Source organism: Chelonoidis abingdonii, chromosome 2, assembly GCF_003597395.2.
Source record: "Chelonoidis abingdonii isolate Lonesome George chromosome 2, CheloAbing_2.0, whole genome shotgun sequence".
Taxonomy (NCBI): domain Eukaryota; kingdom Metazoa; phylum Chordata; order Testudines; family Testudinidae; genus Chelonoidis; species Chelonoidis abingdonii.
The window spans coordinates 152835901-152907636 of NC_133770.1; the positions used below are offsets into that span (position 1 = coordinate 152835901).

The following is a 71736-nucleotide window of genomic DNA, read 5'->3' on the forward strand; positions in this document are numbered from 1 at the left end:
TGTGTCTCGCTAGGGATTTCCATAAAAAACAACCCAACAAAAAATCAACCTCAACTGAGTGTCATGGAAACTGGGAAAGGTTCTTCCCTGCCCTATCCAGGATAGGGGGTTCCTCCAGGGAGGAGGCCACCACCAGGGAGCAATGGGGGGGGGTCCCTCCAGGGCAGACGGCTCATGGGGGAGCAGTGAGGGGTTTTCCCCAGGGCAGGTGGCACAGGGGGAGCAGTGAGGGGTTTTCCCCAGGGCAGGTGGCACAGGGGGGAGCAGTGAGGGGTTTTCCCCGGGACAGGGAGCACTGGGGGGAGCAATGAGGGGTTTTCCCTGGGACAGGAGGCACAGGGGGAGCAGTGGGGGTTTTCCCCGGGACAGGGGGCTCAGGAGGGAGCTAATGGAGGCCCAAAATGGAAGATCCCTACATGTGACCCATTTGAAAGCAGTAGGTCAGCGATCTGGCTCCTAGGCTGCTCCTGGCACCAGCACTGAGCCGAAATGTCCAGACCACCAGGAACAAAGAAGGAGGTGGGGTGGGGGTGGAATCCTGGACCTGGGCCAGAACAGCTGCTGGGCTGTATCTCCCAGCAGGCATTTCTTTCACTTGCTTTCTTTTTCTTTCCCTGCTCTATGCTTCTCATGCTCCTTTTCTTCCCCTTCTCTAGGGTGCATCCCCCCAGGGCCCACTGCCCCTTGGTACAATCCCCCCGCCAGTTACTATACACTCCCTCCTGTTATGATACCCCCACCCCACAGGTGCTAGGGCAATGCATATCATAGCACAGACACACCGCTCATAGATACCCTGCTTGCAGAGCTTTGCTCCTGCTGGAGGTTACCAACGTGAGCCAGACGGAGCCGAGCCAGCTTCAAACCATCCACGCGTTCAGTGGCTAGTGGTTTAGTTAGCGAGGTTGCAGGTGGCACCGAAGGGATGGAGCAGGCCCCATTGCCTCCTGGGAGAGGTGAGAGAAAGGGGCCGGGGGGCAAGTATGAGGGCATGGGGTGGAGGGGAGGTACAGCAAAGGCAGCAGGTATGGCAGGGAGACAAGGGAGAGGAAGGCAGAGGGGTGTCATGTCAAGGAGACAGATGTATGGGGGCAGCAGGGATATGTGACATGGCGGCAGGGAGAGCAGGGGGCACTGGAGCTATGTGAGGGGGCAGCAGGAAGAGGAGGGGACGGCAGGGATACATGAGGGAACTGGATGTATGTGAGGGGCGATGGAGAGGAGGGGCCGCAGGAAGTGGAGGGGGTGAGAGGGATACTTGAGGGGATGGCAGGAAGTGGAGGGGGTGGCAGGGAGAGTGGGGGCGGCAGGGAGAGGAGGTGTGGTGGGGATACATGAGGGGGTGATGGGGAAAGGAGGGGGCAGCAGGAATACGTGGGGGGGTGACGGGAGAGGAGGGGCAGCAGGAATACGTGGGGGGTGATGGGGAGAGGAGGGGGCAGCAGGGATACATGCGGGGTGGCGGGGAGAGGAGGAGGGGGCAGCAGGGATAGTGAGGGGGCGGCAGGGAGAGGAGGGGGCAGCAGCGATATGTGAGTGGGTGCTAGGAGAGGAGGGGCAGCAGGGAATAGTGGGGGGGTGATGGAGAAGAAGGGGGCGCAGGATACTGAGGGGTGGCAGTGAGAGGAAGGGGTGGTCAGGGAGAGGAAGGGTGCAGGAGAGGAGGGCCAGCAGGAATAGTGGGGGGGTTGGCGGGGAAAGGAGGGGAGCAGGATACATGAGGGGTGGTGGGGAGGACGGGGGCAGCACAGGGATATGTGGGGGGTGATGGGGAGAGGAGGGGGCAGCAGGGATATGTGAGGGGGCGGCAGGGAGAGGAGGGGGCAGCAGGGATACGTGGGGGGGTGGCAGGGAGAAGAGGGGCCAGCAGGGATACATGAGGGGTGGCAGGGAGAGGACGGGGTGGCAGGGATACGTGAGGAGTGGCAGGGAGAGGAGGGGGCGGCAGGGATACATGAGGAGTGGCAGGGAGAGGAGGGGGTGGCAGGGATACGTGATGGGGTGGCAGGGATACATGAGGAGCAGCAGAAAGAGGAGGGGGCACTGGATGTACATGAGGGACAACAGGGCTGGGGCCAGGCTGGGCGGCAGAGTGGGCAGACAGGGAGCTGAACAGTAACGGCGATTAAGCAAGGTTATGACAGTTTGGGATGAGGAAAGCCAGATTGAAAATCCTGGCTAGGGTTACCGTGGGGGCGGGGGACACACAATAATAATGCTGCTGGATAAAGCTGCTCCAAGCCCTGAGTTCATCCCAGGGCAGGAGATTTGGGGCCAGAAATCTCTGGTAGGTGGTCTGGGGATGCTGCAGAGGCAGGACCGGCTCCAGGCACCAGCACACCAAGCGCGTGCCTGGGGCGGCAAGCAACGGGGGGCGCTCTGCTGGTCGCCGTGAGGGCGGCGGGCAGGCTGCCTTTGGCGGCTTGCGTGCGGAGGGTCCGCTGATCCCACGGCTTTGGTGGACCTCCCGCAGGCGTGCCGCCAAAGGCAGCCTGCCTGCCGTGCTTGGGGCGGCAAAATACCTAGACCCGCCCCTGTGCAGAGGGATATGCGGGGACCCAGGGGCAGCCACAGTCTCCAGCAGCATAGCCACCAGCTGTTGGTGAGAAAGACGCTGGTCTGGGGGGTGCCTGGCTAGGCAGGTTCTGCCTGCAAGGATGCAGTGGCCACGACTGCAACGAGCTGCATCCGGCCTCAGCTCCTGCCCGGTGTGGCTCGCTGGGAGGGGAAGCAGAGAGATGGAGGCAGGTGGAGCCAGGCTGCCAGCTCTCTCCCAGCCCGGGAGAATCCCCCCAGGCTTTGCTATGGGAGGGCCGTGGCTTCCAGATGTTTGAACCCCTGCAGGGGGGAGAGGGACGCCCTGCCCCTGCCGGATTATGCCATTTCATCCCTATAAGAGGATTGGGGCCACGCAGGCGCCAGCCAGCCCTGCAGCAGCGCGAGCTGACACCTGCATTGGCTGGAAGCACATTAGGGGCTGCCTGGTTGAGGGGGGGCCCCTCCCTGTGGGGGAGGCCAAGCTAGGCAGCCTGGGTGCCCCCATACGCACCCTCAAAGCATGGGGGAGGTCCCATGTCAGGGCCATGGGGTGCAGGGTCACCGGCAGCCTGAGAAGCACTAACGTGGGGTGCAGGCCGAGAACCTGAGCCATCACAGCTGCTCTGGGGCCCCTTTGTGCCGGGGGTGGCAGGAGGCACAAACACCGTCTGCTGGGCGAGCAGAGCCCAGCCTACCAGCTCCACACTGCTGCTCCAGCAGTCCTGCACACGGGGTGGAGCAGAGGATGACAGGAGGAAGAGTCTGGAGGGGACACGACCACGGCAGACTCTATGCCCTGCAAAACCCCACAGAGCCCATTGGGGCAGAGCCGGACTGTCCTACCCAGCACTGGAATCAGTACTGGGCCCCGCAGCTCAGCCTAGGAGGAGGGCACACTGCCACCCCTTTGTCTTAGCCCAGATCCTACCCCTGAGTTCCTGAGACCCACCCCCCAGCCAGCAGGGAAAGCCAGCCCTCGGGCTGTGTGGGGCCATGCCGGTCCCCAGCCTTGGGGAGCTTTTTAACCCCAGTGTGCTGATTGCCCCATTCTCAGGGCGGCCAGGAGCCAGGCCCCTGGGGATAAACGGGGAGGTGTTGGCCTCTGGGGCTAAGGCCTGGACACTCCTAGCAGCATTGCACTCCCTGTAATGAAAGGGGGAGGCGGGGCTGGGCAGAGACAGCTGAGCCCAGCCCCAGCACTGCTATTCACCTAATGGCCTCTCTGCGGCTGGCTGGGGGTCCCCGGGGAAGAGCTCCCTGGGCTGGGGCAGAAGAAATGAAATGGAGGGCCAGGCCGCAATCCGATTATCCATCTTGCTCTCTCGCTTGCTCTCCCTGCTGCATCTGCCTGACCCCATTAATTCAATCCCATGCCAGCTGCTGCCACCCCCGCATACCAGCTCACAGGGACTGACCCACTCCCACCTGGGCATCCTTGGCTGAGTCTAGCTGAAAGGCTCAGGAGCCAATGGCTTCCAATCTTGCCTACGGCCCCACGGCCACAGGCTGGAACATGGGGAGAGCAAGACCGTGCTGGGGCCTAGCACAGGGCGAGGGGCCGCAGAGTGACTGTAATGGGGAGGGGGGGAGGAAGGGATAGAAATGAATAAATGAGCAATTGCCCAGCCCCCTTTTCCCCCCTCCCCAGGTGGTGGATCTGAAACCCCCCATCACTCTGGCAATCTGCATCCATAACGAGGCTCTGGGCTGAGGGCAGGGGGTCCTGTCATACCAGATGTGACGAACTAGGGGTATGGCTACACTGGCACTTTACAGCGCTGCAACTTTCACGCTCAGGGGTGTGAAAAAACACACCCCTGAGCGCTGCAAGATACAGTGCTGTAAAGCTACATCAGTAGAGGATGTGGTTTACGTGCAGCGCTGGGAGAGCTCTCTCCCAGCGCTGGCGCTCCGACCACACTCACACTTAGGAGCGCTGCCGCGACAGCGCTTTGAAATTTCAAGTGTAGCCATACCCTAGGACTGTTCTTAATGTTCCCTCTGAATACTGTGGGGGACTTCAGTTCCTGGCCGACCCTCTGTCACCTAGCAACTAATGGCCAGGCCCTTCCCCCCTGCAAGGGGATGCTAAAGGTGCGGGAGAACAAAGAGGTCAGGTGACCTCCTGACCCGGAAAAGGAGGTGAGGCTGCAGGGGTTTTGGGAGTCTGGAGCTGGCTGGGGACTAGGAGTGAAGTCCAGATGTGGGGGTATGGCCCACTGTCCCCCAGAATGGACCCAGCCATGGGGTCCCGTTCGCTGTACCTACAAGCTCTGTTTTAGACCGTGTTCCTGTCATTGAATAAACCTCTGTGTTACTGGCTGGCTGAGAGTCACATCTGACTGCAAAGTGGGGGTGCAGCACCCGGTGGCTTCCCCAGGACCCCACCTGGGTGGACTCGCTGTGGGAAGCGCACAGAGGGGCATATGCTGAATGCTCCAAGGAGAGACCCAGGAGGTGAAGCCATGTGAGCTTCTTGCCCTGCAGACAGTCTGCTCCGAGGGAGAGGAGGCTCCCCAAAGTCCTGACTGGCTTTGTGGGGAGTAGTTCCAGAGCATCGCCCAGGGACTCCATGACAACTGGTGGCAGAGGTGGGATGTGCTACACCCCATGAATAGCGCTTCTTGCAGTAAGTGACCGGGGAGCAGTAAAACAAAGAGGGGATAACGAGAGCCAGGCATGATGAAGGCTCAAAGAGAGACCGTTTCAGGGGGCGGTTAACCTCTGAGAGTGTGTGACCAGCAAGAAGGACTGTTGGAATAACGGGGTCCCCCTGAGGACTGCAGCGAGCAGTCTCAGGGGCGGAGGAGTTTGCCACTCGACCCTGGGAGAGAGGATTTTTTCAGTAGCAGGGTTCCCCTGGGGATTGCAGGAACAGTCCCAGGGGCGGAGGAGTCTGCAGCTCGACCCTGGCAAATTGGTGGTTATCACGAGAAGGGCTGGCACAGCAAGAGTTCTTCCTGGAAACCATGAGGGAGCCAAGAGCACACAGGCCTGTGAGTCCAGAGCCACTTGGGAACGGTGAAGTGATGGCCTATCACCATCTCCTTAAGAAGGACATTGTGATCCTGTGCAAAGAGAGAAGGTTACGCATGGGGAAGTTCACCAAGGCACAGTTAATCGTCCAGTTGGAGGAGGAGGACCGCTCTGAGGAGCAGATTCCTGACCCAGATGGGGCTACAAGAGGATCTGGGAGCAGCTGGAACAGCAGCCAGGCATCCCCGAGAGACGAGGGTCTTCACGATCGGGTTCCCCATCAGGGGATCGGAAACGGATGAGATGGGAGCAGAACCCGAGAGGACTGTGAGAGAGAGAAAGAGCCTGAGGAAAAGCTGCAGGAGAAGCAGCAGCAGCATGGACTGGCGATGATGGAGCAGAGAGACATAGGGGGCTGCCCAGGGATCAGTGGGGAGACATGCCTGGGGTGGCAAGACCCTGGGACAGAGAAAACTGTGGTGGTGCAGCCGCAGGTGCTGAGGGGCTGTGGGACCTGGGTGAAGGTCCCTGGGGTGAAGCCCCTGTTATAAGCTTTCCCAAATCTGGACCTTAGCGTCCAGAAATTTGGGTGCCTCCATGAACCCCTCTAAGCTTAATTACCAGCTCAGATTTGATCTCGCTGCCACCATCCAAGAATTTCCAGGGTCTTGGCTCCCTCTGGTCTCCCCAAAACCTTCCCTGGGGAACCCCCAAGACTCAGATGCCCTGAGTCTTACCAAAAGGGAAATAACCCAGCTTCCCTTCCCCTCGTCGTCTTCTTCTCTTATTCCCAGAATTCCTCTCTGGCTAACCCTGAGAGTTACTGAGCAATCTCTTTACATCACAACCAAGAAGCATGTCTCCTCATCTTCCACAAAGAGACAACGCAAAATACCAGGGAACAGTATGATTCTATCTCTCTTTCCCCCTCCCACCAATTCCCATGGTGCTGCAAAAGCTTACCTCTGTAGAATCTAACACAAAAGAGAATTCCACCCTCCCTGTCTTACTCCTTTCTTAGCCTACCAGAGAACTTTACAAACAGGTTTTAAAAGAAAGCTTTATATAAAAAAGAAAGAAAATATGAATAAACAGCCTTCACAAAAAAGATACAATTGAACATTTCAGCAAAACTCCACACATTAAATACAAAAAAAACATAGCCTATACGTTTTCTACCTTGTACGTACAACTTGGAACTGAAGATTAAAGCTTGAAGATAGAAAGAAAGCAAATCACCTCTATAGCTGAGAGCCAGACAAAAGACAAAAACTCCCTCAAAAATCCCTCCCCTGAGTTTTAAAAAATCCGTTCCTGATTGGTCCATCTGGTCAGGGTGGTTTTGGTTCCCTTTGTTAATCCTTTACAGGTAAAGAACATGTAACTCTTTAGCTATCTGGTTTATGAACAGCCATTTGCCCCGCCTATGGCCCGATCCTGTGCAGACCCAAGAGGGCGTCCAGCTGGCTGGTCCATTGGGTCTCCAGAATATTGGCTGTGAGGTCCTGTTGGGGGGTGACTGTGTCTCTTTCGGACAGGATCCAGCCCCTGCTCCTGTAACAGCCAAGGATTTGAATTCAAATCCAGGGAACCAATTGGCTAGGATGGAAATGGTCAGTGAAAATGCAAATGACCTAGCTGGCAGGGGGGAGGGGCTCCTGGGCCCAGGATACCTGCCTACCTGTAACCAGCCTCCTGCGGCTGAGTGGGAGGGAGAGATGCTCCCCACCCCGCTGCACACTGGAGTTGACGCTGGCTCTGATGCTGTGACCAGAGCAGAGACCTCGCTGCCTGCCCCCACTGGGACAGCAAGGGCAGCACTGTGGGAGACCTCAGCTGAGTAGGGGGACGCCCAGGCAGGGCAGGTCTGCTGCCAACCAGGTTTGCCTGGTCCAGACGTGCTGCTGGGAAGTGATCCCACGGTAAGGAGAGGGCTACCAGGGACAGGGCTCAGGGGGGCTGTGACCCCAGGCCCAGCCAGCAAGAGGGAACAGGTCCCACTCCCTCCCCCAGCAGCTGAATTCCAGACCGAGCTGCGGAAGGATCCCTCCTTGAAAAAGCTGAGAACTTGCTGGCCACAGCACTGCAAACCCCATTGGGGAAGGCTGCAGGGACAGAGTCCTGCGGGAGAAGGGATTCCGGTACTGAGAATGGGCTCCCCAAGGGGAAGTAGAACTGCGGGGAATCGAGAGGCAGCTGGTGGTGCCCCAGGAATCCACAGGGTTCTTCCCATTTGAACTGCTATATGGGAGGAAAGTGAGGGGACCCCTGGACCTGAAAGGGGAGGATTGTGAGGAGAAGGGGGAAGACCCCCTGAGGGATCTCTTCCCTGAGGTGGGACTCAATCTCCCCATCAGGTGTTCCCTGTTCAGAGTCACTGGGAAAGCAGCCCACAACCTGGAGAGAGAGGTCAAGGACCTGCTGGCTATAGATGTGATCCAGCCATTTTACAGCCCATGGGCCTCACCCATGGGGCTGGTCCCCCAGGAAGATGGGATGATCTGGTTTAGTGGGGACCTTCGGAAGCTTAAAGCCATCACGGTGTCCGATGCCTACCCCATGCCTACGCCTGGAGAGATTCTAGACAAGCTGAGGGGGATGGAGAACTTGGCCCTGGCGTACACTGATAACATGTGCATCTTTAGCCAAACCTGGGAGGAACAGGTGTCCCAGGTGAAGAGGGTGCTGGGCTGCCTCAAGGAGGTGGGACTGATGGTAAAAGCTGGAAAGTTGAAAAGTGTAAGGTGGGGACGGCAGAGGTGTTGTATCTGGGCCACAAAGTGGGGAGCGGCTGCCCAAGCCCAGAGCTGGCCAAGGCCAAGATGGGGGCTGTCATAAACAGATAGCTAAGGGTTAAAGTTTCTTTCACCTGTAAGATTAAAGGGGAACAATACGACCAGCAGCAATAAGGAAACTAGATTTCAAGCTCGGGATGGAATTTTTGGGTCTTTGTCTGGCTCTCAGCTATGAGAGAGGGATTTTCTTTCTTTCTATTTCAAGCTTCAATCTTTTAAAAGTTGTAATACTAAGTAGAAAAAACAATAGGCTGTTATTGGGGTTTTTTTTATTTACATGTGTGTAGTTGCTGAATGTTTAAATTGTATCTCTTTTTGAATAAGGCTGGTTATTCATATTTTTCTTTTAGCAATTGACTCTGTATAATGTTCACCGTTACAGAAGATATTTTTATGTCTTTTTCTTTTTTTTATATAAAGCTTTCTTTTTTAAATTGTTGAGGTTTTCTCTGGTTAAGGCTAAGGAACAAAGGGGGAGGGAAATCTCTTTATGTTAGATCTACGGAGGGTAAAGCTCTGCAGCACAGGATTGGTGGGGGGGAGAGAGTAGATCATTTTTGTTCCTGGTATTTGGTTGTCTCTTTGTGATAGAGGAGAATGCTTCTTGCGGTATTGTGATGTTAAAGAGATTGCAATCGTAACTCTCAGGTTAGCAGAGAGGGAAGTTGGGTGGGGAGAGAGGGGAGTGGAAGTGGGGTATTCCTTGTGGTAAAGACTCGGAGGTTTGGTCCTTAGGGGTTCCCAGAGAAGGTTTTGGCGAGAACGAGAGTACAGGCTGAATTACCTGGCTGTGGCGCGAGATCAATCTGGCTGTAATTAAGTTTAGAGGGTTCATGCAGGCACCCAGATCTGGACGCTAAGGTCCAGATTGGGAAAGTTATGATAGGGGTCTTAACCAAGGGAGCTGAATCGCACCAGAGTGCTGGGAAAGACCATCTCAGTTTGAACCCCAAGATAAGTGTCAAAAGGTTTGGCCACATAAACCCCCACATGCGGCCTTGTGAGTGACCCATCAAGCACACCCCCGACGAAGGTCGAGGGCGCAAACTGACTGTCTGGTGTAACTCACACACAGGAATGGGAGAGAGATTTGGGGCATCTATGGAAGTTGGTTGCTGTTCGAAAATTTACCCGGTCACTGGCTGAAGTGACTCGTCAGTTCGTTCAAGGGGGGAGAGATGTGATGAACTAGGAATGTTCTTAATGTTCCCTCTGAATACTGTTGGGGGGGGGGGCCCTCAGTTCCTGGTCGACCCTGTCACCTAGCAACTAATAGCCAGGCCCTTCCCCCCTGCAAGGGGATGCTAAAGGTGTGGGAGAACAAAGAGGTCAGGTGACCTCCTGGCCCGGAAAAGGAGGGGGGGCTGGAGGGGTTTTGGGAGTCTGGAGCTGGCTGGGGATGAGGAGTGAAGTGCAGACATGGGGGTCTGGCTCACTGTCTCCCAGAATGGACGCGGCCGAGGGGTCCCGTTCGCTGTACCTACAAGCTCTGTTTAAATCATGTTCCTGTCATCGAATAAACCTCTGTTTTACTGGCTGGCTGAGAGTCACATCTGACTGCAAAGTGGGGGTGCAGGACCCGGTGGCTTCCCCAGGACCCCACCTGGGTAGACTCGCTGTGGGAAGTGCACGGAGGGGGCATATGCTGAATGCTCCAAGGAGAGACCCAGGAGGTGAAGCCGTGTGAGCTTCTTGCCCTGCAGACAGTCTGCTCCGAGGGAGAGAAGGCTCCTTGAAGTCCTGACTGGCTTTGTGGGGAGCAGTTCCAGAGCATCGCCCAGGGACTCCATGACACCAGGATAATGGCATTTCTTGGTGGGTCCCTGGGGAAGGGACTGGGGGTGTGTATGATGAAAACCATGATCCCCACTGGGGTCTGTGTCACAGATGCCAAGCAAGCATCTCTGCCCTATTCAGCCCAATTCCTGCTAACACATCCCCTGACCCTGCTCTCACCCATGCAGGAACCCACCCAGTGTTATCCCCAGTAAGGAGGGGAAACTGAGGCACTAGGTGGGGTTGTGACTTGCCTAGGGTCAGGGGGTGAGCTAGGACAGACCCAGGAGTGGAAGCCTGGCAGAGCCCAGAGCTGGGTATAGGCCAGAGGCTGCTCCTCCCCTTGTGTGCAGGCAACATTTTCTCTCCCCGCTTGTTGGCTTCACAGTTTTCTCTTTGTCCTCCAGCCCCTCTGCCCTGTCTCTTTTGGCAGTTCACAAGGGCCACTCTGCCCCAGGGTGACAGGTGTTGCTGCCAGGGGCAGGAAGCCACAGTGGCAGCTGCCCTAAGGTGAGGGAGCCAGCCTGGGCTGCCTGCTCAACAGCCCCAGGAGTAAGTGCAGTAGCCACATTGAGATGCCGCAGCCACATAGCAGGTACCGGAGCGGAGATGTTGACAGAGAGACGTTGAGGGCTGCCTAGATAGCTGTTGATTCCAGATAGGAACACAGATCCATCCACCTAGATAGTATAAGGGTCAGAAGGGGGCATCCTGGACTTCCACCCAGTCCCCCGGAATCCTGCCAGCTACAGAACCCATAATGCCTGGTGGTGTCAGAGCTCTTAGAAAGACACAGCCACCCCCAGTGTAAAGACCAGGCTGGTGCCTTCTGTCATGAACTCACCGGCATTTCTATTCTCTCCCTCTGGCCATGGACCTAGCCTACCGCCAGCACTTGTTTTGCTCCCAATATAGTTTTAAAAACATTATTTGCATTGCCTTTTCCCCTGGGAGTTACCAGCCTGGAGTGGCCCAGGGACCACCCAGCCCGTGTCCTGACCACAGCCCATCAGATGCCTCAAAGTGCAGGAAATGCCAGAATAGCAGATGGGGGATAATCTGTCCCCCAACCTCAGTCTCATCCTGATCCCTAATAGAAATTACTTGAAGCACAGAAGTATGAAAATAGAATGCCCCACCCCACATGACGAGGTGCCTCACCCTGGGCAGTAACTGTAACTCTCTTGAGATGGGTCTCCCTGGAGGTGCTTCATTTTAGGGCGCATGCACTTCTTGAGCCCTGGCTGGGAGATCTTCCATTAGCAGTGTCCATTCAGGGAAGACAGGGCTGCGCAGGCCACCTACTCAGGTCCTTCTGCAGGCGGACATCCCATGAAGAACAGTCTAAAGCAGGGAGGAAGGAGGGTGGGGAGCGGAGCACCCAGAGGGGGACACGTCTTGAAGTACAGCGACAGCCCAGCCTGAGAAACCTCTTCTTCGAGAGGGGTTTGAGGGGTGGCCTCTTTAGCAGCCCTAGTCTGCTGTTCTTCAAAGGTCTCCTCGTGCTGGGGGGTTGGTAGAAGGGACTGCACAACCCTATAGCCTCTCTGCAATGGGGCCAGAGGTCTGACAAATGGCTGGCAATCTGCAGCCCAAAGGTCTCAGTTATAGGAGGAGGGGTGGCACTCAGAGCTGGTCTCACCATCCCTGTTGTGCAGGAGGATCCTTGTCAAAATAATGGGCTCCTGCACTGATATAGAGGAGACTGATTGGAGGAGGGCGAGGAAGGAGCAGGAGACATTTAATGAAGGGGCTGAGGGGTTCCTAGGGGAAAAAGGCAGAGAAGCAATGGTAATTTGGAGGCTGGGGTCTCGGTGCTGAGACTCGTTCAGTATCAATAAGCCGTGAGGAGTCCGGCTCACCTAAGACCGACAAGCCCCTGGAGCAGGGGACTTCCTGCAGTACCCATGCAGCAGCTCATGGGGGCGGTACTGTTGATCTGGAGCACGGCAGTGCTGGGGCCAAAGATGTGTGGAGTTTCGATTTGCCTGGTACCGAAGCTGCTGAGCGAGAAGCACCAATGGCAAGTCTGATGTAGATGTCATTCTAGATGAGTCTATGTGCTGGTCCTGCTGGAGCCGTGCTTCTCCAGAGCGTTCCAGGATTTCCCAGCTCTGCTGGTACAGGAGAAAGAAGTGTCTTGTGCCTCCCCAGTTCCGACCCAAGAGGTCAACATCTCTGACCTCATAGCAGATTAGGGCCTTTTGAGAGCCAGCTCCTGGTGGTGGGAGACTAAACTCCTTTTCTTTGCAGCCCTCCCCTTCTTATGAGAGACCTGGGCTGAAGTTGAAGAGGCGCTGGATCTGTCCAGAGACAGAGGTACGAGGGGATCTCTTGACAGTTCCAAAGCAGGTGCAAGGGAAGGCTCCATCATCCTCTCACGACTATCTAATTCTATAGTAAAAACAACCAACATGAACCTAGCGAAACAAGGGGGACACGATAGAGCTCTGTCCCCTGCCAAAGCAGTAGAGAAGGAACTGAGGATGGAGGTTCACCCACAATCCTATGCCTTCAGTGCATTGCATGAAGCTGTACAGAGCGCATGCGCAGGCCCAATCGACACTGCAAACAGAAAGTCTCCAGTCGAGAACTTGAGGCACATGTGCCCCTGGTGCATCCACAGGAACACTACTCAAAGAACTTCTCGAGTTAGCATTAATTCTACCTGTGCCCATTAGCCATATAAATGTCCAGTCTCTTATCAAACACAGTTAAATTCTTGAACCCAATAACATCCTGTGGCAGTAAGTTCCACAGCCTTATCATACAGCTTGAAAATGTATTTCCTCTTACTAGTTTTGAATTTCCCACCTTTCAGTTTAATTGACTGTCCCAATTTCTTGTGCTACCCCTGCCAGCCACAAGCTTGTTCACAGGTGGCTTCAGCTTCTCATATGAGTTGGGTTATACATTTAATAGCTGCTCATTTATGTTCATTGCAATGTTTCCCCTTTTTTCCATTTGTTTAGTTAGATGTAGCTTATTATTGGTGCTTTCCCAGGATGATTTTTTAACAAAACAAACTTTCTTTCAGGATTACACAATTGTGGTCTTCTGAGCAACTAGCCAAGTATTTTTTTAATTCCCAATTCTTGTTCAGCTTTGTTGTTCAAACATTTTCCTCTCAATTGATTTTGCTCAAAAGTTGTTTTCGGCTTTGGGAAATTGGCCGTTTTGGGTGTATGCACGCACGCACGCACGCCCACACACTGCATTGTGAAGCAACCTGGCATATTATGTATGTACCAACCCTGACTTGAAGCCACATAACCACAGAAATGAAAAGTTAAGCCAACAGACCTCTCTGAAACACTGAGCTCCCTTTTGGTAGCCATTCCGTTCCTTTTTACACTGCTCACCATCCTTGGCCTTTCATGACCTCCATCCATAGCAGCCTTTCCTCCTCCCTTCCTCGGATTAACTCCCTCCATCCCACAATCGCCTCCACTTTGCCTCCTTTGCTACTTCTCCCATTGCACCACCAATCCCACTGAAGCATCATCCATCTCCACCCTAGCCTGCAGACAGAGCAGTTTTGTCTCATCTCATTCCCCCAACCCCTGGAGCAAAGATGCCAATCTTGACGCTTTGTTCATCGGGAAACTGAGGCACGGAGCAGAGAAGTGCCTTCCCAGGTTCACCCAGCAGGCTAACTGCAGAGCCAGGAATAGGACACAGGTCTGCTGAGTCCCAGTGCAATGCAGTGCTCTATCCCCCTAGCCACACTGCTGCTGAATGACTTCTTTCCATCAGTCTTCCCCACAGAAGATGATGAGGGAAGACATCTTTTGCCAGAGATATTCTATGCAGGTAAGAGAAATACTGGACAAGAGCAAGGTGCTGCAATAGGCCCAGGCGGTCACACCATTATGGTTTGTGTCAGGAATTTCCAAGAGAGCCTGAGAGTCAAGCAGCTGGCAATCTAAGCGGGTACAAATGCATGCACCCACTGGTGGAGATGCTCTATGGAGTCCAGCCTAAACAGCAGGGGCTGAGGCAGACAGCACAAACACTTCCAAGGATGGGCCAAGCCCAGGAGGCTACGTGACAAGAGCAAGGCATTTCAGATGGCCACAGGTTCTTAAGATTCAAACTCTGTTGATTAAACACCACAGGCTCTGCCTGCCCAACGCCCATATCCAAATGCAAAGCCTCCACCGTCCAGCTGGAGATTTTGACCAGAACAGAAGGGAGGGTGCAATCGAAGCCCCAACACACTGATGAGCCCCGAAACCACCAACTCTAAAGGTCAGTGACACCCCCAGTGACCGACTACAGCCATCACCACAGAAAAGCCCTTTATTGTTTCCATCAGCACTCCAAAGGGAAAAGATGAGAGAGAGAGAGAAAGTCCTCACAGACACAAGCCCACGAGGCTGATGAGGCAGGATGAGCAGACAGGAAGGAATGCAACACATGGCTTTCGGCACCCACACGGCACAGAAATGGCTTGGAGTAGTTCTCACTGCAGTTGAAGAGTCCTGGGGTGGGAGGCGTTGGGGCTGGAGCAGCCAGGACATTCTCTCTGCAGCTGCAGGGAGAGGGAGCAGCTGGCAAGGGGGCAAGTCAGGGCTGGGGAATAAGGGCTCCAGCATCTTTCGAACCATGTTTGTTTGTTAAAGCAACATAAGGGAGAAAAACTTGCAGTAGGAAAGAGGGAGGGTAGGAATAGCTGAGTTAGGATCCCCATTGTTTCCAGGGCACAGTGATAGTTACTGGATTATATATATAAGGAAGGAAACACCGTGATTAAGGAGGTGGAGTTCATTACAAATCCCTAGATTTGCTTGGCTCAATTTCCCAGAAGACTCTCCTTTGGGGAAAAGACAACTTTGCGTACTTTAAGAAATCTACGCCACTCCGGGTCCCCATGGCTAACAGAAAGTGTTACTGTGCACCCATCGCTAATCCCAGGTGAGGAAAACCCTCCGGGAGAGGCTGAGAGGACTTATTGGTAAATGAAATATTGGTCATATGCATGCATGATAAATATCCTTACCCGAGTTCTATAATTGACCACTGCTCCAAAGGAACTGTGCAAGATGCTGCAACAGCATGACATGCAGCTGCACAGCTCCAGTGTTCAGTTGCCACAGGGATTCATCCTTTTCATTCCCACCTCAAAGATAGTGAAAGCTAAATGCAAACCTTACTGCAGTACAATGGGCAGCTTGTGACCTGAAGCCCCAGAGACAGCAGGTAATGCAAAAATCAGGATTCTACAAGCAACGGTAACTGGACCTCAGGCCACCCGTGCAGCCGCACTGGCTAGACTGTAGGATGTATAATTTAATCGCGCATGCACAGGGAGACGGTGTTGCTAATAGAAAGCTAACTTGGGCATTGCCCAACTGCTTGGTGCCGGTCTTTGCAACATTAACCCTGCAGTGACAGATCCACACTGGTTACTAAGCCACATGGAATGCTAAATCGGAGCCCGTCTGATTACCATTCCCTCGCGAATCTGGCTGAGGGGGCCCTTTTCCTCCACAAGAGACACCTGTTCTGAAGTGGGGGGCTTGTTTCCTGAATGCCTGGTAGGGAGCAGTCATCCGTCCCTCCACCTTAAAAGTTTCAGCTGTTGAGTGAAACGTGTAGGTAAGTTATGCAAATGGTCACGGCTCATTTCAGACCTTCACCAAGTAGTATCAGCTAAGCTGGAAGGGAAGAGGGCAACAGAGCACCACTGGGTTCTGCTCTGGGGCCAGGGGAGCAGGGCGATGGCACGTCACGCCTTAAAAGCCACACAATTTAAACACTGAAGAATCAGATTTCATCAAGCCACTTTTAGGGGTAACCGCTCCCCATCCTCCTTCCCCTGGAGGCTGCTTATTCTATCAATTCCACGTAGTTGGCAGGGAACATGCCGAAGTGGCCATCTGGGCCGTAGCCACGCCACCAGCCCTCATCGATCATCTCGATGTTGGTGATGATGTTCTCAGGGTCAAAGGAGATCTCCGTGTCATCAGCTGGAACGAGACAGAGCAGGGGAAGGTCAGAAGCTAGCTGATGTCACACAAGCTATTGAGGAAAAGACAGGGACATCTGGTCACAACTGAAAGCTCTCCATCCCTAAAGCCCTTGGCAGCCTAAAGTTACTCTTCCCCTTTAACGGCATTTTTGGTGCCTGCACAAAATCCATCCGCAGGAAACACTGTTATTTGTATTACTGTAGCTCTTTGGAGCCCTAGTCCTGGAGCAGGACCCCAACATGCTAGACACTGTACAGACGGAATAATAACAGTCCCTGCCCTGAAGAGCTGATTATCGAACGATAAGAAGATAGGAAACCACAGATGGTGACTGATGGGAAGCACAAGGAAACAATGAGACAATGTGGCCAACAGCGGTCTTAGCAGACCAAGAGCTTTAACCATTGTCAAGTATTCAGCAGGCATAACAGCAAAGCACAATTTTAAGGAGGGATTTGAAGGTGGATGAGGGAGTTTTGCCTGTGTTTATGGGGAGCATCTCCCAACCTGAGGGGCAGCGTAGGAGAAGGCACACACAGGGCTTGTTTGAAAATGTAACCAGTGGGCAATGGAGGCTGGGATCATGGGCCGACCGGATGTGGGAACCAACCTTTCGATACTGAATAAGAGACGCTAGGTCAGGTGCGGATAGGTCGTGAGGGGCCTTGAAAGTTTTATGAAACGCATCAGAGGTTTTGTTTGGAATCCGCTGTCAAAACGCAGACTGACTGTGGACTTGTTTTCTCTGCTCTTGCTATGTTATCTAGAATTGCTTTCCAGGGTCAATGAATCTGGAGGCCCTGTATCTGTGAAGCTGCCATGGCTGCATGGTGATTTGTATTTAAAGCAGGGATTAGGGGTAACATTTTCAAAAGCACCTGACTCACTTAGGAGCCTTTGGGTGCTTTCCTCTTTGTTATGGTGCCAGCCTGACAGTCACTTTTCAGACCAGAACCATATTTTAAGGGTAGCAGAAAATGATGGGTTAGATCATCAAAAGTTCATTGACTTCCACTAAGCTACTAGGATTTACACAAGGTGAGAATCTGGTCCAGCGTGCTTGGAGGCAGAGAGAAAGGAACCAGAGGAGAGAGCCCGGGAAGGTAAGAGGGATAGTGAGTCCAGGAAGTGGAAGGGATGGCATCAAATACTGCATCATTTTTGGATCCAGGCTGCATGAAAGATGCTGTTGCACAACAAGGCTGCACTGCACTCACAGCTGTGTATGGCGATTGATCGCCAAAGGAAGTTACTTCGCTGCACTGCTGTTCTTTGAAGTATGCCAGGCTCCATCACCCATCTGGATCTGCATCACTGCACAGGAGTTGAGGGGGACTTTCCTGGGCTATCCCTGAATGCAGGTGAGTATGTGCAAACTTAGAGGCACTGGGGTGGGAACGTGTGTGACACTGAGACCACAGGGCTGTCAATTTCCAGGATTACAGAGAAATAAAGGAGCCACGTACCAGCCTGATAGTCGTACAGCGCTCGGGCACATAACCCTTTCCCCTCCAAGTCTGGCCTTTGCTGGTACTCAACAGCATACTCATATTTGGCATCTTCAAGCTGTTCCTTTGAAGGCAAACGGAAATAGACAGTGTTAAACATGAACGAGTTTGCATTTGCTGTTGGAGTGCCATGGGAAACCCAGCTGTCAAGACCTCTGTCCATGTGGCACAACCTAGCTCTTTCCCACCACTCCAAAGAAGGCAAACAACCCTGTGCCACGCATAGATCCCTTACCCAGCACTTTCCACGATCCTCTCTCGTCCATGAGAGGAATGTTGGTAGCAGTCTGTTCGCGAACTGCAGTCCTGCTATAACGACTGTGTTACGGGGACAAAGACCAGACTACCCCATGCGAACAAACACTCCTGTAACAGTGTGAACAGAACACACACAAACATTCAAATATTGGTCTCCCCAACAGAAGAACAAGAGGGTTCTCCACAGGCAGATTTTCTTTCACCTCCCCATAGGGCAGCATTGGAACTGACTGCTCAATGACCAACCTGACAACAACAGGAAGGCACTGATGGCTATGCTTGTTGGACCACAGCCGCTTTATCCCATCCTGACACAAACCAGAGAGGCAGCATGACCCAGGGGTTAGGGCACTAGCCTGGGATGTCAGAGATCAGACTCCCAGCATGACCCTGGACAAGTCACTTGTCACAGAATTATAGAATTGCACGGCTGGAAGAGACTCAGTCTCATTCTGGGCCTGGACAACACGGATCATAGCACTGCCCTACCTCACAGGGTGTTGTCACGATAGATAAATCCAGTAGCAATTGTGAGGTGCTGAGATACTACCTCACGGGAGGGCAGAGAAGTACCCTGGATAGATCAAACTAGGTTACACTGAACTACAAAATCTGTAAAAACCTCAACAAAATATGGACCAGATGCCAAAAATAATGCAGGAATCATAAAAATCGACTTGATGTTTCTAAACGAGCACAAGTGCCAAACGCAAAGGAGATGACCCTTGCAGTTTAAAGGGCAATATCAGAAGCACGGACATTCAAACAGCAAAGAGGGATTGTAACACAAGAAAAAGGAAGTCTGATCTGGGCTGATACTGCCATGGGGAGAGCACTCCAGCTTCACACACTAAGCTTGTTGATACTAATCTATGCAACGTTTACCAACCCACTGTATGCAACTACAGGTTGACGCTTCAAACTGAAACATTCATACTATGTGGGTGGAAAAACTACCACAAATTAGGAATTATCTGCTGCTAAACCCAAGCCCGGAAAGAATTTAACCCCAATCAACAGAAAACAAATCTTTATACATGACTCCACCCAGAAAAGCTTAGAAACAAATAACAAAACCTTTAAGAAGTGACTTTGTAACTCTACAGGCCAGCAGGTACCTGATTTGCAAATCACAGACCAGAGAATGTCACCAAGAGATTCCTGGCTGCGCTTTAAGAGGGTTAAGAAAAAAGGATTTATTCTTGACTGAATGATCAGAGGTGATGGAGAATCCACCACATCCCTAGGTGGGTTGTTACTCTCACTATTACAACATTTGTGCCACATTTCCAGTTATTTGTCTGAAGTTTTAACTCCCATCCCTGGGATCTTGCTAGACTTTACCTTTGTCTGCTAGATTATAGAGCTCTCTACTGACAGATCTCTTCCCCCCTGTCAATGTTCCCTCCAATTTTTCCCATCCATGTGTGGAATGAATTTTTCTATGCGCACCAATACGGAGGTGATGTGTGTCGGGGACGGTGCCAAGGGGTTCGGCGTGTGGGAGGGGACTCAGGGCTGGGGTGCAGGGGGTGAGGGCTCTGGCTGGGGGTGCAGGCTCTGAGGTGGGGCCAGGGATGAGGGGTTCAGGGTGTGGGAGGGGGCTTGGGCAGAGAGGTGGGGTGCAGGGGAGTGAGGGCTCCAACCGGAGATGTGGGCTCTGGCCAAGGAGTCTGGGGTGCAGGCTGCACCGGAGTGGCAGCAGGCAGAGAGGACTCCCTCCAGCTCTCTCCCCCGACCACAGTAGCTCTGGGGCTAGGAGAGAGGGGCCTCTCCCCGCTGCTGGGGGTGGGGTGGGGGGAAACGGGAGAGGCATCTCTCCTTGCTGTGCCACAGACCTGGGGCTGGGGGAGATAGGTGCGTGGCCATTGGTGGTCGCCTGCATTGCCACACAGGCACACACCTTAGAGGGAACTTAGCCCCCTGTAGATACTTTTAGGCCGTTATCTAGTCATCTCAATCTTCTTGGTGTTAAACAGATTAAGCCAAACAGCCGTTTCCCTAACTAAACCCACCTGAGTGGGGGGCTCTTCGTAGACAGCCGACTCATCAGGGGGTTCCTCATACAGAGCATCCTCTTCCACTTGTGGCTGGGACACCGGGGGGACTGGACTGTACCTGGTGTCCTGCACAGCAGCGTCACCTGGAAATAAATCCAGAATACCTTGTGGTGTCAATCCCCTCACACACTGGTCCCTCCCTCCCGTCAGAACCACGTGCCGGACAGCTTTCTGAACCAAGCTCTGACCCGTAGACAGAGGCTGAGGAGGTACCAGATCACGATCAGAAGTGGGTACGCAGAAGGGGGGACTTAGAGGAAACGATCAGCGCATCAGGGTTGACCGCCTACGGCTCCTTCCATCCCTCTGCGTGTTGAAGAGAGAGGTTGAGCTGGTTAACACTTATTTGCTACGGAAAATAGCTCCCCCCCAATGGAAAATGTTGCCAAAAAATCCATTTGTCAAAATTTTCCGTTTTCATCCCACACTGTCCAAAAAAAATTTGTAAGGGGCTGCAGGGGAGGGGATCACTTCCTAACCAGCTCCAGTAATAGGAAGACAGACCTGAGAACGGGTGGGTAATATCACATTGGGCCACAGAGATGAACACAAGGAGCTTGCGTTAGAGCCCAGGAGGAGTTAGAGGAGAGGGGCGATGGAGCTGGAGCAGCAGGAGAGTAATGATTTTCGCAATGCTTTTTTTGGTAGATTGGAGACAATGGAGAATGGACAAGCTTTATCAGACCCTCCAGCTGCTCTCCCAGGGCCATGCAAGCTTGGGCCCTTACGCAGCATTTTCCACTATTATATCCAGTCTGCCTAGACAGCTGGGAGAGTGGAAATGGTCAGAGCTACTGTGGGACTTCCTCACCAGGAACAAGGGTGGTGGGTCTCGTGAGACATCTAAACCTTTAGGACAAGTCTACCTGATGAAATGCAGGTGTGGTGTACTGGAGTTGTCAGCAATCGTGTTTGCCGAACACGGTTTGTTCTTGTCTGCCCCTACAGCTAAACTGTGTGCAGACAGGGTCATAAGGGGGACATTTCAAGGCTCTAGAGGGTGCTAGGGAAAAGGCTGTGTCAATGTAAGGAATGACAAGAAAACTCCTGGATGCAAAGTTTAGATGATTACAAAGGCAGCTTAAAGTTCAAGTGCCCTGCTGTGACCTTCTCAAAATACTTCTGGCTCCATACGCAGGGCTAGTTAGACGGGGGGCTCCAGAATCTCAAGGGGTGGAAGACGATGTTGAGAGGAGAGGTTAAGTTTATTAGATGAAGAACCTTGGGGGGGAGGGGAGAGCCTATTTAGAGGGGACACGCTCCATCTTAACCAAATCAGGCACTGGAAAAGGCAAGGTGGCTTATTTAAACTAGAGGTTGATTGGGAGCTGACAGGCTGGGGAGCACTCAGATAGGAAGAGACACCTGCTAGAGGGATCAGCAGCAACAGGGAAACTACGCAGGCAATATAAGACAGGACGGATGTTACAGCTGCTCTAGTGGAAGGACAGGATGAGGTCACAGAGACATTAACTGGACTTCCCTCCCCAAACTAAGGCTGTGCCCGCCTTCAAAACCCTCCTGAGATGCACTTCTCCCCTGGGGCCTATGGGATATCACCAATGCACAATGGCCAAGCTAAGGCCAGACATCTTATTGCCAACCCAGCCCCCACACTCAACCCTGCAGATTGTGCACACAACCAGACTAGGTAGCCACATGCGCTCATCACCATTCCCCTTGTTCGTCTTCTTCCCATGCCTTCTGCTTGTCAGGGACTATCCTTTCCTATGCAGAGCCCAGGACAACACTGCCTGTCTCCCCTTACAATCCCATACAGCAATGGGAACGACACAATCCAGGAGATGGATTGCTAGTGGGATGTCGCTGCTTCCAGGTTAGCCCTGAGCCGGACCAAGTTTAGGGTTAGGTCTAAATCTCTCCTCAGCGCAACAGTGACCCCTAGTGGGGAATGCATGAATACATACCAGTTGCAACCCGGTTTCACCTCTAGCAGGGAGAAAGCTGAGATGTAGTATGGAACCTGCTATGGTCTCATGTTCCTTGAAATACAGAAGCTGGTCACTTTAGAGTCATAGAGTTTAAGCCCAGAAGGGACCAGCAGATGATGTAGTCTGACCTCCTGTCTAGCACAGGCCACCAGCACCACCCCGCACCCACACACTAAACCAAACCACCTGAGTTAGACCTACTTTGTGCATCGCCTGCCCCGCCTGCCGGGGCTCTGGTGGTTTGTGTCTGGGTCCATTTACATTTGTTTCTGAAGGAAAGAAGTTGGCGGAGAGGAGAGCCGGTCACCAGCACTAAGCCTAGGCTAGTGGCACCATTCAAACCATATCTCCAGGGAATCCCTGCAGGGCTGCCTGTGAGAAGGCACCAACCCTCTCAGCACTAAGGGAGAAAACAGGGTGAAGACAGCAGATGCTGGGACCAGGTACTGGAAGAGAAAGAGACGTAGCAAAGAGAACTTCATGGCAATGTGGCTGCTGAATATTTAGCAAAGACAAGCAGCGACAGGGCAGCATGCTGGAGATGGAACCTCACACCGGGAAGGATCTGCTTCACTGCTGCAGAGCGTCGGCTAGCTGGAGGAAAGGCCATTTGCAACTCAAAGAGGCATGCACGGAAACCAGAAACAAAGCAGGACTGGTCAGAGAAGGCTGGATCCATGCATAAGTTTGCCCTATATGTCCACACTCCCCCTGGTAGGAAGCTCTCTGCAGCAAGGACACTGCCAGGCATCCCTTCCATTCTGAACAGTTGAAACACTTGGTTCCTGAGGACACTGTTATAAAGGGGATGTGATGTCTCAGAAAATTAAGCCTCTGGTAGTTTTGCTGTAACCCAGGGATCAGACCCGTGTCTGCTTCCTTATCACCAAAGCCCTGGTGCAGAATAACAACAGTAATCCTGAACTCTTCCCCAGCACTAGACTCAAAGCTCATGGGGGATCAGTATTATAATCACCATTTTACAGATGGGGAAACTGAGCCACAGAACAGGGCAGTGACATACCCACATTCACACAGTAGACAAGTAGTAGAGATGGGAATAAAACCCAGGTCTCTCAAGTCCCAGTCCAGTGCACTATTCAACAGGTCACACAGGCCAAGCAGACAGAGACTTGAATTTTATTACAGCATTTGGAGTAGTGGACATAATAACGGCCATACTGGGTCAGACTAAAGGTCCATCTAGCCCAGTATCCTGTCTTCCGACAGTGGCCAATGCCAGGTACCCCAGAGGGAATGAACAGAACAGGGAATCATCAAGTGATCCATCCCCATCACCCATTCCCAGCTTCTGGCAAACAGAGGCTGGGGACACCATCCCTGCCCATCCTGGCTAATAGCCATTGATGGACCTGTCCTCCATGAACTTCTCTAGTCCTTTTTTGAACCCTGTTATAGTCTTGGCCTTCACAGCATCCTCTGGCAGGAAGTTCCACAGGTTTACTGTGCACTGTGTGAAAAAATACTTCTTTTTGTTTGTTTTAAACCTGCTGCCTATTAATTTCATTTGGTGACCCCTAGTTTGTGTGTTATGAGAAGGAGTAAATCGGATGTCCTTATTTACTGTCTCCACACCAGTCATGATTTTATAGACGTCTGTCATATCCCCCCTTAGCTGTCCCTTTTCCAAGCTGAAAAGTTCCAGTCTTTTTAATCTCTCCTCATACGGAAGCTGTTCCATAACCATAATCATTTTTGTTGCCCTTTTCAGAACCTTTTCCATTTCCAATATGTTCTTATGAATTTTGCAAGGTGGTTATACTGATATACCAAGTTCCCCAGCCCCCCTTGAACCTCTCGGGATGGAACCCTTCTATCCTGGGTCCCAGAGAATGCGTTTTTGGGACAATTTGAAAGAAAACCCAGAAGTATCCTTTTTCAGCTTCAAAAATTGAAGATGTTCTCCACGAGTAAATTAAAAATGGGTGAATTTCAGCACTTCAACCTTTAAGCACTCTGTCCTCCAGGAAGCATAACCTTGTAACAGTACACAAAGGAAATAAAAAGAATGTTGTACTCCACAGTAAAAATAATTTGGGGAGGGAAGAGGGTGTCATAATAAGCCTGGGTGTCACTTTAATTAAGGAGTTGCAACTGGCACCTCTACAACTCAGGTAGATTAAGCAGAGCAAAATCATAGCCCATGACCCCAGTGTGTAAGGTGCTGTACAAACACAGAACTCATCCATGTTGAATGTACTGTGACATTTAGGTCATATTAAATAGCCTAACTAGAAATAAAAAATGCACAGGAGTTTGCGTTACTGTGAGAGATCCTTCCCTTTTGCACTCTCTCAATTTTGTATCTGAACCCACAACGTAAACATTGTGTTTCTGTTGATTTAAAGCATATTGTATCCTTGTTTTCTTTTTTTTAAAAAAAAAAAAGGAAAAGGAAAGAAAAGGAGCCACCTGCGTGTTTTTACTTAATTCCTTGTTTTACCCTTCGCTGCTATAAGACCTATGGGACTGCTGGTGGATGTCTAGTGGCATTTGCAGGACTAGACCCTTCCATTGCAAGTTCTCCAGTGCAGTGACCCATCTAATGCATTTGAAAAGCACCTAACACACTTAAATACATAAACCGGGCCCTGCTAACTGAGCAGGTTCAGACAAGTGTTCTCAAGTATGCCTGCTTTTAGATTTTTAGGCATCTCTTCCCCATAACGAAAGCCTGCTGGCTCATAAAGGCCATTCACATGCACAGTTTAGAGTCCAGCCATTGGAGTTATTGGTGAGCAAAAAAGACATAATGCTGAGACGCTGGATTATTCCCCACTCTCCAACAACACCAACAGCTGAAAGGACCATCTTCACACTTAGCAAACAAAGTCACTCCTGGTTTGAGATACAGCAGGCAAAGCTTCTCTCCCAAAGGAGAATTTTTACCAAGTTATGGGCATGTGAAGACAGAATGAAACTAAGCCATGACAACCTTAAAAACATCTTGAACTACTGCAGAAGCCACAATAGCTGGCAGACCTGCTCCGAGAGGCAAAGTGAAAGCTCTCCCCTGGTGGAACTACGGGGGCTTCCACACCCCCTGGCTTGAAGTGGTTTCCATCCTATACAGGGTTCACAGTTTGGTTCAATGGCTCTCAGCACCCCCACTATACAAATTGTTCCAGCGCCCCTGCCTAGTGACCTGATGGGGAAGGTAAAGCAACACACCTGAGCCAGGCACCGGAGAGGCTGGAGGCGTCTCCCGAACAGAGGTATGGACAAGGGAGAGTGGATGAAAGGCCTGGGCAGCTGAGTGGACTGGGGAGGCCGGCGTGTGGACAGGGCTGCTCTCCTTCTGCAGGAAGGGGCTCCGTAGCTTGCCTAGGAAGGACAGAAGCGAGAAACACACTAGGCACATGAAGCAAGCGAGCTGTTCAGAGAAGAGTACAAATGGGAAGTACCTACTCTTCACTCCACCATCTCTGCGCTTACCCCTTTCAAAGCGGCTATAGCAGTCGGAACCAACTGTTCCAGTGCAGCACTGCTCTGAAAAGTGACTTGGGAGAAACGGCACCTTCTCACTCAGCTGATCTGCCCCCAAGATCTGGGGGATTTACTGTCCAAGACACAGTCTTATTGCCTACTATTCCTGAGTCCTCGTCCAGGGACTGCCACAAGAGCATCCTATCACTTTCTATATCCCCTGCTACACTGTTACAGCAAAAGGCAGAATGCGAGGAGGGGGATCTTATGGACAACAGCCTCATGATTTACTACCCAAACCTGCTTCAGCTGCTGTCCATCCTGTGCACTAAACAAGGCAGGTGTCCTTTTGGAAGAAATTGCATGTGTTCAAGTAATGAATGACTACCATAATGCATATGCACAAGGAGGCCAAATGAAGGATGCACAGATAACCTCCATTCTGGCACTGCCTAACTTCTGAGTGGCTGACTTGGCAAAGGTAAGAACATTCTTTTAGCTTATTTTAACGTATGACGTTTCCTAGGTTCTAAGAGAAAACTGCAAAAACAAAAGTGCCCTTGTGTGGAACCACAAAGACTCCAGCCATAGGTTATCAGCAGGCTTTGACCCTCAGTTCTGTAGGAAAGTCCTCTACCCCCCAAGCTAAAGGAATAGAAGCTAGCCATAGGAAGCAGTTACCGTTTGTGTCCACCACTAGAGGGGGATGTTACACACACTGCCCAGCACAGTGCACAATTCTGCTAGACAGCAGTGGAGTGTGGAATATCAAGGGTCTTAGGTTCAAATCCTGCCTCTGGGAAAGAAATGTTACAGCAGTGGTGGAGGTTACAACCTAGTCAAGTATATAGCCGTGTTATTTGAGGGAGGCAGTGTGGCTAGATGAATAAGACTAAGGTCTCATGTTAACAGAGCTCGGTTTTGTTCCCTTCTCTGCCAGATATGACCATGTAAGCCACAATAAGGGTTGCGAAGCACAAAGCAACAATAAAAGGAGTCAGTGGGAGATGAAATTTGAACTACCACTCTCGCCTGGCTTCCAACACAGCGTGCTAGCAGGCTAAAGGGTATTTTGCAGGGATGGTGCAAGCGAGTCGCTGTTTAACTGAGCGAGGCTTTGGAGCATGCCCAGTGCAGACAGAATGTTCAGTGAATTAAGTCTTGAGCCAATACTACCATGCATATGCAAATGACAATTTCCTGGGACTAATCACCAGGTTTGGCCAACTTGATTTTTAGGACAGCAAAGGCACCTCTTTTACATCAGGACTATCTTCTGTCAAATTTCAAGTACCTAGTGCAAACCCTGGAGATGCCAGAGTTGTTCAAAGAATCAGATGGAAAATGTCTAACCACAGGCAGAAGCATCTGTTTTTCCTGCCTCTTGTACTCAAAAAGCAGCAATATTTCTGAACGTTCAGCCCCTTGGAACACAAAGCAAGACATTTTCCACTGCTCCACTAAGCTACTGCTTGCTTATTTACCCATGGCCATACATGAAGTCTGCAGCAAAGCAGGGATTGAACCCAGTTCTTCCATCCTAGTACCCTATTTACACCACCATCCCTCCTTTTAAGTGGTCTTCACATGTGGCGCTGAAGCAGTGGCAGCTCCAGGCACCAGCGCACCAAGTGTGTGCCTGCGGCGGCAAGCTGCAGGAGGCGCCTTACCAGTCTCTGCAACGGCGGCAGTCAGGCAGTCTTAGGCGGCTTGCCTGCGGGAGGTCCACCGGTCCCGCGGATTCAGTGGCAATTCGACAGCACGTACGCCAAAGCCGCGGGACTGTGGACCTCCCGCAGGCAAGCCGCCAAAGACAGCCCGCCTGCCATGCTTGGGGCGGCAAAAAGCTAGAGCCGCCCCTGCACTGAAGGTCCCTGGTTCAAATTGGGGTGATGAAGCTAGTGAAAATCATGGAAGTCAGACTAGCTGATCTCAAGGGTACCTTCCAGACTTAACATTCACAAACTTATTTTTGCTGAATCATTAAAAAAATCCAGGAGACAGCAGAGACAAGCATGGAAAATCTCAGCCTCTCCGACTGGGTGAAGTTATTAGCTGCTGAAAAGGAGAGGCTTATATAGGAAGTGTTTGACAAACTTATCTCTAGGCATTGCTCCACCTATAAGGCAAATCACATGGTGGTGTGATAGGAGTTTTATCAACACTGGAATGACCACTGTAACGCACTGCTGCCTCTGGCACTGGGAATAGCATGCCTATCCCAAACACATGCTGAGAACACCTTCATATCACATGTTCCCTGTGTATTTACCTGTAAGCTGTATGTTAACATGGCATTGACAGTGCCTTTCCTGAGGCGCTTTATAACCCCTGAGCAGGCTATCAGCCAGCACTGTTCTCTCTGCCGATGTTCCACTCTTGCTTTATACCTGGTTGGGAACCGAAGGCTGCTGTTTCTGAGGGCATAGACCTCTCCTTCTGTTTGAAGATGTCCCGTGGGTTCACTGATCTTTGCGCTATCAGTGATGCCGCTTCCTGTGAGGAAAAAAGAGCACACACATGCATCCATGTAAGACACAAGCCATTATTCCCACAGTTGGATAAATCGATTCTGTCACTTGGCTCTGCAATAGACAATGCTGACAGATGGTTTGGTTTTCAAAGTAAGAACCCATCCCATTTCCTAGATGCCTGGGTATCACTCACCCACCTGCCTGGAACAGCTTTAGAATGGTTCTGTTCATTCCCTTCAGGATGTACCTACAAGTCAGTGCTAAGAGGTCACTTGTACTCATCAGCTCCAAGTCCTAGAGGGGCTGGGACTTCATCGCTGTTACTGTGCTGTGTGCGTTTTCAACAGAGTAATTGACCACTGGAACAATTTACCCAGGGTTGTGGTGGAGTCTCCATCACTGCACATTATTAAATCAAGACTGGATGTTTTTCTAACAGATCTGCTCTAGGAATTATTATGGGGACCTTCTCTGGCCTGTGTGACACAGATCAGACTAGATGATCACAATGGTCCTCTTCTGGCCTTGGACTCAACAAGGCCTCTGGTAAAATGGATATGGTGGTATCATGGGACATAGTCACAACCCTCTGCTGGCACCAAGGCCTACATTACCACCTTGCCCTGTGACTCCGTCTCAGCACCAGCCCTCTGCCTGCATGAAACAGGCAGCTGGAGAACAAGATACCACCACTATGCCACATGGAGCCTCTCTCACTTGTTCTGTTGAAGTCCTCTATTGGGGAGCTCCACAGGAGCAACAGATGGGCCTCACTTATGACTGGGAACTAAACTTGGAAGCCTAAATTTCACCCTCTTTTTCCCTCCCCTTCACAGAAATACAGGGAAGTTGTGGGAAGAACAAGACCCAGCCACTAGGAAAAACAACCACAGCCCTCAGGAGACCAGCAGCCATCACTGGAGGCCTGGAGCAAGCCCCTGAATCCATAGGCTAGGCTGGGGAAGAGCAGCAAAAGCTCCCCAGCCCCCAGGAGCATCAGGGACAAGCACCCGTGACACCAAGAGAAGCATGGCCATGAGGCATGTGGAGGCAGATAGGAGTCCACGCCCCTCAGAAGACCCACAGCCCACAACAAGTCAGGGAACAGGCCAACCAGCTCTCAGGAGACCCACAGCCAGCTGTGTGGGCCTCAGAAAGTAACTCAAAGCCCCCAGGAGACAAGCACCCAGCTGAAGGACCAGGCAGGCGAGGCAGTACATGCAACTGCTGCTTCTGAATAGTCCGTGCCGCGTCCCCAGCACCTCTGAGGGGAAGGGAACAAAGGAAGGGTTACCACGAGGGTCAGTTCATCCCATGTGCACTTCGAAGCAGCAGGAAAAGAAGCGCACTGCCCAGCCATGGCTGCCCATGGACCTGGCTGGCGCAGCCACGGCTGTTGGTGCTGGCAGCAGATCATGGGAGCTCCTTCTTGCACGTACCTGAGCTTTCTCCACAGACTCGCTCCTCCGGAGGCCCCTCCGCTGGGCGGCCTGATGCTCCTCTTCCTGCTCCTTCTGCGGCACAAGACAACCCTTTGCTCTCACAGCCACACAGACAAGGATCTCTCACCCAGCCCCCATGCCAAACCCTGCCCTGAAACATGGTTTCCCCTGGCGCCGGGGGGACAGGAATGAGAAGCAGCATCGGAAGGATGGTCATTACAGAGCCAGACAACCAAATTCTGGACACACCCAGTTTGCCAGGCTTTGGAACCTGCCTATGAGAGTGGCCGACAGCTGATGCTCTCACAAAGCCACTCTCTGTCCAATGCACCTGGCCAGACGGACAGTTCTGCAGGTGCTGGACGAGTCATTCCTGACCCCTACACACATTCCACAAGGAAAGCCCTGACACTGCTTTAGCCTGTCTAGGTATAACATTGCTCATGGGCATCTGTCTGTCTGGAGCTCCCCAAGACGCAGTCCACGCTGCACTATTCTAGGAGACTCTGCCCCCTTCCCAGATTTCTGCAAGCGTCACGAATAAGAGGTCGAAGGGATAGCAATCGTCAGAACTCACCCATTGCTGCTTCTCCTTGTCCCTGCTCTGGGCATCCTGCTGCTGCTGGAATTTCCTGCCGTTATAAATAACAAACTAGAGTTAAATAATAACCAGGCCGAGTTGCTCGCTCTGCCCCCGGTGCCCAGCAGCCCAGCTGGGCGGAGCTCTCCGGCTTTCTGCTGCTGCAAAACTGCATAGGGCCCTGGCACAGGCCAACCTTACAGCAGGGTGCTGCCCTCACCCCTTCCCCTAAAATTGGTGCTTTAGGGGCTCCCATCTGTCATATGAACAATCTCCATCCTTGCCATAGTGTTCACAAGGAAGGACCCCACCTACCCATTCCCAGACTTCCTTATGGCAGCAGCAAGCACCTGGCAGCCGAGCCTGTGGGCCACAGAGGCTGCAGGGGCCCCTAGGGCCAGCTCTAGGAGTGGGAGGGAAGGTGAAGCATTCCCCAAGGTTCTGGCTTAATACGGGGGTGGGAGTGGAGATCAGGATAGGTGTGTCAGCTCCACCCCACTATCGGAGTCACGTAGGTGGGGACTGTGGGGCAGTAGCAAGGAGATGTGGCCACTCTAGTTTCTCTGATCACTTTTCGTGCATCACCATGGGACCCCTTTCCCCCCCAACACACCCTTCAGAGGTGGGGGAAAGAACTCCCTGCCCAGAGGGGCTTGGCAGACACAGACTGGGGGGCTGTTCACCCCCCTGCCTCCTCCCAACCAGCTCTGTGAAAGGAATGCTGGAGCCAGGATATCCCTGCCCTCACTGGAAGGAAGAAGGAAGGTCAGAGCCCATGTGGACAGTGTCTAGCGGCGGTGGAATCAGCCACCGCTGTCCCCGCCCCGTGTCCTTAGTGGCAGAGATGTTTTGGAGGGGAGGAAAGGGGTTGCTATTTCCAACCCCTGCTCAGGGGGTCAAGGGGTGGGCATTGCTGCCTGTTCCCCTGGCAGGGGGCGGTGCCGGTACCCACCCTAACCCATGTGCCTATCAGTGCATGGCTTTGGGGATGGGCTTGCTTCCTGCCAGTCTATCATGTTCCTTGCTGGCTCTAGGGTGCCTCTGGTGTGGCTACTCATACAGCTGTTGGGGGCACAGGACCAATGAGACTCCTGGTCAGATACCAAGCAGGGGGCAAGGCTCGCTCTCATTAGGAGGAGCTATAAAACACCCCCAAACATACTACAGCCTCACACCAAAAGTGTTAACATAGTCAAGGTTGCCAGACTGCAGGATCCACCAACACAGACCCCAAAGAGTGTGGAAATAAGCAGTTACATTGCTCCACACCCCTAAGCCCCATCTCAACCCTCAGCTACCCTGTCTGCCCTGCACTGCAAACAATAGGCACCCTTCAGCTCTGGCCACATTTGCTGCTTATATCGTGTGGCTTTGAGAAACTGCAATGTCCTAGAGCTGTAGGTGAGTGTATTTGCAGGGGAGGGGAACATCACTAAATGTGGGACCATGTCAGACTGCAAATGGATGCAAGAGGTGCTACTATAGCATTCGGGAAACCATCTGTGAACAGGTGAGCTGTGTTTTCAGCCATGGTTTCAACACCTAGCACTTGTTTTTAGGCAGCAGCTACAGAATTGTGATCTGCACGTGTGCTGGAGCAGCAGACGTATTGCCAGCGACCAACACAGAAAGTGCCTGGGCACAGACACCACTGTGGTTGTGCTGCACAATACCATGGATGGCCGTAGGATTACATATAAATATGAGAGAAAGAGTCACCTCTAAGGCTGGGCTTATGGTTGCGCCAATCGGAGCCCTGGTCTGATGGACCGAGCAAGGTCTGTTCACTGGGGCTCCTCTCTCAAGTCTGAGAGGGCTGTTTGAGGGAGGAGGCAGTTCCAGGGTGAAGAAGACAAAGGGATGGGGCAGGACGACTTCAGCTGAAGTTGCTCAACAAGCTGAGCTTGTAGCTTGGCTGTGGAGAAGGCACCTTCTCCACCTGGAAATGCACTAGAGGAACTTTAACTGAAAGCTCACGTTGTTGTGTGCAGACAGAACGAGTCTGCCAGTCCCTGAAACCCACTGGGCCACACACTTCCCCTCTCCGCTGACAGAAATGGGGAGACTGGTGCAGTGAAGGAGACGTTTAGGAGAGATGCCAGAGATCTGGCTGGAAGGGCACTGGGACAGTCTTCTGAGGTGAGGGTGGAGCATTCCCTACATAGGTCCTTGCTCCTGAGTCCTATGCTCTGCAGCGTGGGATTGCTAGCCTGATGGCATGTGGTGCTGGGGGAAGAGGGAGAATAAAGCAGCCCCTGGGTCAGAGGGAAGGAGACCAGACAGAATCCTGGAATAAGGCAAGGAAGCTGTTAGAGCTTCTCAGTGCAAATAAGAGACTCACTTCTGAGCATCAATCTCACTGGATCTCTCTTTAAACCTTCGCTCACGCCCGGCTGCTTCCTGCAGTTCCCGCTCCTTGTGCTCTTTATCCAGACGCTGCCGCTCCTCGTCCGCCCTCCTCTTCTCCTCCAGCCGGCGGTTCTCCTCGTCTTTCTAAGGACAGGATCGTGCCAAGTCTGGTTAAAGTTGCCAGCACTGGAGAAAAATCCCCAAAGCTCTCTCCTCACCATGTCTTCATACTTTAATCACCAACCATCACGAGAGATTTACAGCCTGTCATTGTGTCGTCCACTACAGCCGGGAGCACCGTCAGCGGGAGTGTGTGCAGCCCTGGTTGCTCTAACATCACCCCACACACTCCTGGGAGGGCTCCAAGGACTCCACATGGAGGGCAGACCCAGAAACACAGAATCCTCCCTCAAAAAACTTGCTTGCTCATGTAAGCACAAGTCACAGAAGCCCTGACAGCAATCAGGGCCACGCCCTGAGACCGAGCCCTCCTCTTCCGGATGGGAACAGAGAACAGAAACTGGGACCTGTAGCCCAGAGGGCTAGCTTAGCCTTTATTGTAGTCAGCTGTAACACAAGGAACCTACAGGCCTGTGCCCTGTATGACATTAGCGTAAGCAAGTTAGCATAAGTATAGTCAAGTAAAGTAGGCCCGTTACCCTTGTCATAGATAAATACCCTGACAAATACCCTTAGCTTTTGGGGAACTAGGAATAGCTGGCTAAACAGCAGGAATTGGAACCTAATGGTAACCAGTAACCACAGGAACACGGAAGTGATAATCACAAAACTGCTTGAGAACAAAGGGACAGGTATGATGAGTATTAATTTGTTAACTATCGGTAAGGCTGCGAATCATTCATCGAGGTCACAGAAATCATGGCTTCCATGAATTTCCGTGACCTCCGTGAATTTTGGTACTGCCCTGGAGCAGTGATCTGGGACCAGCGGTGGTGGCCACATGGCCCTGGATCGTCCCCCGCCCCTCCCTCCAGCAGCAGCGGGGCCCCCGCACTGCCCCTCTCCCCAGCAGCAGTCTTCAGGAGCACCCCCCTTCCAGTAGGTGAGATTTAGTCACAGGTATTTTTAGTAAAAGTCATGGATAGCTCATGGGGCCATGATTCTTTGTTTATTGCCTGAGATCTGTCCATGACTTTTACTAAAAATACCCGTGACTAAAACATAGCCTTACCTATAGGATAAGTGCACCCCAATATGATGAGGGTGAGAAAGTTAGATTTGGGCATGGCAGGCTGAGTATTAGCATGAATATTCATAATGGTGCTCAGGCTCTATAATAGGGCAAACTACTGTGTAGGGAGAGTGCTTTTCCATTGTTAGCTTTCCATTTTCCCCTTTGGATCTACTGTTATCTACCATCAGTCTGGAGCATTGAGGAACCTGGACCATCAGACTCATTTGACGAGCCAGAGGCAGGGCTGGTTCTTTGTCTCTTACCAGCAGGTCCTCGCGGAAGGGTGCAATATGTAAATATAAGAGCTTATGCAATGAATGATACCACAGATATCCCCAGTACTGGATTATTCTTATCTATTATTGTGGCTCGGAGCTTTTCTGGTTTTATTCCTTATTTTAATAAAAATTGTCAAGGCTTTGCTTTGCCCTCAGTGTGAGTGTCCCTGCCATATATCCCGAGGGTCCCTACGCGATATTGAACTCATTGATTTTAGTTCTGTGTAGCCTGATTCTGGGACAAGAACTTTGTTACCTTCAGATCAACTGGCCATCAACACAAGTACTACTGACTATTAAAAAGGATTGGGAAACAGACTCTTGCTTCCAGGATGTCCACACTAGAGAACATTCCCCCAAACCAACCTTCCTTTGCTAACACTGGCTCAACCCCACTACAGGTATCACTGGAAGCCCTCTGGGGCAGATGGGTTGTCAACATCCATAGGAGCCATTAGCATTGTTCAGAACAGTTTGACGCAGGTGGTGTTAATACTATCTGCAGGTGCTAACAACCCACGGAGCTCCCAGCACTGAACGTGGGTGAAGTTAATAAAGGTGGGAGGTTTGCAGGAGTGTCTATGTCACAGTCACCCCTGAACAAAGATTATCACCACCTCCCTTCATGAGGCTAAACTTTAACCTCATCAACCCCGTTAACTAAATCACTCAGGTACTTATCCGGCCACCATCACCACATTATCTGCATACCTGATAACCTCCAATACATTAAAACCTCTCTCTCTCTCTCTCTTTCTCTTTCTCTCTCTCTCACACACACACACACACTCCCCCCACCCCCCATGAGGTAAGGCAGGGCTATAGTCCCTATCCTACAGATGAGGCACAGAGTGGCTAAGTGATTTCCTTTGGGACACTCAAAGGAAGTCTGTGGCAGAGCAGGGAACGGAAGTGCAGTCTTCCAAGACCTAGTGCGATTGCCTACCCATTGGACCATCCTTTCTCTGTCTGGCCAGGACCGAAGAAACCATCACTTGTCTCCATCGTTTAACCTCCTGCTCCTAGGCAGGCTCATGGCTGGTTTCTACTTAGTATGCAAGCAGATTTAACTAGCCTGACTTCTAAACCTGCCCTGAGCAGCTAACATACAAGAGACTTGCAACACCACCCTACGTGGCAGTACCCTGGATGCCTCCAGGCTGGAACTCGGAGACAGCATTGGCTGCTCTGGTGGATGGCCTAACCTAACCACAGCCAGCCTCACATCCTGCTCCCTCTTTCCATAGCATCTCATAGCATCCATCACCAAATGCGCCTGTCATGTATCCAAGAGGCTGCAGGAGGGAACAGAAATGACCTGAAGTGGTTCCAGTCCTTCCTCTCAGACTGAACCCGGAGGGTCCTTATGGGGAACCCTTCCTCCAACACCCTCATCAGTGGAGCCCCACAAGGCTTTGCCCTCGCCCCCACCTACAGGAAGCCATTGGGGGGCTGCTGAGATTACATGGGCCTGAGTGCCAGCAGGACAAGTACAACCACCTGCTCCAGGCGTCCTCCGTGTCAAACAGAGCAGCACCACTGCCTTGCTCTCTCAGTGCCTAGTCAACATCGAAAAAGCAGCTGGTCAAGATAAGCCCAGGCCAGACCGGGCATAGGGGAGCACTTTGGAGAACTTGCTTCCTTTGTAACATCACCCGCTGTCAAGGGCACCTGCCCTCAGATTGTTAGCTTGGTCTGCGACCTAGGGCTCCTTTCAGACTCCTCTGTGCTACCGCATGCTCCAACAGGCAGTGGGACAAAACATGCCCACTTCCAGCTGGAACTGGCAGGGAGACTGTCCCATCAACACAGCCCTGGCCACGGAAACGCTCTCATCCGGGACCTGCAGGCTTCATTGTCACAGCTCGGGATTTAGATGCAGGGATGAGTCAAACACCCATTAAGGACCGCAGCGGCCTGACTGCTTAACCAAACCTGCCGCAGCATTCCGCTCAGTACACCAGCTCCCTAGTCACAGACCTCCTGGGATCCGACCTATTTCCCCGAGAGACACCTTCTCCTCCACAGCCATGACTTCCCACAACAGCTACACCCCACTTCATCCGTTAATCTGCCGAGCATCAGTGGGAGTCTCAAGAAGGCAGGAGCCAAGACTCTCGCCGGAGCTAGACCAGACTACAGAACTCACTGCTACAAGAGAGAAGAGACCACAAACCTTAGTATATTCAGAACTCGGTATATTCAGAACCCTTCCTTGATTCGCTTTCCCCTCAGTGAGTTCTTTACATACCCCCCCCACACACACACACACCCCTCAAGCCAATGATTCAAAAGGCTGGGAAAGAAGAACAGAGCTTATTGTTACTTTGGAAACTTTCAGGTGTTCTGAGATGAGGACCAAATAAGAATCTACACAGGCACTGAGAGACAGCGACACAGAGATGAGCTGCCTAGATATCAAAACTTACATGTCTCCAGTTAATTTTCACCTGAAGCACAAACTTCCTTCCAGCCCTCACTCCTGTATTTTGGGTTCATGAAGAAATATCAGGACTTCTGCTCACAAACCCAGCAGGACATGCGGGAGTCAGGACTGTCCCCAATACTTTTTCCAGACACTTCTATAGCAGCTGGAAACAGCCACCCACACTAAAATAGAACAAACCCTTCCCATGACATGAATCCATTATCCAGTAGTCAGCAAAACCCAGCCTTAGGAAGGGGAGGAAGAGGCAGTTAGTGACAAAAAAGCTCAGGTTAAATCCAAACACCTTACTCAAATCAAGCCTCCTTCACCAATCCAATACTCGGGGACTCACCTCTGCTTTGGCCCAGAAGTTATCTTTACCGACCCTCTTGATTTCAGACATGGCGTTTGTCTTCTGGTAGACAGAACCCTGGAGGTGGACAACAGAAGCACACAGCTGAGGCAGTCTGTACATAATCAGGATCTAGTTGTCAGAAAATTGCAGCAGACTGGGAATACAGCCCAGCATCTTTCAGGTTCCCCTCCCAGGATAGTGCGCCCAGAACTGTTCAGCGGGACCATTAAGTGCCTGCTTCTGTACAATCGGCCATGTGGTCTCCATATTCCCCCAACCTTGGAGAGGGCCCTGGAAAGGGAAAGTCCAATGGAATGTTGAACGCCAGTTTATGACTCCACATGAGCCAAACCCTGAAGTCTGGCCCAGAGAGAGACAGGAAGTTGTAATCTGAGAGTTGCATTTTAGAGACAGACAAAACTGGCAGGATAAGGGAGGGAAATTACCCAAAAGGAAAAAGACAGTGGTAAATATATAGATATTTGAAGAATAGGTCCTCCTCCAGCCCCCAGGAAGCTAAGAAACTGAGAGCTCATCACAAGATCAGCAAAGGATCTTCAATAACAAGAGAAAGGAAGACAGACACAAATAGCAATGAAACAGCACCAAAACATGGATGATTAAGATGATCAAGAAAATACCATTCAGTGACCAAGCTGAGACAGTCAGCAACCTGACCCTGACGTACTGAGTGTGGATCTTTTCTAGTGTTCAGATGAACTGATGCCTCTGCAGTGTTTGAAAAGTGAAAGCACAAAAATCGATGTTTGAAATTGAAAAGAATTTGCTCTTACGCTAATTTTTGTGGGCTGACACATGTGAACTCTAACTTCTTGGGAGGGGTGCTTTAGAAATTCCAATGTTGTTGCTTTGGAGTCACTACAGACAATACACTGAGGCTGGTCTCTTATTTCATCCTGGCACTAGCCATCAGCTCCAGAGAAAGAAGTTCTGAGATATAGAGGGTGAGGCCATGAAGAATACCACAGCTAGCTTCAGGACAAGTGCACCTTCACACCAGGATCAGCTGGCACACCAGGATCAGAGTTGAGCAGCCCTACTTGCCACACAGCTGAGACACTGGTAGCTAGAACCCTGCTGCCCCTGCAGCCCAGGGGTGCAAAGGTTACTTAGAAAGGTCCCAGGAACTCACCACTGGCATCTGAGGGCCTGAATCCTGGAATCTGCTACTTTCTTTATGGAAGTTGTAGTTTGCGCCAGAAGCCTTGGCAACTTTCTCCATGATTGAGTCAGGTTCCACGTCCTCCTCCGCCCGAGCATTTATTGTCACATGGGCACCCTGGGCAGAGAAAAAGAGCAGCACAGTTATGAGAAACTTGACTCCGAGGGCTAAAGGATGACATCCTTCTGCCCAAAGACACACACTGCCGCCCAAGAGCAGAATGGCCTGATTTCACCACTGCATATGTGGGGCAAACACTTCCTATGGGAACAGAGGCCTCCAATCCCTCTGGCTGCCTTTTGTACGACCCCCACAGAGGGGAAGGAAGGGAGAGGCAAAGGGAGTCATTAGGATCTGGTCCCACACTTCATGGAGTGTGAAGTGCATGGTCAGGCTGCTGCTGTCACCCATTCTCCTTGAGCTCTTGAAGAGGATGGTGGGCTGACCTGAACTTTCACTTTAGAGACCTGAGCCACAAGTTTCTGGACTCAATACTGAATCTAAAACAGCAAGGATAAAGGAACCCCAAGGTCAAAGGACTAAAAGAGAGAGGGCAGAAGCCAGGGTTTAAAGAAGCCATTTGCCCACAAGTTGCAGCTCAAAGAGCTGCCAGATATGAGGGAGAACTGTTAATCTAACAGGTAAACATCCACAATGTAAGAGAGAAAGGGTGTTTGTAGCTCTCCCCTCCCGTGTGGTCTCTTTTTCCATCAGGAACTATTTTTCATCGGGAAAACCCCCTAAAACATATTGGTTCTCAAAGAAACTTAGAAAAATGTGTCTACCAGCAACAAGCCCCCATGGGATGCTCAACAGCTTCACTTCACAGGTGGTTAAGGGGACTCAGCTGAGTGCCATTGCCATTTTAACACACACCCTGCTGTGGCATTCTGCTGTGTTTCTGTTCCAGGTGAAGCCCATGCTCACCCAGGAAGATCCCAGGCTGTAAATATGGAGTGGCCAGAGCCCTGAAATACTTGCTGTACCTCCCTCGGGCCTTTCCCAGCAGGAAGGGCAAAAAGCCAGGGCTGCAGATCTGGCATAATAGGGAGGCCAAACAACAGCAAAGGGAGGGTCCAGGGAGATCATCATAAAAACATGCCTGTACCTTTAAGAAGTTTGCTATGGTGCTGACATGGTTGGCACAAGCTCCTTTTCTCACATCATTCACGCCTTCACCAGTCTGCAAAGAGAAACCATCAGTACCTAGAACCTCATCTCAAGGACTGTGTAGCACTCAACTCAGACAAGGGCCCCTTCCCCCCATGGCTCCTTGAAACAGGATATCACAGCTATCACCCACGCTAGGGTGAGGTGGAGGCCAGATTGAGGGGAAGAGATGCTGCGTGCCCATGGCAAAGCTCTGGCAGCATTACTTAAAGCGAAGGAGAGGAATGTAAGAGATGAATGTAAAATACGCATCCAAGTGGCAGACCCCCTCTCTGCTAACCCTCTCAAGAGCTACCAGTGCCTGGTTCCTCGGGAACAGGATCCTGCTCCTGGACACTGGGCCTATAAACCTGACTGCCATCTTAGCTGACACACCAGGGACTGAACTGAGAACCTCAATGGCTGAAAGCAGGAGTTGCTACAGCTTGAGCCCAACACCCAAGGTGCCAAAGGTGGAGATGCAACAGACTTGCATTTTTCCCTGGATCAGGCCCAGAGGGGGACCTGTAACACTCACGGATTGGTGGGTGTATCTGCAATAAGGACCATCACAAACTCACCACCTTGTGCTGCAAGCGCAGGCACTTTCTTTGACCGGCCTTCTAACATCAATACGAAGCAACACATACATTTCAAAAAACCTAAAACCCTCCCAAAACAAGATACTCCACTGCATAGGCTTCTCCCCCGGCGAGAGGGTTGAGAGAACAAACAACACGTGGCAGACGTGTCGTCACATGGCTTCCACTGTACTGCTGGAAGGCGCTCAGATACAAGTGCAGTACAACAACCTATACAGAATAAAGAACAGCGCTGTGCATGCTCTGTTTGTGGAATCTCAACTCCAAGTTTTCCTCACTTTCAAACATTTTATTCTAGCTATAATGCTCTAGAGAGGTTATTTTTAAGATATTTACAGCCTTAATAACCTTAACCTAAATAATCCAATAATATTTACTGCTAGTTTAACTACCATAATAATCCATGGTGTGACCACACCTTGAATACTGTGTCCAGTTCTGGTCAGCCTATCTCAAAAGGATATAGTTGAAATGGACAAGGTTCAGTGAAGGGCAACAAAGATGATCGAGGGTATGGAACAGCTTCCATATGAGGAGACAGTAAAAATATTAGGACTGTTTAGCTTAAAGAGAGATAATTAAGGGGGGAGCAATGATAGAAGGTCTATGAAATCATGAATGGTGTGGGGAAAAAAAATGAATAGGGAAATGTTATTTTCCCTTTCCCACAATACAAAAAACAGAGGTCACCCCATGAAATTAGCAGGCAGCAGGTTTAACACAATAAAGAGGAAATATTTTTCACACAACATACAATTAACCTGTGGAACTGTGCCGTGATGACTAAAGTATAACTGTGTTCAAAAAAGAACTGGATAAGTTCATGGACGACAGGTGTCCATCAGTGGCTATTAGCCAAGAAGGTCAGAGATGCATCCCATGTTCTGGATGTCCCTAAATCTCTGACTGCCAGAAATGGGGAGGGGAAGATGGGTGGATCATGACAACTGCCCTGTTCTGTATGCTCCCCCTAAAGCTCTGGTACTGGCCACTGTTGGAGATATGATAATGGGCTAAAAGGACCATTGGTTTGACCTAGTATGCCAGTTCTTATCCTCTTAATAAGAAGAGAGCACCTCAGAAGGCCTAGGAACATCTCCCCATTTTGTTCATCTGAATTCTTCGCATTTTGCAGTGCACTAGAGATTTGCATGTGTTTCACTCTGGCCCCGAAGGCATTAGCTATCTATAAGGCAAAGTTTTTGTCACAGATAATTTTAGTAAAAAGTCAGGGACAGGTCATGGGCAATAAACAAAAATTCACGGAAGCTCGTGAACTGTCCCTGACTTTTTACTAAAAATATCTGTGACAAAATGGGGAGGCAGATTCAGCACCCACTGCTGCTGGGGCTCTCGATCCCCCCACCGCTGCAGTGAGTGGAAGCTCTGGGTTCCCCCTGCCTGTGGGGTCTTCCCAGCCAACCACTGCAGCTGGGCAGCTGCAGGGTCCCCCCAGCAGGGCAGGAGCTGCGGAGGAGGGTTGGCTGGGAGCTCCAGGCCCAGGGCAGGAGATGTCACAGAGGTCAGTGGAAGTCACGGATTCCATGACATAATCGCAGCCTTAGCTTTCTAGATGCTGGCAGCTCTGGTTCAAGGGTGTATCCTTTCCCACCTAGAGAGAGAATCAAACATGTACCTAAGGCTCCACATTCTAACAGAAACAGTCCATCTCTACTTACCCAATTGATGATGACGTACTTGGGAAGGCCAGAGTTGGGATCCTTTACCCGACAGAAAGCGTACATCACCTTACCACTGTTGAGCTCCTCCACCAGCTCCTCCAGGCCGCCATCTGTACAGTTATTTCCACAGAGACAGAAAGGGAGAGAGATACGCAGAGTGAGATTGATCCAACCATCTCAGTCTTGAGAAGAGGAAAAATTACCGTGAGCGCCCCTCAGAAAAACATCCAACTAAGAAACAAACTGTTGAGAAAATAAAACTGAATTGTCAGCAGCCTTCACCAACAGTGATGTGTCCATGAAAATGGGACCTGAGAGTTTGTCTGCTTCTGTTTCTTATTCCTACCAAATGAGGTTATAAAAAATACTAAAGACATCTATCCAAGGCCCCAGGCACACTAACATAACCACACAACAAATACAATTAAACTTCAGCAAGGCTGAAACCAGTTCCACAGGAACTCAGGAGGGAAACCAGCTTTCATCATCTAGGAAGACCCTGACCTTTTCCTCCAGAGCCTTGCCAAGCAGGTGTCTCTTGCAGTGTGCCCTGAAAGTCAGAATTGGGCTTTTTCAGACCAAGGCTGGACAGCAAGTTCCAGAGTCCTGGAGCCCTCACAGAGAATGCCTTGCCAGCCATCCCTCTCTTTTATAATGAATGGGATCCAGTTTGAGCACCCCCGCTGACCACAGCTGTGGCAGTATGGCCTGGGAGAGGGGAGATTCCTCAAGGAGGCTAGTTCCAGCCACTTAGAGCTTTAGCGGTCATCACCAACATCTTGAGCTCCACCCTAAGACCAATGGGCAGCCAGAGCTGACCCTACAGCACTGCCGTCACTTGTTCCCAGCAGAATGGCTCTAAGATGCAGCCCCACATAGCGCGCATGACAATAGCCTCATCAAGATGACAAAGACCTGAACAACATCTGAAAGAAAAGGACCAACCTCCTAGCCAAACACAGATGGTAAAAAGCTGACAGGGTTACTGCTGAAATCATCAAACAGCAACTTGGGGCCGAGAGTCACCCCTAAGCTGCAAACATCATTAATGAATGGTGGAAGTACTCCTCCAATCAAAGAGGCCGATATTACTTCCATCATCTCCTCCAGCTGATTCCCCCAACCCATCATCTTCACCTCAGTCCTGTCCAGGCCCAGCTTCAGCCAGCTCACTCTTGTTCATGCCCCAATCTCCACTAGACACTATGGCAAGACTTGCCACTCTCTTGAAGAGAACAGATCACCCGGCCGGTGTGAGTCCTCCATCAGAGCACATGGACACACAGAACAAGCACAGCCCCCGATGAGAGTCCTATCTGTGGATGTATACAGTCCCCACTCATGAAACTCAGCCCTTGGTGAGATGGGGAGATGTCTCCTACTGCTTGGCCATGAGCAGTCAGAACAAACTCACCTCCTGGTTAGAGGACTCCACCTAAACCAATAAATCCACACAGCTCTGCTACAGTTTGCAATTTTATGGATCATATGGAAGAGGCAGGACCTCTTCAGAGCCCTGGCATCCTTAAAAACATCCCTTCACATTTCACCTGGAAAGAGGCCAGATTCCTACAGGGTCTAAAATAAAAAGTATGTCAAATGAAAACCACTTTTACCATAAATGGACATACATTCCAAGGCACTTCATTGTAATTAAATATTTCAATACAGTGACTATTTTCAAAGCAGTAGCAGATGGCTCTAAACTCTACACACAAGTTTGTACATGAAGTCGTATTGAAACAGTAATGGGCACATCCTGGTCCCATTAAAGTCAATGGGAGTTATCACTGATTCCAATGGGATCCAGATTCCTTAAAGTAATATGCATAAGCGAACATGGCAGGAACAGAGGCTCAGGAATGAATGCTGGTCACCTCTTTGGATGGGGCTTATTGAAGGGGCTCCTGTTTAACCTGAAACTAGACCAGCTTGACAAAGTCTCCAGCTGCGTGTTCCTTCCTCCCATTTCATTTTAGCAGCAAGCTCAAAATAAGAGAACATGCACACACACAAACAGGAAAGCCAGCTTCCCCCGAGCTCCCTGCACAGGCATCTGGTCAGCACAACCGGTTTCTTGTCAGCCAGCAGCACCCACAGCAGTGTGATTTGTAGGTGTAACAGGGCACGAGACACTCTACTATGCAGCTAAATTAGCTGCAAATGTAGATGGTTTCTATACACTTCAGATTTTCACCATTACTGTGGTTACTTTGTTGTGTAAGAAGAGTTTGTTAGGTACTTTTCCTATAAAAAACTGCCATGTCTGCAGTCTGTCATACACAGAGCAGTGCTGTAGATGTTGCACATGGACCCACAGTTGCAGTAAAAAGATGGGATAAGCCTATGCTATGATGTCATTTGAGAGATGGTCTGGACTAACAGAACAGTGCCAGAATGCAGTTTATGCACAAAGACGTGGAGTTAAGACTACGGTGGCAACATTAACTTTGTCCTTTTCTGGCTCTTGAGTGCAGCCTTCCTGCTTCATTAACAGTGCAACTTAATATCTGGCATCTTAATATCCAGACACCAGCCTCAAGAGAATTTTGAGCATCCGAACTACTGGCCTAGACTGCACCAGAATACCCAACACGCTTACCGGAGGCCACCAAGAAGAAGCCCCTCAGCAGCAAAGCTCCTAAGGTGCATCAAAGCAGGGCGCCTCCTATGCATGGGAACTGTCCTTTGTTCCCTGTTCACCTTACAAGGACTACATGCAGGGCTGACTTAGCTGCACATATGGGGTCAGGCTGGTCTTCTTCAACTTCCCATTTTATGAGGTTAGCATATGGGCGAAATTCAACTGAGCTTGTGCAGCACAAGGTTTTCAAAGCTCATTTTCACAGGACTCGCAAAGACCTTCCCTGCCAAATTTCAACTTCAGTTTCCCCGCTCCTAGCTGTTGCGTGTGTACGGCTCCTCAAAAAAATTCTTGTCAAGAAGTTACATCATGGGGAAAGTGCATGCCCCCTCCCACCAAACAGCTGATATTCAAACTTTAAAAGGAAAACAAAAATTCACCCTCAGGCAGTGGCCAAGCCTTGAATATCTCAGCCCAGAAGTTGAAAGGGATGAGAGTGTGACAAGAGGGACTTAGAATAGAAAGTGCAACATTACCCACGATACCTCTACCCCTACAATTAAATGCTAAAAACTACCATGAGTACAGGGCCACCCAGAGGATTCAGGGGACCTGGGGCAAAGCAATTTTGGGGGCCCCTTCCATAAAAAAAAAGTTGCAATATGGTAGAATATTATATTATCATGGGGGCTCCTGTGGGGCCTGGGGCAAATTGCCCCACTTGCCCCTCCTCTCTCCCCCGACAGTCCTGCATGACTACAACATTAATACTGGAGTAATAATCAAGTGCTCACATGTCAGTAAAATTTCACCATCGAAGGTTCCTCCTGCAGTGTTGGCTCAACCACATTTAGCCACCACAAAATGTATGAGTTGCATATTAATCATCAGGCAATGGTAGCAATTCCAGAATGAAGGTTGCATTTAGATTTGCACTTGAAGCAGGACTAAAATCCCTACTTTACCCACAATTAAATAGTTCTACTCAGTCTCCAAATTTAGCCCAGTCATTTAAGATGACAAATAAATTTTCCATGTGATGTTTTCAGAATATGTTTTTACTCACTAGCTTGTACAGAAGAAAAGCTTAGAAATTCTCCCTTTTGCAGCTGTCTTGACAATCTCACTTCTGAGGGGTTTCCTCTTAATACATAACCCTCGTCCTCATAACCACCAAACTTTTCACACACACTGATACCATCTCAGATCCAGAACACCGCTGACCTTTTAAAATCAAAAGTAACGTGTTGTAACCACCTTATGTCATCGGACAAGGAAAGCCAACAGAGCCACTCAGCTTTGTCAGCAACTTCCATTTTCAAAGCAACAGGGGTCAAGCTGCCTCTGTAGGAGAGTTCCAATCTCGAGTCTGGATTTCAGCTTCCATCTTCTCCCACCACATCTTAGCCTTGTTAGTAAGAAGGAGCTACAGAGAGCACCCTGGGGTTTCCTCAACTGTGAGCCTAACTAAATCAGTGAAGATGTGGGTGCAGCCTAGGCCCAAAATTCAGCTATTGGGTTGAGGCAGAGACATGACAGGAGCCAAGCTCAAAGGCTGGCAGTGGGGCTGTAGAGCAGAGAGGGAGAGCCGGGCTAAGAAGTGACCTTCCAGATCCTCCGTTCTGGAGGACCTACTCCCTTAGCCCCATTCCAAATAGAACATTATGTCCTTTGCCTTATGAATATTTTCACTCACTGAAATGAAGATAATTATCCCTCTGTCTGGAAGGCAATTTAATGGGATGGGGAGACCCCTAAAATTAGAGCATCCGAAAATCGGGCTTGGAAAAGTGGGGTCCTGGCAGCTCAGCCATGCTGCGAAATTCCTTGGCTCCTTCCTTTACCTATGCCCCTCCCTAACAGTTAAACCTCAGGAGGAGATTCCCAGTCTGACAGGTTTCTCTCACTCAGGAGCTCAGCTGTGGGTGGGAGAAGCTGCGTGAAGAGCTCTTAGCTCCTCTACTGCGGGACCTCCAGCTACAAGTATTCCTCTCTTCCTGCCCCTATTGCTATCACAGAACAGGCAGGGACAAGGAGAGGAAGAGTTGCAGTTACTAGCTGAGCAGTTTCTTCCCGAGACAAACCTGCTGTTCTCCAGAGGGGAGTCCTAGTTTGGCAGACTGGAGGATGCTTGCTTGACTGGACTGCTACGGGTCTCCTAGGGCCTCAGGGGCGTGAATGCATCTAATGTGCCAATGTTTAAAATCTGATTGTGGTAGACAAGTAGGGTGGCATGGGAGGGAGCATGGCTGCATGGGGTGTGCCTGTGTGAGAAAACACGGGCAAGGAGCGCAGTTCTGCAGAGGGCATAGGAGATATCAAGGCCCCAATCAGCAGAGGCCACGTTGCTAGTTAGCCATGTGAATAACTACCAAAGATACACATGTTTATTACAAACCTGTCCAATCCCTGAAATAAAAACACTTATTAATTTGGAGTTAAGGTTCCTAGTTGCATGAACTTTAAAAAGCAGGTTAAATAAGTGGCTCTATCATTCAACACACTATCTACGCTCCACTCATTCTCAACTTCAAATGCCTCTCTTTGACCACCATGGCCCTTATACCTCCGCTTGCATCCTGGGCAGCCATATATAGTCTTAACGCTAATCATAAACACACAACATCAAGGCAGATTTTAGTTCTGCAATGTCTACAAAAAAATACTATACCGGGAACCATCATGAACAGCCACACATCACCCCTTCACAGGTTTCCTGAAGACGACCAAAAAACCATCCTTCAGCTACCATTTGCAGAGCAACACTGCCCTTCATTTTGCAGCCAATTCAAAACCACACACAGAGCAACATACAAGACAATTTCTAAAGGTCACACCAACCCTGTGTTAGTCACATAAACGTATAACCAGTGAATATGGTTGGCATTCAAAGGTGCCTGTTAGCTGCTGTATGTGGCGATACAGGGGATGTGAAAGGAAAATATGAGGTTGGGAAAGGAAACTGATGAATGGAACACAGACGAAATGATACAAATACTAATTTCCTTGCTTTTAAGATGTGTGTTGGTGGGACCTACAGTTTAGCACTCTCAGCTGTAAATTAGTATGTTTTCATGTCGAAATCAGCAAGATATTAAGTGTTACATGTAACAGGGGAAACCCAAATCAGAAAATACTCTATATGGACAGTAAGTCAGAATTATTGTCACAAGTCTCCTTGACTTCAGGGTGTGTGGCTGTGCTACTTTTCTGTTGCATTAATCCTAGTTGTGTTAAAATTCAAGTTTCTTTAAAAAAAAAAAAAACAAACCACACAAAAGGGGAAGGAAAAGAAAATGAGCCAAGGCTGTTTTGAGAGTGATTGAAACTTGCCTTCATGTTACACGTGACATCACAGTCCCCTACCAACTGCCACTCCTTCTGCTTTTACGGTGCACCTCTTCATTGAAAAAGCATCACCCTCAGGCACTGTTACTGGATCACTGAAAAAGCTAAGGTGCATTTTCACCTTACCTCCCGTAGTACGCGTCCCAGTGTCTAATCCAGGACTCTTCACAATATCTTCCGTGAGTCCGAGCAAGCAGTAACGGGTTGAGATCATAGTCCCAGAAAGGGATGTCCTTTGTTAAACAACTAAGGTGAAAGAAGCAGAATCTCCATCCCCAGAGCTATTCCATACAAACACAGGACACCAACAGCCAGCACCGGGTAACGAAGCTGAACAGACATCACGACCATGTCAAGCTAAACCACACCACCTTCTATGCACACACTCAGCAGCCAAGGACCCATCCTGATCCCAGATGGGCACAGCTGTCCCATATAGGGGGTAGCCTTCCCCAGATGCACTCACCTCCAGTGCCAGCCACTCGCAGGTCGTTACTGTTGCCTTCGTAGGTAAACAAAGCCCTGAAATAAAGCGTAGGGGTGACATTTTAGTAACCAATGCACCATTATTCCTTACCAGCCCAGCCTCCTGCTGCACCCCCTCTCTCGTCTTCCCAGAGCAGATGCTAGCCCCATCTTGATTGTGTCACTCCCTTCTTCATATGCCATCCCAGGTGCTATAAAGTCCCCACCACATCCCATCCCCTCTTGTGTTATCCTGGCAGCCATCCACTTCCCCACCACTCGTCTCCTACACCAACCCACTTGCTTGCCAAACACATATCCTTCTCCAACCACTACCCCACAGCTGGTGCCACGCCACCCCAACCAGCATGGTCCCAGTGCCATCTATGCTAATATGACTCACACGTGCCTCCCTTGCCCTGAGGCCCCACAGCCACACCCTGCCCCAGCAAGCCCACCCCCCATCTGCATCTCCATCACCCTCACCCCATGCCCTACCACGAGGAAAGAGAAAGTGAACCATTCTGAGCTGAGGGGAGGGTTTCTGGGGAGGTCCCAATCCTGCTGGGGTGTGGGGTTGATACAAGGGGGCAGGCCCAGTCCCCGAGAGTGGGGGGCCTGGCGGGGACAGGGCTTGTCCCAGGGAAGAGGAGCCCAGGAGGGTGTGGCACAGAACCAGTCGGGGGGCGACGGGCTGGATGGGGGAGCAGAGCCAGTCCCCAGCAGTGGGGATAGATGGAGGACAGAAGAGGGGACACAGCCAAGAAAGGGGGGGCCGGCGGGGGGGAGGGGAAGGGAAGGGAGAAGGAGGGGGGGGGGCGGTGGGAGGGGCCGAGTGGGGCCGTGTGGGAGGGGACCCGCAGGGGTGTGAATGGGGGTGGGCCAATCCCGCAGTGGGGGGCCCGGCGGGTGGGGCCGGTCCCGGGGAGGGGGCAGAGTGGGGGCCGTGGGAGGGGACCCGAGGGGGTGAATGGGGGCGGGGGGGGCCGGTTCCGAGGGGGCAGCGTGGGGGCCGTGGGGAAAGGACCCGGCCCCACCAGTCGGTCGGGCTCCCGCGGCCACCACCCGGCCATAGGCTCCTGCAGCGCCGGCCCGTTCCTGCTCAGGTTCAGCGCCATGGAGCCGCCTCGGCCTCAGCCTTCCGCTCCTCCCGCCGCGCCGCGATGGGGAGGGGCCGTAGGGGGCGGGCAAAGCCACGGGCCGCCCGAAGCACAGACACCCCCGTCACACAGAGCCCAGACACCCCCTGCCATATCCCCCCCAGAAACCACCGCCACAGCTTCCCATCGCACACCACCCCCAGACACTCCGCCTCACACGCCCCCCACGAGCTCCCAGTCATCCACACCCCAGACCCAGGTCCCCAGACACCCCGCACAGCTCCCCATCACACACCCCCCCAGACATCCCCAGAGATCCCCCCAGACACCCCCGCACAGCTCCCCATCACACACACCCCCAGAAATCCCCACAGACACCCCCGCACAGCTCCCCATCACACACACCCCCAGAAATCTCCAGAGATCCCCACAGACACCGCCACACAGCTCCCCATCGCACACACACCCAGACACCCCGCGTCACACACCGCAGACATCCCCCACAGACACCCCTGCACAGCTCCGTGTCACACACACCCCCAGAAACCCCCACAGACATCCCCCACAGACACCCCAGACATCACCCCCAGACACCCCCCTCAGCTCCCCATCACATTCTCCCCACATACACCCCAGACATTACCCCACAGACAGCCCCCGTCACAGTCCCCCCACAGACACCCCCAGACATCACCCCCAGACACTCCCAGAGACACACCCCAGACACCCCCCATAGCCCTCATCACATCCCACCAGACACCCCCCACCACATCCATCCCACAGACCCCCCGCAACATCCCCTCACAGACACCCCCAATCCGTCCCCACATACCTCATTCCTACATCCCTACCAAAACATCCCTCTGTCCCCCCACAGACACCCCCTAGACCCCACACACTGTCCCCAGACACCTCATTCCTACACCCCCAGAGACCCCTGCAACATCCCCCCAGACACCCCCACAACAGCCTCCAACACTGTCCCCAGACACTCATTCCTACACCTCCACAACATCCCCAACATCACACCGCCGCAACATCCCCCAGCCCCCCAACAGACAACCCACTACACCACACCCTCATATCATCACCAGACACCTCATTTCTACACCCCCAGACACCCCATTCCTACACTCCCAGACACCCACACATCTTCCAACCCCTTAACCCCCACACCATCCTCAGACACCTCATTCCTATACCCCCAGACACCCCCTATACCCTCCAGTCACCCCCAACACCACAACCCCTACACTGTCCCCAGACACCTCACTCCTATACCCCCAGACACCCCCTACACACCCACAACAATCTCCCACACACCCACAACACCACACCCCCAACCCTAACTGAGGTGAGGCTGAGAGATGGTCATGACTGATGTGGGTACTGGGGGATGAATTAGTATGTTGGGGCTGGTGAGCAGTTGGAAGCTCCATGCTATCAGGCAGCTTGGAGAGCTCCTACTTCGGGGGCCAGTACCCCACACTGAGGGAGTTGGCAAAATTACTCATCCCACACACCAGGGTGAGGTGGGGGGGAGGGGGAGAGTTAAAAAAAAAATAAAAAACAAACCAAAAAAATGTAACTTAAAAAAAAATCCTTGTGCTTTTTGGGGGCTGACTCCTGAGGCTGGCAGTTCTGCTGCATGGAGTCACATCTTTGTCCCAGACTCGGACAGACACATGGTCCCTGTGATAATATGGTTTCTTTAGCACTTGCATATGCAGGCTCCTCGGCACTCTGATTCTCCTGCCGCCCCAGTTGAGGAACTAGCATGTGGCCATATAGACAGGACTCCTGGTTGTTTGACTGGAGGGGAGAGGGAAGCAGACTTAGCTCATAAGCAGCTTGCTGTCTCCTGGCGCCCACATGCCTACAGGCTAGCCCTGCTGGACTTTCCTTACCGCACTGCAGCCATTCGTTTCTTTTCTGGATGGGAAATGAGAGTGGAGAGTGAGGAACCTCGGAACCGCCAAAGCAACAGGGCATTGACCCCAGCCGAGGGATCCAAACTCGGTAACATTGCCCCAGCCCACCCGTGATGGCTGGTTATTCATTACATGTCTTTGCTTGGTTTCTTTTAGTATCACCTGAACCAGCTGGGCCACAGGAAGGCAGCGGGCACACAACTACAATTACACCTTCAGTCTGCATGGGGCTGCTGAAAAAAAAGCCAGGAAACTTCTCTGAATCGAAGGGAGGGAGGAGCAGCAGCAGCAGCAACACCTTTTTCAGGTAAGGGATGCAGTCCTGGCACCAGCCTTCTCCCAACAAATGCCTTCTGTGACCCACCACCAGGGCCACCCAGAGCAGGGCCAGCTCCGGGCATCAGCTCAGCAAGCAGGTGCTTAGGGCGGCCAAGGGGAAGAGGCGGCATCAGGAGCGGCGCCAGGGCTTTTGGCGCCCTAGGCGCAGGGCCGGCTCACCAGGCCTGCAGCTCCGGTGGATCTCCCGCAGGCGTGTCTGCGGATGCTCCACCAGAGCCACGGGACTATCGGACCCTCCGCAGGCGCACCTGCGGGAGGTCAACTGGAGCAGTCTGCCACCCTCCCAAATCCTGGTGCCCTAGGCGACCGCCTAGGTCGCCTAAATGGAAGCGCTGGCCCTGGGCGGCATGGTCTCTTCAGCGGCAATTCAGCGGCAGGTCCCTTGGTCCCTCTCGAAGGGAAGGACCTGTCACCGAATTACTGCCGAAGAAGAAAGCAGCGCGGTGGAGCTGCCGTTGATCGCGATCATGGTGTTTTTTTTCTTTTACCCTGGAGCCGGCCCTGGCCCAGAGGATACAGGGGACCTGGGGCAAAGAGGGGGAGCTGTGGCGCTTGTACTCCGCGTCTTCAGCAGCACTGAAGGGCCCCCCCGCCGCCGAAATGCTGCCAAAGACCTGGATCGCTGCCCGGCCAGGGCTCGCAGGGCCCCTGTGGGGCCTGGGACAAATTGCCCCACTTGCCCCCCCCTCTGGGCAGCCCTGCCCACCATGCACCCCAGTTAGCTTCCTTTCAGGCTCCCCCACGCACCTGGCTAACAGCAGTCAGCCCCAGCTCCCCTACCACCTCAGCGCACTGCCCCACCTGCCCTCTCAGACCCCTGTGTGCTCCCACAGGGGCACCGGGGTGTTGTCCCACGGAGAGACAGTTCTGGACGGATATAAGGGGAAGTCCTGGCCAAATCAGAACCGCTGGCAAGTCTGGTTTTAATCACTTTTGTTATTTAGGCTTTTGTGCATCGGGTTCTGAAATCACTATTTGGAAAAGGTGTGGGGTCATTGTTGACTGGGGCTGGCTTCTTCAGGTATGTCTACACTGCATTGTAAACCTGGGTCTGAAGATTCCGTGTTTCCAAGCACTACACAGACCTTCTGACTCAAGTCTGCAGCTTGAGCTGTGTCCACGCTGCAAAATGACAGGGCCTGGACCCAAGTCATAGCAGGATTCAGGCTCTGACCCACCCCTTAGCAGCATCCTAGAACCCAGATCCTGAGTGCTTGCTGACCTGAATCAGTCTGATTTGTGTGTGGACAGAAGGGGGACTCGGGCTCAAAGTCAGATTAGGGCTGCCCAGAGTCGGGGGCAAGTGGGGCAATTTGCCCCAGGCCCCGCTCAGCTCCCTCTAATCAGCCCAGAGCTCGCAGCCCCGCCCCCTTACCACGTCGCTCTGAGCGGGACGGAGCTCAGGGGCCCCGCTGGAGCCACGCTGCCGCTGGTGAGGGACGCTGCTGGATAGGCTGAGGCTCCGGGTGAGGGGGAAGTCAGGGGTAAGGGGCCAGGGCCGAGGGGGGTTGGCTAAGGGGCAGGGAGTCCTGGGGACAGCCGGGGCACAGGGAAGGGGCAGAGGTTGGGGGGCGGTCAGGGGACAGGGACTGGGGGAGTTGGATTGTGGGTATTCCGGGGGTCTGTCAGAACTCAGCGGGGGTCGGGGCGATCAGGGGACAGGGAGCATGATGGGGTGGTGGTGAGGGTTGAGGTCTCTGGGGGGACAATGAGGGCACAAGGTGCAGGATGGGTTGGGGATTCTGAGGGGGGTGGGCAGTCGAGGGGCAGGAAGTGAGTGGAGGTTGGAAAGGGGGCAGGGCCAGGCTGTTTGGGAGGCACAGCCTTCCCTACCCTAAAGCTCATTCAGCAGTTTGAGGCTTGCAGAAGAGCCAAGCTGTTAGCTTTTTCATTAGGGCTACCATCCCTTTCACTTCTCAAATGCCAAATTATAGTCTATGTTTAATTTCAGTGCCATAGGGAGATTCATGTCAGGGGAGGGTAGCTTCATTTAAAAGTTAGCACTGGGGAAGGTCAATGTGAAGAGTAATATCCTTCCCAACCCTACCAAGGGAGACCCCCCCGCCTAATCCTGGGCTCGCAGAGGGGTTAATTCATGGTTCGCAAACTTTATTATGTACGGTGACCCCTTCACATGCAAACCTCTGAGTGCAACCCCCCCCTAGAAATTTAAACTTTGTTTTTTATATTGTAATCACTATTATAAATGCTGGAGGCAGCGGGTTGAGGGTGGAGGTTGACAGCTCACACCCCCGAGGGAATAACCTCGTGACCTCCTGAGGGGTCATGACCCCCATTTGGAGACCCTGGCCAGTTAATTTAATTTATCGCACCCTGTTTCCATTCACATGCTGTGCTATTTTGAGCAATTAGTTTTTTCCACAAAGGGCCTCATCCCAGATTCGGGAACAAGCTCACAATGCTCATGCTTCGTGGGTTATGAACATGAAGCTTTACTACATAGATCTAAACCCACAGAACGTGTCGTCCAGTTTGTAGGGATACCCCATGGAGCCAGCTTCTAGGAAAGCAGATAGAATGCATGGGAGGTTAAGTCTTAAAGCCTATTAGCCAGGATGGGTAAGGAATGGTGTCCCTAGCCTCTGTTTGTCAGAGGGTGGAGATGGATGGCAGGAGAGAGATCACTTGATCATTACCTGTTAGGTTTACTCCCTCTGGGGCACTTGGCATTGGCCATTGTCAGTAGACAGGATACTGAGCTGGATGGACCTTTGGTTTGACCCAGTATGGCTGTGCTTATGTTCTGACCTAAATGAACCCAAAATTATGGAGGCAGATATGAGTCAAAGAAGCCAACATAGTACCAGAAACCTGGAAAAATCTCTGACTGGATGGGCTCAGGTGTTTGGTCACAAGATGAGGTGGTTCAAAAGTTTTGGATTTTTTTTTAAGCAGAATTTTTTTATTGTTTCTTTTAACAATCAAACACAGCAAGGAGCAAATATTTGGCCACATACTTCTGAAACCCCAACCATATTCAGGTTTTGGCAGACTAATTTCAACTTTTCAATTGAAAAAACCACAACAAATTTTGAAGGAAAGCAGACATTGTCCATGATTTTTTTCTGCTTTTTAAAAATCCCTAGTTTTTGATCCAGAAAAAGTTTTGACAGAAAATATTTGTCCAACCCTTTTAATGAGCTTTAGTGCCTTTTAGCACTAGCTGATGCTGAGAACCAGTGATACCTTGTAAAGAAGTTTTCTCAAAACTGGGTTTGTGCTGAGATGCGGAAGGTTTATTTTTCCCAGGGCCGCTGGTGAGGAGGGATCAAGTGGGGCAATTTGCGCCGGGCCCTGCAGGGGCCCCCTCGAGAATATAGTATTGTATAGTACTGCAATTTTTTTTTATGGAAGGGGCCCCCGAAATTGCTTTGCCCCAGGCCCCCTGAATTCTCTGGGCGGCCCTGAGTCAGATTCAGAGTCTGGTATAGCATTTGTTGTAGACATAGCCTAGAAATCTCATTGACCTTCTCCCTGGGCGCATTGGGAGCCCTGCAGTGCCTTCACTCTCCCCAGCCATGTGGGCTAGGAGAAATAAACCGCAGGGAGAAGCCAGCCAGAAACTGAAGCTGTCAGAGCAGCTTAAGTAAGTACTACTGCATGGGAGGGTAAAATGGGGCCCAGTCAGGGCCACCCCTCCTACCAAGAAGAACTGTACAGGGGTGACTCCTCCTTTGGCAGCGCTAGGACCCATGCAGCATTTCTTCCCACCTCCAGCTATATGGCCTTTGGGAAAGAACCAGCACAGAGGAGCCAGCCTGTGCCAACCAAAAATTGAAGCTGCAGATCAACTGCAGGAATATGAACACCAATAATATCTTCCACAGTTTGACTAGTCTATCTCTGTCCTCAGCTGATCATGTTTGCTCCAACCCCCTGCCTCACGGTCTCCTCCCCTCAGGTACCTTTGCCTCCCCGCATCCGCTGCAGCAGAACATGAGCTCAATGCAATTAAAGATCATCTTCCGACTCCAGCGGCCAATCTGCCCCAGATGTTCAACATTCCCAATTTAGGGAATGTTTGCATGGGGAAATTGACCTAAATAGCTATTGTGGAGTATGCTAGTCTGTAATACCTCCCTATGTGTGCAATACCTCCCTATTTTATATTTATGTGAACCTCTTATTCTGGAATATGAACATCCAACAAGGAGCTATTCTGGAATAGCTCTTTACACTTTAAAATCACACCCCCACTTTGTTCTGGAATAACTTCCCCATGGACCAGCCCCTACTTAGAGAATGCTCCTTGCAGTGTCACAAGCTCATGATTTTATCATGAACCTTGAAATATCTTGTGTTTCTCCTAAAGCCCCAGCTCCTAGAGTCAGGTGATCACATGAGAATCTCAGCCTTTATTTACGTAACAAGTAAGCTTCTATCCCTGTAGTGGCAGAGAAAAGTTTGAAAATATGAACCTGAAGGTTCAAAAATCAGAAAGCAAATAATCAGAATGTTATTTTTAAGTCAATCTCATGCGTTTTGGGGCCTAACTCATGGTTTTTGAATGTTTGGGCCTTGTGACCCTGCTCGTGTCTCGCTTTGTTTCACAGCTGATTCTGTGTGTTAATATCCTAACCTGCTGCTGTCCAAGGGGCATGTAACTGTCTGCTGTAGAGACCATGTCGGGGAGCATAGTACTGGCAGGAAATCAAGATGCTTTCATATCCAACCATTTCCCTTCCCCCCGCCTTGTTTCTTTCGCTCTATTCAATGTATTATGTTTTGACAGTACCCTTTTGGACTTTTCATAAACTTTGGCTCTAAACATTAGTCCCAGGGGACTGTCTCTTTGTTCTGGATTTGTAACCACCTAGAACAATGAGGTTCAAATAATAATAACTAATAATAATATAATATAATATTTGTTTTTACATTATTTGTTTACCATTCCTTTGCCACCACAATGTTGCTTAGTGGTTACAGCACTGATCTGGGAGTTGGGAACTGTTCCTGGCCCTGCTACTGGGTAACCTTAGAGACAGCACTTCACTTCCCCATGCCTCAGTTTCCCCATCTGTAAAACAGAGATAATGATACTGACCTTTCTAAAGTGTTTTTATATCTATTTATGCAAAGCACTATATAATAGCTATGTATTAATTATTCGAATGTTGCAATGTTCAGAGTAGCCACTAGGTGGCAACAGTATCACAATAATACCATGCAAGGTTTCATAAGGAATTGGGAAACTTAATTAAGCCTGGCCTGGTGAGTACCTATTAATTATTATTATTTAGTGCCAGTGGTGTGTGAGTCTCTTCACAGACACAAGGGGAGCTGGCGTCAGCCCCTATATTTAATCTGCCGAACACTTTTTGTTATACAAGATTATTGCAACTTAAATTTTTTTTTTAAAAGGTTGTACAGCTCTGTTGTTGGCAGCAGGCCTTTGACGTTCAGTGGGGATGGCCCTGGGGCCAGGGAGGTACATTCTGCTAGCCGCATGAAACTCCCTTCAGATTTGTCCAAGTTATAAACTGCTGAAAATTGCTATTTCTCATCTGTGGCTTGGGTAGTATAGCTGGATTTGGCCATCACAGCAGCCTCCCGCACCCCATCCCAAATATTCTAGCCCTGTATATGCACTCAGTCCCAGCGTCTCTCTGCAGCATACTGTGCACTGGCAATCCACTACTCCTACTAGAGGAGTTGTGATGGCAAGGAAGCACTGGAGCCGGGCTCCTCCCTGCACAGATCAGCATGTGGCTCCAATGGCCCACGTCCCTTTTTGAGATCATCACTATGAGCAAAAGCTCTCCCATCTCCTGGAACAGCACAAGAACTTTGGGAGCAGAGCCGCTGGGGAAGGAGTAAAGCTTTCTCCTGCTGCTAGCTGATCACACTAACTTTGCTACTTTAGCAGCAGAAGCTGTGCTAGAATGCTGGAGGCTTAGGGCTCAAATGCTAATGATGGAGGTGGGGTTGCTCTATACCTTCTTCAAGGGCTCATGATGGGTGCCATGAAGGCTAGACCCACACAGATCCTGTTCTTACCTGGTGTTTGTTTTCCGAATACCGGTGTCTGTGAGGGAGTCTGGCTTAAGTATTAGAAATGGCACGTGCCCCTTGTGCTAAATTATACTTAGGAATTTATGCTGCCTGCCTAAAAATGCACAAGCTCCTCCACAGGAGAGGGGAAGGGCTAGATAGGAAGCAACTTTCTGGTGCTGAGGTTTCACTCTTGCTGTGGATGCTCAAGTTCCTGAGTTCAAATCCTCCCCCTGCTCTCACAGAGGCTATGATAGGTTGAATACCTTTTAAGTCTTGCCTCGTGCCTGACTTACCAATTGCTTTGAAGGGGAAGGATGGGTGCCTGCTGGCTAATTGATGTAGTACATGTTTCTAGTTTTGAGTTCCAAAGGTCTGCCTCGTTCCTTTAGGGAATGGGGTCATAAGCCAAGCATCCCACTCAAGCCCTAGGAGGCCCAGGACCTATTCCTCCATGCCATGCCTTGATCCTTGGAGGGGATGACATCTGCACCTTCCCCCAAACTGCCCACTCCTCCCTGGCCTGTCTACTGCGCACCCTTTCCTTGCTCAGCAAAGAGCCCTTCACAGGCTCCTGAGATGGGAGGAGTGGTGCCAAAGCAGGCTAACTAGCCCTATTTCTGTGCAGGAGGGGCTAAATTCTCTAAAGGGCAGGGGTGCTTGAGAATGTCTCCAGGCCGTAATCTATGCCAGACAAGCTGGCCATGATGGCTGCATGAAAAGATACGTTCTTTCTGCTGACAAGCTTGGAAATGGGACCGAGGTTCCCAATGTAGCGCCTCCTCCTCCCGCTGGGACAGTGGTGGCTTCAGCATAATCGGAGACAGCTGCTGTGGGGTGGGGTTTATTCACACATTATTAAGGAAGGAAGCAAGGAGCCCTGGTGCCCGTCCCTGCAGGAGCTGCCAGAAACTGTACCTAGGAGGCTACTGAAGTGGAAGTGTACATTTGTTTGTACCTGCTGGTCTGTGTCCTCCACTCCATATGGCCAGCCTTCCCAGCTCTGCTGCTGGGCCGGTGAAGGAGCTGGCTGGTTCACTGCCAGAGCCCCGATTGGCAGAAAATCCCAGCTTTACTTGCAGCTCTCCTCTCATAGGAAGATGGGAATGGCACGCTGGAAGCAGCAGGCCTAGAGCCTGAGCTCTTGGGCCAGGACATGGGTTTGGATTGTGCAGTTTGGGGTACATTATGCAAGTCCCATGGGGTATATGCAAATCCCACCTGCCCACAAGGCACAGGGACCCCTGTTTTCCCCATTGGCCCACAAGGGGTGCCAGAGAGCCGTGTGGGCAGCAGGTAGGAGACTCCCTCAGTTCTTCTACTTCACATCTAGATGGAGTCCAAAAGCTTTTGTTTCCACGTTTGCTGGGCCTGAGGCTTATGGAATAAAGGACTGCTTAGCATCTGTCTCCACTGATGGATGAATGGGAGAGGCTTCCTTGAGTCAGAGCACTTCCTTCGAGGTGCTGCAGGAGAAGGGTGGAGGAAGGGGATTTCCTTGCGTACTCTCCCCTGTATCTTCCTCCTCTGAGAGGGTTTAGCTGTGCCATGCGGTAGCTGCTTGCATTTGAAGGAGGCTCTGACAGCGTCTGTGGTGCTGTCTGGAAGATCGCAGCAATTTCTCTTCTTCAGCTGCCCCCCAAACATGGACTGAGACATCATCTGACCTGCTGGGTCACCAGGGGCTAGTCACAACTCCTCTCAGTGCCTCAGTTCCCAAATCTGTAAAATGGCAATGATGATACGGAGCTCCTCTGTACCATGATCTGAGCTCTGCAGCTAAAAGCCTGGTATCATTATTACAACAACGCGTCTTTGTTAGGGATTTGCACTGACATTGGGTCAGTGACCCCAGTACAAGCAATCCCAGTACAGACAAGGCTTTATCTAGCCGTTATTCACCTGAATAGATGGGGAGCAGCCCCTGCTGTGCTTGGGAATTGGCTTTCCATGCTCTCAGCCCGAGACGTTTTGTGGACACTGCTTTGGCAGTGAATCTGGGGGCACCCAGGAATGCATCTACAATAGCAGAAGAGGTTCGGGAGATTGTAGGCACAGCATGCGCATGGCTGCAAGGCCATGAAGCCACCTGTCCCAAATCATGTGCTAATGAACCATTTACATATGGTAATTTCTACTGCACACCTAAAACTGACCAGTGCCCATTACGCTAGAGAAGAGGCACGTGGAGGCAACAGACTGATTCCAGCAATGTCTTTGCTATGTCCTTCCTCACCTGCCTGTCTCAGTACAAGCAGTTTGAGCAATGCTCCCTCTTCCTTGGTCTCCCCCTCCACATACTGCTTATTACTCCCCTCAGAGCCCCCAAGGTCTGTCTGAAACCCGGACCCAATTGCCACATGCCTTCTATCCCCCCATTTCTCAAACTCTCCTCCAAACTCAACTGACTTGTATGTGTGGTGTGCATATATGTGTAAGAGGGTGTGCATTTGTGAGCGTTGTACTTGAAGCTCCCAGGCTGCCCCTGCCCACACCTTGTCTGCCTGTGCTTCAGCTGGCTACTCTCCGTTCTGGAAATGGGCGAAGGGCCCCTCTCTCTGTGGCCACAGCTTCCATCCAGCCCATTTGCACATCCCCATCTTTAGGCATGTCCCCAGATCTTTCCCCTGTTATTTGGCTCATGCCCCATCACTCCCTCTCCTGTCAGCCCCAACATCAGGCGTTTGGCCCGCTCAGTGTTTGATCTCTCTCTGCAGTACAGGCAAGTTGTAGGCTCTGAAGAAAACAAGTTTCACTTTGTGGCAGCGATCTTTTCTTCCAGGACTGCCCAAGCAAGCCAGAGGAAACAACTGTAACTGGGGATGGGAGCAGAGAGGAGGCAGGAAAGTGTCTTTATTGAACTTCATCCGGTTTACCTCAGACCATTTCTCCAATGTGTCTGCAGGCAGGATGGCCTTCATTAATAATCACACTGTCAGGTGCCTGGGGGGTTCTCCAGCACCGACTGACCCACCTTCCTCCTGACCCTGCGCTGCGGCTCATCATTAGCAGGAAAAGCATCTGTGCCTCCAAACGGAATTAATGCTGCAGAAAACACTGGCACAGTCAACTCGTCAGCAGAGGAGCCAGCGTATTCTAATGGCAGAGTAACAGGGGTCTAAACTCAAGCTGATCAGTCTTGTGTTGGCCTCCTGGGGGAGGGCTGAGGTCGAGTTTAATGAGCACCACGGGGACCCCCCATTTGTCAATCAAAAGCAGCTCCTGACACCAGCACTAGCGCCAAATGCTTTTTCTTGATGGCTTCAGCCTTCGGGTTTGGATGCGGCTGAGATAAACAACAGCTAAAAAATATGATCCTCCCTCCACCCCGGAAAAAAAAAAAAAAATCAGAGATGAGCCCAGGAGAGGGAGGAAGCCCAGCCTGTCCAGGAACGTGTCACAATCATGAGCTGATGATTGGCTTGGCGAAGGCATGAACCCCCCTGACTGCAGAGCATCTCCTGCTCCATTCGGTGAACGAATCAGGGCGGGCCATCTCTGGAGGAACAGATAGAAAACTTTCCCAAGGGCGTCTCATTCACTGCTTGGCAGCGTTAGGGCTCTGTGCTTGGCTTTGCTGCATAGTCAGGATTCAGGGCGTCTCCTGCATCACTCTCCTTTCCTGACATCTAGAAGCAGTGGTTCAGGGCAACGCTTCCCAAAGGGCGCACTGGCACCTGCAGATGTGGGGGCAGAGGAGCAAAAGGTGGCCGTGACCTGGGTCCCATTGGGTTAAATGACAATGAAAGGGGAACAAATCACTTTGAAATTATGATGCGTAAGCCAGGAAGTGCAGCCACTAGCATAACAGGTGGGTTACCAGCCAGAAATGCTGTGATGGATGAGGCTTGTCCCAGACAAGGCTCGCCAGGTTCGGCCTAGGTCTCTCCAAGTGCTTCTTTGATTTTCTAAAGGGTCTGTTCTAGGAATTCTTTGGGGGAAGGTCTCTGACCTATGCTAGACAGGAGGTCAGACAATATGATCACAGTGGTCCCTTCTGGCCTTGAAATCTAGGAATGTGCACATCTGCCTGTGCGTTTGGGTGTGCTCCCCTAAGACTTCCCACTGTCCAAGTTCCAAGTACTGCTCCATGCACGGAGAACCTGATGCCCTCTGTGTGTCTGTCAGCCAGAAGTGCAAGAGCCTGGAGAAGTGCATCTGAAATGTCACTGGCGGGTCCTCTCCTCACCCCCCTCAGCATTCCGGGCATGTGTTAGACAGTCCCCAGGAGAAGTGTGCCACTCCTGAGGCCTTACTGTACATAGGAGGGGTGCTGGCAGGTGTAATAGAGCACACTGTAGCTGAGCTAGAGAGCAGGAAAACTCTCAGCACCCCTATGAACTTTCCAAGGATCAGAACTCCCAGGACCTTAGGGTAGCTTGAAGTACCAACTTGTTTTAGCATTGAATAACTTAAAACATGATGGTGAAGTTCAGCATTTGGGGTGTGCTTCACATCTCAACCAGCTGAATCCACCCCATGGAATCTGAATTCTCATCATCTCTCTGTTCTCAAGCTACGTTCTGGCAAAAAGGTTCAGGGCACCTTCTATCTGGGCTGATCACTTCTTTTTCTCATCTGCTTCAACTGCCAAGCAGCTTTTCTGATCAACTTCCATTCTGGTGGAAGATTTCTCCAAAGTTGATTGGGTTATATGCTGATGTCTCTCTCTAGAGACTTACATTTTTAAATACAAAAGCCTGGGTCTGCAAGCAGTCATTTAATGCCCCAATTTAAGCCAAAATAAGCATTTACATGTTATTACTTAAAAGGTAATCACTTTTAAAATTAGAATGTGCCGGGGCTGCCCCGGGGGGCAGGGGTGCAAGTGGGGCAATTTGTCCCAGGCCCTGTGAGCCCTGGCCCGGCACTGGTCCAGGTCTTTGGTGGCGTTTTGGTGGCAGTGGGGCCTTCAGGGGAGCTTTTGCAAGAACTGGGACATGGGCAGTCATGCCTAATGGCTGGAGCATGAATCAGGGTGAGAACTGGAGGCAGAAATCAGGAACCAGAGCCAGGTTTCCTGGAGTGAGGCAGGCAGGAGCAGGGCTGGGTGCAAGGCTGGAAAAAGCAGGCGCAGAAGCTATCACAGCCATGGGCAAATGCTTTGAACAGCTAGCACTCTGATACTCGCCTTAAGAGCTGGTCTGCTGATCCCTTCAGCCAGTTGGGAGGTTGGGCCACTCAAAGGCTAAATTGGGGCCAGCTGCCCTCGTTAGACTGTCTGGGGGGTTAATCAAGCAGGGAACTAGGCTAGCTGCTGGCCCTTGCTTCTGACAGATGATTTGTGGGTGGCTGGGTTTGATGGTGCTGAAACAGCTACACTTCCCTTCAGGCTTTGCCATCTCCTCTGGGCTTTGCTTCCCTGCACAGACCTGGCTGTAAGTCCCAGGAATTCCCTGGCTTGTTTCATCACACTCTGAGCACTGCAGTGTAGGAGGCCAGCCTAATGTCTTCAGCTCCCCAGCGCTCCCAGGGACGTGCCACGTATGTCCTGGGATGTCTCTGGCGCCTGTTTCAGGCGTGGTCCCAGCAGAGAGACAGCGAGTGAGCCAGCTGCCAGGAGCCTGCTACCACTGCTTTCCTCCAGGGTGCTACAATGCGTTGGCTCTGGATCTCTGCCATGTTTGCAGCATTTGGGAATGACTCTTTCTGCAAGATCTGGCATGCTTTGTGCAGCCCCAAAGGTTTCCACTCACTGCTCACCTGAGGACACCTGTCCCAACCCAAATCCAGGCAATCTCTGCAACTCCAGCTCCTAACAGCTATATTCTGGGGACATACCTGATGCAGGGTGGAGCACAATGGAGGGCAGCAGGACTACAGTTTCCATCCACAGACAGATCAGAGATGGCTGAAATGAAGCATGTTAGTTGCGTCCCTGTTTCAGACATACAGTAAGCAAGGAGCAGATTCACACCTTAGGAAGGGAAAAACTGTAAACATGACACCTTCTCCCCAGCATCTATCAGCCATTTGACTTCAGGACTTCCAGAATTGTGAGTCTGGAGTATCCACTCCATGGAGAAGGGACAGGAAGGGTTACTATTCTGACTTGGAAAGAGAGAGAGATTCCAAACAATGCTTTTCAACAGTATTTTATTGACTTGCTAAACGAGACAAATATTTCCAAAGTATAAAAGAGAAATAAACTTTGGGTATCTGTCGGGGAAGCTATAATACAACCAGCATCTGCCGAGGATTGGGCTTCCCAGAACATTTGGAAGTACCTTTAAGACCAAAAAGGATCATTATGATTATTACGTCTGATCTCTTGTCTAACGCAGGCCGTAGGACTTCCTGGAATTAATTCCTGTTTGACCTAGAGCAGATCTTTGAGAAGAACACCCCATCTTGATTTAAAATTTCCAGTGATGGAGAATCCACCACAGGCCTTGGTAAATTCTGCCAGTGTTTTAATGGCCTTTCACTTTGTAATATATAAATCTATTAAATTAATTATGGGAAAACCACCTTATTGAAGAACACTGAAAATTATTGAGACTGTTAACATTAGAGAGAAGGCACAGAAGAAGAGACCTGATAAAGATATACAAAATAATGGCAGGTCTAGGGAAGGAAGATCAAGTGCTCCCGATCTCCCTGACTCATAACACAAGAACAAGGGGACGGTCAATGAAATGGAAAGCTGTCTAGTTCAAAACTAGTTAAAGGAAATATTTTTCCACACAATGCAAAATTAGACTGTGGAACTCACTGCCACAAGATAACACAGAGGTCATGAGTTCATAGGATTTTAAAAATGGCCATTTCTATGGTTAATGAGATGATTCAGAGTTATAGTAGGAAGGATTACAAACAGCAACAAGAGTTTTAGAAGGAATTTAAACCCTAATAGGGGTTGGGAAGCAATTTTCCAGGCACCAGGTTGTCCCTGCACTTTTGTCTGTAAGATCTAGTGCCAGAGTGTCAGAGGCAGAATACTGCACTAGATGGATCTTGGGTCTGATCCAGTCTGATAATTCCTGTGTTCTTCTCATGTAATGTTAGTATGTTGGACCTTTTCTTAGTGTCTAGAGGACTCAGATTAATAGATTTTAAGGCCACAAGGGACCACGAGATCATAGTCTGACCTCCTGAATAGCCCAGGCTATAGAATTTCACCCATTTACCCCTGCATTGGGCCCAGTAGCTTGTATCTGGCTAAAGCATCTTCCAGAAAGGCACCCACTGATTTGAGGACATCACAAAATGGCGAATCCACCACTTCCCTTGATGGTTTGTTCCAATGAGATGAATCTCTGTGATAAACATCTTCCATTGATGGAAATAATTTTGGGAAGAAAATGTGAGCCATCTTTGAAGATTGTTTCAGTGTTCCATATTTCACATACATTTTCACCTGTGGCTTCTGCTTTCTTCTGCCAAACACTGATAGTTACATTTGCCTCAGTAACTTATAAAGACAAGGAAACATCTGAAGCATCCATCACATTTAAGTAAAAACTATTGTGCCGGGATCCCCAGGATGAAGCCTGGGACTGTGGAACCACTGTGCCCCCTTAATCCCACAGCCTGGGCTGTCCTTCACAATGCTTTGCTAGTGACAAGCAGCAAACCCCTCCAGGCGCTGTGATCACTCAGCACAGCCATATGTGGAGCCCCACACCCAGCTCGATTGCATGAATGCTCCCAGAGCCACTCATGAATCACAGAGAAGGGCACCAGCTGAATCGCCCCCAGCTCCCAACCTTGTACCTCAGGAATACACCATCTTGCACTGCTCAAGATGAGCAATGCAGATTTATTAATTGGTTCATCACTTGATCAATGGAAGGTGGATATAGACCAGCCTTTGTAAACCTGAACAGATTTACCAAACACTTTAGGCAAACTCATTGGTAAAGAAACAGTAAAACATGTTTATTGACTACAAAAGATAGATTTTAAGTGATTATAAATTATAGGCAAAAAGTCAGAGTTAGTTACCAAAAGAAAATATAAGCACGCAGTCTAAACTCTCAACCCTATTAGACTGGGCACAATCTAGATTAAGCAGTTTTCTCACCCCACCAGATATTCCAGTTCATAGTACACAGGTTTCACCTTTGAAACCTGGGCCAGTCTCCTGTTGGAGTCTTCAGTCTTCTCAGTGTCAGCATAGGTGGGGGCAGAAGAAAGGCAAAGCACATGGCCACTGTGTTCTGTTTTATTCCCTTAGTCCATGTGCTTGGAGAACAAAAGTGCAGGCATGTCTGGTGGACATTGCTATGTCCCCAGAAAAGGTTGAACAATTTCTCTGGTGTGGCCTTGTGCCAGTGAGTCATTGAACTGTAACTCCCTTGCTGGACAATGGCTGGTGATGTCTGTTCAGCACCCACCCGGGTGTCGGTTACCTCCTTTGTCATTGTCTCTGGAGAGCTATCATCTGGGCTCCTCCCAAACCCACAGCATATTTTAGTGACAGCCATACAACACAATCTCATAACTTCATATGCACTAATGATAAACATATTTAGCTAGAACAATGGCTTTCAACAGATCATAACCTTTCTCCTAATACCTCGATGTGACGGAGTAGGGCTGTCTGTGTGGGGGATGGGAGAGCAGGGGATGTCTTTAGGTGAGGGACAGGATCTTTAAGCCTGTAACCTGAGCCAGGCAGGGGGGAGGGGGTTCAGCACCTTGAATGGGGTCGCGCCCACACCCATCAGGGTCAGGTAGGTGTCAGGCACCATCCGATCTGAGCCCACCACCTCGGGCCGGGCAAGCGTCCCATCTGCGCCCGTGTCCCAGTACCCAGTGACTCCCTCCATCTACTCCAGGGACACAATGCAACTCTTTCCGGGAGGGGCAAGCCCGCGCCCACCAGGTAAACCAAAAACCCGGAGGCTGGAGCATCCAGCCCCCCAGAGGAGCTGACCTGGGGACCTCCTCCCTCCTTCCCAGGTGGTATGTTCCCAGCCCCCTTTCCCGGGAATGTAGCCCCTCCTCCGATTGGGTTTTTACCCAGTCCATCCTCTGCGGGTTGGGTCTGCTTGGTCTGTTCCCTGAGCTTGGGGCACTGGGCCCGTATGTGGCCTCGTGGTCACAGTGATAGCAGCCCATGTCTCGTGGGTCCCTTGATGGGTCGGAGGGACCTGACGCGCTGGATGTTCCCCTTTTGGGGGTGTTTCTCCATAGGGCCCCACTGGGCGGTCCCATGATGACTCTCTCTCTGTGTTGAGGCAGGCCTGCTCCTTCGAGACTCCTCCCTGCCATCCCCTGCCCGACTGTCCACAAATTGGTCGGCAAGTTGGCCAGTGTGCTGAGTTCTCCGGCTTCTGGTCCCTCAACCACAGCCTCAGGTTGGATGGGCAACTGCTCATTACAGGTGCTCCAGTAATGAATAGGTCAAGAAGGTCCTCTTTAGTTTGCGGCCCCAGCTGTCCACTTGCGGGCATACCCCTGCGCCCGGCTTGACCAAGTTGTAGGTATGTGATCTCACGGGTTTTACGCTGACTCCGGAACCTCTTCCGGTACATCTCAGGAGTCAGCCCAAACTCACGGAGCAGGGCCTGTTTGAACAGTTCGTAGTCCCCTGCCTCTGCCCCTTTTCAGTCGGCTGTACACACCTCCACGGCCGTGGAGTCCGGTAAGGGGTGAGAACTGCGATCCTGTCTGCAGGGCCAACCCCGTGCAGCTCGCAGGCATTCTCAAAGGCCGTCAGGAAGGTATCTATGTCCTCCCCTCCTTACGCCGGGGCAGCAAGTGCTTATCAAAGCTCTTTGTAGGCTTGGGTCCCCCCTCACTCACCGCAGCCGGGGCCTCCCGGCTCCTCAGCTGGGCCAGCTCCAGCTCATGTTTACGCTGTTTCTCCTCCTCCCCCAGCTCATGCTGGCGCTGGTTTTCTCCTCATGTTTACGGGCTGGTCTCTCTCCTCCCGCTCATGTTTACGCTGTTTCGCTTCCTTCCTCCAACCTCTTGCCCTCTTTACACTCGAGCTCCTCCCATCTCAGCTCCCTTCCATCATATCTCCCCCTGCTGTCAGCCGCCCGCGGGATGATCGAGCGTCGCCGGGGAGGATCCCCTGCTGGGGGTGAGCTTCGCTGGCAGGATCCCCTGCTGGCCGGGGGGGTCACGGTGCCTCGGTATTCGCTGGGCTCCTCCCGCCCTTCCCCTAGGCCTAGGAAGGGGGGTCTCGGGAAGCCCTGCGTCCGCCGGCTGACCACTCCCAGCGGGGGACAGACACTGGTGCCTGCGCTGCATCTGCCAGGCTGCTTCCCTCAGAGACAGGGCTCCGTTCATTCATGTGGTCCCCTGCTCTAGCTGGTCAATCAGCTGGTCCTTGGTCAGTCTCCTGTGTGCAGCCCCTCTGCTTGCACAACTCCACCAGGTCACACTTGCGCCGCTTGGCATATAACATCTTCCTGCTGGCCACTCAAGGTCGGGGTGCTCGCCGCTCTCCCACGGTTTCCAGGGGGAACCCTAGTGCATCAGCCCTTCTTGAGGTCACCCACCTCTCTGGCCAGGGTCGAGCTGCAGACTCCTCCGCCCCTGGGACCGCTCGCTGCAATCCCTGGGGGACCCTGTTACTGCAAAGTCCTTCTCACTGGGCACTCCGTGGTTCCACTCCAGGGGTTAATCACCCCTTCGTTTTACTGCTCCCCAGTCACTTACTGCAGGAAGCGCCATCCACGGGGTGCAGTATCTCCCGCCACTGCCACCAGTTGTCACGGAGTCTGGGGAGTCCCGGCCTGCACCCCTCTTCCTGGAAATCCCACAGTGACTTTTAATCCAGCCAGTAAAACAGAAGGGTTTATTGGACAACAGGAACACAGGTTACAGCAGAGCTTGCAGACACAGTCAGGACTCCTCCATCCAGTCCTTCTGGGCTTTCAGGGTGCTTGGATCCTAGCTAGGATACCCTGAATTCCGCCCACACAGCCCCAAACCGACCTACCTCTCCTCCTGCCAGCCGATTCCTTTATCCAGCTTCCTGGGCAAAGGTGCTGAACCCCCTCCCCCCTGCCTGGCTCAGGTTACAGGCTTAAAGATCCTGTCCCTCACCTAAAGACATCCCCTGCTCTCCCATCCCCCACACAGACAGCCCCTACTCCGTCACACTCACATGGCGTGCTTTATGTGAAATATCACAATTATATATAAATGATGAATATGGGAGTTATATGGCACTCCCCTGACAAATATTTTCCCTGATATATCTTGAGCTACATAGGTGCACACAAAGAGTTTGAGCTTTCGATCAGCCAGCTTCATTAGGTCAGAACTTTCCATTTCAAAACCTATATCTACTGCAGGTGAGAAAATGTTTGCTTTGATATGGAAGCTCAAGCTTTTCTTGAATCACAATATTGTGCATAAAGGACAGAGGGATGAGGGTCTAGGCAATATTCCTTTATTCACAATATTGTGAATAAAGGACAGAGGGTCAGATGGTGGAGTCTGTCCCCTCTGATTTTCACTATAATGCTGTGTTGCGATATTTCACTGTGCATTAACATGAATGCATCTTGCACCTCTGTACTCAAGGTGTTGATTTATTTTGCCACTGTTTTAAGGAATAAAGGGTCACTGTCTGATTTTCTAATATAGAAGCCCAAGTGATCAGAGGACATTTGGGGGAATTATTGTTTACTTTTGAATTTTGTCTGTGCTGGTTGTTAACCAAGATCGTATTGGCCATTGAAGCTGATTGGTAAAATGGACAAAGAAAGAGATATGGCAGGTCCTCTTTGACATGGCTGTGAACCACCTCACTTTTCTCTGCACCCCAATCAAATCCCATTGCAGCAATGGCTCCCAAATGATCGCCCCATGTGCCATAGGTAGGCTATGGAACTCTTGCCCTGAGCTGTCTTGAATTTCTGACACGGACACCTGACTCTCTGTGGCACTGTGTGACCCTCTAGAGGTGACTGATATGGGTAGAGGTTGAGCGGTCTGCCTTAGCCTTGGCTACCAGAGCTGTGTCTTTCAGGTCAGGCAGGACTGGAGCATTCTTTAAGATTCAGGGGTCCCAGGTTCACTGTTCACTATTGACGATTCACTCAGGGGTGTGGTGTTTCATTTCCAACTGCTTCTATAAGTGTCTGAGCTCTTCACTGCAAAGAGGAGGCTGGAAAACCAGCTGGAAATAAGGGGGTCCCCTCCTCCTAGGGGCTTCTGCTATGTAGAAGGGGGCAGGAACAAGTGCCAACCCCAGGAGTCAGAGTCTCCAGGAGGACTGGAGTCACCTGCTGCCAGGCGGAATGGAATGTACAGGGAAGCAAGGAATGAGGCAGCTGAAGAAAAATACTAGCCAGGGATGGAGAAATTGTTCAGGGCCTAAACTGAAGAAAATGGGAGTCTTTGTCAAGGGCTGACTTCTCCTGGAGTTTCTTTCTCCTCTGACCTCTATGGTTGGTTGGTGTGAGTCTCCATGCCTTAGTCTCCCATTTTGGCTTGGTCGGGACTCGGGAGCCCCAGCTTTATGTTACATGTCAGAGATCTCTGGTCCAGTGTGGTCTGTGCCACCAGTAGCGATAGCTCCCTGCATTGACAGTGCTTTGCAGATCACAGGGAGGGTCGGGTAGATAGGTTCTGATTTAGAGTTGTGCTGGGTACAGAGACAACAGCAGGTGCTAGGGAGAGGATACCTAGAAACAGTGCAACGGGCTCCATTTGACACAAGGCTACATATACAAGTGTTTTAAATGTGTCAGTGAACACACAGCCAGTGCAGTTTTATGGCTGTACTTAAATTGACAAACTATTCCAACATGACTTTTGCAGGTAGAAAAGGCCTTAGTTCTCCTTGTCGCCTTCTTTCTGCTGTTAGCTAGTTTTCTTTATTTCCCCACCCACAGACTTGCCTGAGACAGAGAGGAATGTCCAAATTAGAAGGCCCTGTCAGCAAAGTTGCCAAGGGAAAAGTTCCCTGTACACTGCATGATGCTTCCTACACCAACTCCCATGCTGGTGAAAACTCAAACTTTATCTGGCCAGTGCATAATATTTTCTACCCAAACTGCTAGAAGCTTTTGCACCACAGTAAACTTTATGGGACTGCGCTGAGTTTCCTGTGCCAAGCCAATTTAAACTTTCAGAGCATCTTATATTTATGAAGAATGAGAAAATTCCTACTAGACTTTGTGTGTGTGAGTGTGGTATTCTTCTGAACTCTGCCCACAAGGTGAGTCCCACCCACTTTACTGATTGCAGGAACTCATAATATGATCATGCCATCTCTGCTGGTTCTCCCTTAGTCAGGTGCAGATAGCCCATAGGCACATTGGGTCAGAATTTCAAAAGCACCTAGGACTTGGATTCTAAGTCCCTTTGACTTTCCCATGGTAGAGCAGGATGGACACCTAGCCAGCTTCCCCTTCTCACTGACAAAACTGTCACCCCCAAAAGTTCAAAAACCATGGTCAGACCCCCCCCCCATCACAAAACTTTCCTGAAAAAAAAAAAATCAAGGCATCAAAGGCCACAATTTATTTATATTTTTTTTCTCTGATTTTCACCAAATTAATTCCAATCTAGGAGCTTAGCTACACTGGAGAGTTACAGCACTGGTGGTGGCTTTACAGCACTGTAACTTACTCCCTGTCCACACTGGCAAGGCACGTACAGCGCTGTATCTCCCTGGCTACAGCCTACAAGCGCTGGCTGTACTCCACTCGGCCTGGGAATAACGACTATAGCGCTGCTCTTGCAGTGCTGGGTGCAGTGTAAACAGTGATTAATCTTACTACGCTGTAACTGACCTCCAGACATCCCATAATGCTTTTTAAGTAAAGATAACTCTGTTTTGTGTGTCTCTCTTTGTTTTGTGTGAACTCGAGGCTCCTGGAACTGCTTATCTAAAAACAACACAGCTACTATTTGCTCGAGCAGAGGCAGGCAGGGGATTCCTTTGGAATGTCCACAGCTAGTGTTCTTGAGGAGAGAAGCAGCCCACAGCGGGGAGAGGGGCCATTTTGGAGCAGCTGCTTATCTGGTCTGAAGGGTATTTGCATTTAGTGAATGGGAGAGGGAGGGGGAAGGGTCAAAACTTTTAAAATGATGAAGGTTGGTGCTGTGTATCTTCAAATCCTTAGAACTTGCAAAAGGCAGGGTGCTGACAGTGTCAGCTCCAAAAATTTACTCTCTCCGTCTCCCCGATGCTCCCTGTCACACTCTACACTACCCCTCTCTTTTGAAAAGCACGTTGCAGCCACTTGAACACTGGATAGCAGCCCATAATGCACCACTCCCAACACCATTCAATGCTGCAAGTGGCCACACTGCAGCACTGGTAGCAGTCAGTGTGGCTACACTGCAGCACTTCCTCACACTGTACCAAAGACAGCTTTAACTCCAATACTGTACAGCTGCAAGTGTAGCCAATCCTAGGTAGTGTGACAAAGTCCTCCCTCTACCTTGGTGGGTCCTGCACTTATTGGCAGATTTGCTCACCTCAGTGATCTCCCACAGTCTGGATCAATCCTCCTGTGTCTGATCAGGGTTGGAGGTTTGGGGGGGAACTAGGCCCACCCGCTACTCCAGGTTCCAGCCCAGGGCCCTGTGGATTGCAGCTGTCTATAGTGCCTCCTCTAACAGCTGCATGAAGCTACCAATCCCTGGGCTACTTCCCATGGCCTCCTCCAACACACATTTTTATCCTCACCACAGGGCCTTCCTCCTGGTGTCTGATAATGCTTGTACTCCTTATTCCTCCAGCAGCACAAACTTCTCTCCTCTAGCTCCCACTTCCTACTGAAGTGAGCTCCTTTTTAAACCAGGGCCCTGATTAGCCTGCTTATTGGCTGCAGTGTTCTAATCAGCCTGTCTGCTTAATTGGTTCTAGAAGCCCCTATCTTTGGTCCCTCAGGGAACAGAACCCTACTTCTCCTGGCCAGGAGTAACTCAGCTCCCTTCGACCGCTCCGCTGTAGAGGAGGAGGGAGAGGGCTGCTGCTGCTGCTGTTCTGCTGGGCCCCACTGCTGCTGCTGCTGCTGTTGTTCCTGCCGG

General features: G+C 51.1%; 1 protein-coding gene across 1 annotated transcript; it reads right to left on the minus strand.

Annotated features, from left to right (window-relative positions):
• Nucleotides 1-14369: 14369 nt before the first annotated feature.
• Nucleotides 14370-48522, minus strand: DBNL (drebrin like). The gene is given in 16 exon segments (XM_032773398.1): nucleotides 14370-16057; nucleotides 17527-17632; nucleotides 19842-19969; nucleotides 25031-25183; nucleotides 27676-27781; nucleotides 29199-29273; nucleotides 29779-29833; nucleotides 32123-32274; nucleotides 36384-36461; nucleotides 37540-37686; nucleotides 38678-38752; nucleotides 41000-41112; nucleotides 47401-47456; nucleotides 48437-48452; nucleotides 48455-48475; nucleotides 48478-48522. Coding segments are annotated over 16 exon segments (1461 nt in total). The 5' UTR covers nucleotides 48518-48522; the 3' UTR covers nucleotides 14370-15917.
• Nucleotides 48523-71736: the final 23214 nt, after the last annotated feature.